This window comes from Nicotiana attenuata, chromosome 3, assembly GCF_001879085.1.
Source record: "Nicotiana attenuata strain UT chromosome 3, NIATTr2, whole genome shotgun sequence".
NCBI lineage: Eukaryota > Viridiplantae > Streptophyta > Magnoliopsida > Solanales > Solanaceae > Nicotiana > Nicotiana attenuata.
The window spans coordinates 21,379,527-21,444,926 of NC_031991.1; the positions used below are offsets into that span (position 1 = coordinate 21,379,527).

The 65,400-nt window shown below is 42.6% G+C and overlaps 1 long non-coding RNA gene across 1 annotated transcript; it reads left to right on the forward strand.

Annotated features, from left to right (window-relative positions):
• On the forward strand, nt 35,281–49,309 carry LOC109223392. The gene is made up of 2 exons (XR_002067559.1): nt 35,281–35,485; nt 49,056–49,309. It is a non-coding gene; the product is annotated as an uncharacterized LOC109223392 (long non-coding RNA).

Here is a 65,400-nt window from a genome sequence, read left to right on the forward strand (position 1 = left end):
GGATGGATATCTGCGCTGGTGTTTTATTAAGCTGGTCGATGACCGAGTATTCTTTGGCCTGTATTTTTCTCCAAAGGTCGTCCGGTCCTATCTCAATGATGGGTGGCCGGTTGGAGGCTTGCTTGTTGGACTCAGCTAGGTACTCAGGGGTGTAAATTCTCCCCGTTCTTGTCATTCCCTGTGCCGCAACAGTCTCTTCAAACCTGACCTTGCCTTTCCTTCTAGCCTCGACTGTGTAATCCCAGGGTATGGCTTTTGTGTGGAATGACGGCATGACGAACATCGCCACTGGGATCGGTGCCGCCACCTTTACTTCGAATGGGACATGTTCTTTGGGTGGCAAAACTACAACTTCAAATGGTGTTGGTGCTTTTGCTGATGGCGCTGCTTCGAACTCAAGAGGGATAGACACATCTACCTCAGTGACCTCAGATGGTTGGATCTGGACCATGATGGGGTTGAGGGTAACTGTTGGCTTCTTTGGATCATCGCCCTCCGTGATCAACCCGATGGATCCCTCGGGATCCCAATCATCCTCTACTTCAATCATGTGAATACTCCCGCCCTTATGGTCTGGTAGAGGGTTGTTGCGGACATTTGGGGTGGGTTCCTTTGCTACAATGACCTTGTTATCAATTAAGGACTGTATCTTGTCCTTTAGAGAGCGGCATTCGTCGATGGTGTGTCCCTTCATGCCAGAATGGTATGCACAGGATTTGTTTGGGTTAACCCACTGAGAAGGGTTCTCAGGGGTTGTAGCAGGGATGGGCGTGACATAACCAGCGGCTTTGAGTCTCTCATATAGTTGGTCAATGGGTTCAGCAATGGCTGTATATTATTTGGAAGGCCTGCGGTCAAAATTTGGTCTGGGTCTAGGGAAGTTTTGACGGGCAGGAGGTGACTGATAGTGGGATGGTTGAGAATTATAAGTTTGGTAGACATGCGCGGGTTGGGAATATCTGGGTGAAGTAGGCTTATATATGGGAGGTGGAGATGGTTGATAGGCGGGTGGTGAGGTTGCTTGGTAGTTCGGAGTGGGCTGATATGTGAGTGGAGGTGTCGGGTAGGTCTGGTATTTGATAGGAGATTTAGTTCTTTGTGCAACCATCACGGCTCCTACGTCCCTCTTTTTGGACACACCACCGGACTGCAAGGCCTTATTTGTAGCTTGCAAGGCCTCAAAGTTTGTAACCATACTGCTCTTAATGCCTTCTTCGATTCGTTCCCCCAGTTTGATAATATCAGAAAATTTGTGGCTTTCGATCATCATTAGTCATTCATAGTATTGCGGGTCTTGGGCCCGGACAAAGAATTTGTTCATCTGTTCCTCCTCTAAGGCAGGTTTGACCTTAGCAGCTTCGGATCTCTAGCGAGTAGCATACTCGCGAAATGTTTCTGTAGGCTTCTTCTTTAGATTCTGAATATAGAACACATCCGTCGCATTCTCTGTGTTAAACCTGAACCTGTCCATGAAATCGGACGCCATGCCTACCCAGCTTGACCATTTCTTTGGATCCTGGCTGATGTACCAAGACAGTGCATCTCCTTTTAGGCTCCTCATGAACAGCTTCATGCAGATTCTCTCGTCTTTCCCTTCCCCAACCAGCTTGTCACAATACGTCCTCAAATGGACCCTTGGATCACCTATACCGTCAAGCATCTCGAACTTTGGAGGTTTGTACCCCTCGGGCAGTTAGACATCGGGCTGTATGCAGAGATCATCAAAATTCAACCTTTCAATACCCTTGTTTCCTTCAACGCCCTGGATCCGGCTAGTCAATTTCTTAAGTTCTTCAGCCAGGTTCCTGATGAGCAAATCTTTATCATCAGACTCGGGTGTGCCTGAGATGGGTTGGGTGGAGAGTGGCATGGTCTCCACGTAGATGGGGGTGTTATGGTGGGTGTGGAAGTGGTCATTTGTGGGGTTTTGGAGTTCTGGGAGGAGCAACGGGGTGCTGTTTGTGGTTTGTCAAGTGTTGCATTGGGTCTTTGGTGGAACATTCCGAGGAGCGGGATGATTTTGTTGCTTCGGGATGTTTTGAGGTGGTGTAGGGTTTTGAGTATTGGGAAAGGTGATATCTGGGGTGCTGAGTGAGAATGACAAACTTGCCAGATTCCGAACCTAGTTGAGCTCTTCCTGGAACTTTAGCAATTTCTGTTCAAGCTGGGATACATTTTCATTAGGAACCTGAGTACCATGACCATTAGTGATCTCTACCCGTTCAGTTGAATTCTCCTTTCTGACGCTGTTCAAATCTTCCATTTTGCCTTTGTTCTTGTTTCTGATTGGACAAAGAGGAGGAGTGGGTGGAGGGCCCCTGGGTCTCGTGGAATAGGAAGATGTTGCCAGAGTGCACGAACTAACCTTTGGGGAGGGGAATAAAAACAAAAAGTAAAAATAAAAAAGGTAACCAAGTTAGTGATGATCATGAAAAGTATTGCAATATTTGAACACATAGTGCAGGAATATAAAGCGTGTCCTAATTTGGGAGCCTCGTTGTGCCCGAGGTAGGCCTATCGACAAGTTGATTTGGAGAACATAGAATGCTAAATGTTTCATTTTATTGATAAAAAATAGACGAATCCCAAACCGACACTAAATAAACAAGAAATGAAATCACTAATGGCCATTGGCCTTGTTACATTTTATGAAGCAGAAAGATAAACTCCTATTTATTTGGTCCCAGAAGGACCCTCCCCAGATTCGGCATCCTTTGCTCCATCGAACAGCTTCTCTCAGCATTTTGACAGTCTTCAACCCTCTTGAGAAACATTCTTTCTAACTCCACTATGCCCCGCTCCAAATATCCTAGTCGCTTGTTGGCGCTGACAGCCATGTCCTTCCATTCCTCGATTATCTTCTGATTAGATTCTTGTATCTCGCGGTGCTCACTTTCGCACTCCCGAATTCTCTTGCGTAATTGGTTGTATTTGACCTGTGCCTCGGCCCTTTCATCTAAAACCCTGTGTCCTTGAGCAAACTCTGGCTGGCCCAGACCATCATGGCTGTCTTCTAACCAACCCGAGTAGAAAGGACCACAACTAGCATGATACCTGTCTGGCTCGATGGTATCTCTTCCCATTATGATCTTGCAGTGCCACATATGTTGTGCTTGGCACTTGTAAGGAATATCATCCCCTTGGCTCGGAAATGACACATCTTGTCGACCCTGGGTATAACTTGCTTCTTATCAGCTTGCCTCATAACCCGAAGCGGGACGTAAAGGTATGCCCCCCTGAGACCGATCAATATCAGAAAAGGTGCGTCTCTTGATCGGGCAATGAATTCCTCCATTGGAAACCATTCGAACATCCACTGAATTTGCTCCTCAGTCAAATTATCAAACAGTTCGAACCATCCTTTAGCATCCTCCGGCTGAGCAAACATATCGGGGATGTAATTTATTCGCTTTGGGTGATGGAAAGCGATGTGATCATCCCAGTCCCTACGCCGGATCTCTTGTCGATATTCGCCTCTCTGGAGATGTTCCATCAGCCAGAGTTGGAGTAATGGATTGCAACCTTCAAAGTGTTTTTCTCCTCGCTGACACTTTTCCAAAGCTCGGTATATATCTGCAATAATCATGGGTACGATGCTGAACGCCTGCTCATCAATCCCTTCCATTAGGGTTTTGGTTACCATGGCTACTGGTGTGGATCCTTGCTTTCTTCATTGGAAACACGACCAATCCCAGGAAACAGAACATGAAGACGAAAACTCTGCGGTGGATGTGTCCCAAAGATGTGAGGGCAAATTTGCCAGAGTAGGTACGGTAAGATTTGTTGTGACCATACCTTTCATACAAGTAATCAAAGGGAATGTATGAATCCTTCAAGCATGTTAACTCTGGATTCTTCTTCAAACCCATCATTTTAAGGAAGCCCCTACCTTTGCGGTTCTCAGGCATCAGCAAACCCAGAGTTTCCCACACCAAACCGGCCAATCCTCCTATTTCCTCTAGCAAGGGTGTCATTTCAATGTCCCCAAAGTGGAATACAGCCCTTTCACAATCCCAATACAGTGTGGCAGCTTCTATGATCTTGTTATTGGGTTGAATTTCTAGGAGGGAAGGTAGATTTCCTAGATATTTTCGGATGAGAGTTTGATCACTAGAGTGAAGATCTTCCCACAAGCTTAGCAGTCTTGGATGGATATTGGTAATCATGCCAAATCAGGGGATTTTGTGCCTCATTATCTGCAAAACAAAAGGGTTACACCCTACCCCCACCAGACTCAACTATTTAACATCAACAATTAACATTAGGCATTTAGTTCTCCAAATAAATGCACAGAATGATGTCCGTTTGGGTATAGGGAAACCCAGTGGACTTTGGACAAGGCTATCTTAAAGGATCATTATATGGACAACATAACTGACCCGGCTAGGTTTGACCATGATGCATGCACAGTTTAAACAGAGTAAGGTTTCTATGGGGTTTAGACTAGTACCCTTGAGCGGACGACTCAAGGGGGAAAGGCACAGAACCATCGACTACACCGTTGATCGACTGGTTTTACCGCAAATATGCCTTTCCGAATTTAGGGGGTAATAATATAGGAAGGGTGCAACCACTCATTATAAGCGTTGCTAGGGTATTTGTTTGGCACGAGTGGAGTATGATGTTGAGCATGATTATGCAATAATTAAAAGCATGTTGACATGTATTTGCACATTAAGAAAGCGATAGATACTGTAGTTTCATATTTAAAGCAATAAAGGAAAGAAAACAAGGGACACATGTCAGTTTTGCTTCTAAAGAAGAAATTAAATGCTGAAAGGAATTAAACAGATAATTGCACATAGAGAGAGGTACAAATTCACAAGAATAATCTGCAATCGTAAAAGCCTAAAAATCCCAGCAGAGTCGCCATGCTGTCGCGCCCCCTTTTTTCCCTCCTCGCGTCGGGAGAATCGGGTTAATGACATTTGGGTATGGGACAACTCGTTCCTTTTGGGAACTGGGTTTTGCATTTTTGAAGAGTCGCCACCTAATGATTTATGGTGCATTAGGACACCTGCAAGGTTCAATTACAACTACATTTTGATAACCAGAGATAGGGTAAGGGCTTGAAATTATCCCAAGGGGAAGGTGTTAGGCACCCCTCAGGATCCACTAGTATGGTTCCCGGCCAGACAATTCTTTATGAATTTGGTGCAATTAACATGTAAGCAGATAAGGCTCAAATAAGAGGGAATTTTAATGCACAAATGCTTGAAAGTAAACAAGGTTTGAAAGAGCAATCGTTAAAAGGCTGATTTTTGAAAAGAAGTCATAATACTTTAAAGAAAAAGAAAGAGAGGTGAGAGGGGGGCCTAGGTTTATTTATAATATGGATCACATCAATGCAATACCCGGTAATCACTCCTCAAAGAGGGGCTACGCGTGGTATTAGCGCACCGGTCATCATATCCATATCTACCCTGCCCACTCCGTTAAGGTACTAAAGCGCGGATTAGTCTCGACCACTATTGCATGCTATTACCCGTCCCATTCCTATCAGTCCCGGAGGCACTTATGACTACTATTCCTAAAAGGGAGGGATATTAGGCTGACTTGGGGTTTCAAAGGTGAAAAATCTAAGGCGGCATACAAAACATATAGGGCAGCACAATAACAGGGGAAGCACATAAACAACGAAGGCTCATATATATACTTTCTCAAACAAAGCAATCAAATAGCATGACTCAAATAACAAGTAGGGTCTAAAAATATTAAGAGAAAAAAAAGGGAGTTTATGTTGTTGAAGCAGACCAATTTATTACATAACTCAGATAAGAAGTCCGAATCAGGCCTGCCTGCTGGTTGTAGCAATTATTAATTATCAGAAACGGGCTCAGTTTTATTTATTGTTATTACCTAAGGTTTGCCTTAGTGTTTGGGTCAGAATCTTGTGAGCATGGTATCTATTACTGATTCAGAATGTGGCAAGGCAGTAACAAACTTAAAAATGAGCGGTTTGAAATCCTATAGGCATGCTTTCTAAACCGTGTTAAATAGGGGATTAAATTATTTAAAACTGGTTCGGAATAGACTGATTTTAAATTAGACTAGTCTCAGATTCTGCAGATGATGGCATCCGTTATTGCTGGTTTTAACTCCTATAGACATGACATCTAGTGTTGCTGATTTTAATTCCTATAGACATGATATCTAGTTGAACGAGAAAACATGGGGGTTATGATCTCAGGGGGGGGTCAAGATTGGGTCATGGACAATAATGTTCAATGCTGCCATGCCCCAAACCAACCACAGATACCAAACACATTGGGGATTGGGATTTAAGGTTCACAAACCATGACAAGTAAGTAACAGAAACATTAGTTCAGAACAGAAAAGGCAGAATACAACATGCTTAACAATGGAACTTAGTTAAATACAAACAAGAGACACACAAGAATTGAAAGAAACAGTAAGGAAACATGTTGTTGTTGATGCTAAAAAATTGGTTAGAACATACCAGTCAGAGAAGCAAAGTGCAGTAAAGAAAAGTAAGCAGGACTCCAAAGTCTAGCCTTGGCTTTCAGCCGGCTAAACAGACAGTAGCACAAGTAGCAGTAAAGCAAGAGAGAGCTTTTGAGTGTAAGTGTGTGTTCTGAACTTAAAATTGTTCGTCCTTCAAAGAAGAGAAGGTGGGGTATTTATAGTTTTGAAAACGAGTAAAAATTAAGGTAATAAGCAAAGGCTTAACATAAACGTGGAAACAATCACTATTCAGAATCAATTACACACATGATTGCCTTTAATTAAGGGATCACTTTCTTAACGGGCGGTGACAGATTCAAAATAAGGAAAGAAATCAATTTATAGGCAGACTGATTATTACCATAAAAGAAGTAGTAAAACCATTGAGTAAGTGATTAAGTCTAAGTACAGGAATATACTTGTTTTGGAAAGGATTCAGTAAGGCAAACAAGGAAAGAAATCAATTAACCTTAACGGGCAAGTGAAATCAGATTTTCACAAAAGAAAAGTTTGAAATCAGTCACAAAATTGAAGATCAGTCAAATAGGGAAACTTAGCATATAAATAGAGTGCACAAACACTAGACATGCGAGGCCAAACTATTGGCAAAAGGAAACAACATGCGATAGTAGCACAAAGTTTGTAGACAACAAACATTCGAAGCATGATAGTCACGTAGGTCAAGCTTCAGTGACTTAGTAGTAGAGAAAAAGATAGAGTATCAGAAGCATGTAAAGGGTCAAGTGAAAACCCCTTCTGAAGACATAGTCGAGTTTCAAAGATAGTAAGAACCCAGAATCACATAAAGAAAAGAGATGCTGAAACAAAGGAATTTCAAATCAAGTAGAGCAACTTCAAACAGATGAATTGCACAAGCAGTTTCAGAAACTCGAATAGATCCCAAAGAAATTAGGATTTTGAAACCAATCGAGTTTAAAGATGATGAGCAAACAGATTACACAAATACTTAGAGACTCGACTGAACCCAAAAGAAATTAGGGTTTTTCAACACCAATCGAGTCTAGAGACGATAAGCAAGTAAATCAAACAAACAAATAGTCTCAGGAACTCGAATAAACCCAAAAATTAGGGTTTTCAACACCAATTGAGTCTAGAGATGATAAGCAAGTAAATCAAACAAATACTAACAAATGGACTTAGAAACCTTAGAAGAAATTAGGGTTTTTATCATGCAAACTCAAAGAGGAGAACAATACGAGCAAACATGTCAAAAATCAGAGAAAGTCTTAAAATAACTTAACAAGGAAACCCTAATCGGAAAAGATAAAGAGTTTTGGAAGCAGAGTTTTAAAAGAAACTTCGAGAAAAATGCTTAGAAGTTCAAAGCAAACATAGATCTGAGGCAGATCCGAAAGAAATCGAAAGAACCTTAGAGATTAGGGTTTCAGAAGAACCCCAAGTGACGAGAAAGGCCTTGAAAGCCATTGATCTAAGCAGGAGAGTCAAAGGTCTGACTCGAATGGCCATGGCTGGCCGGAAAAAGATCAGAGATGACCGGAGAACAGTCATCGAGCAAAGTCTGGACAAAGCCCCTTCATGATCTGGTCATGAGACCACAGAAACGAACACGTAGAAGCCATGGGAGCTGATACCGGTCTCCGATGACCTAGAAAGCGATGGATTAGGGCGGATTAGGGTGGCGGCGGCTAGTGTTTGAGGGTGGTGTGGAGAGGATTTGAGAGAGGGGGGGGGGATTCAGAGGCGGCGTGTTGTGAGGAATGATAGGGTTTAGAGGGTCGTTTGGGATTAATTAAGGTAAGGGGGTCTGATGGCCGTTGATCATTTTGATCAACTGCCTGGATTGGACGGGTAAGTGGGGCGGTTTAATAGAATAGGGTTTGGGTCGGTTCAGATTGCAATTGGGTCGGAGTAATTGGGCTTCAAATTGGGTTCAATTGGGGTTCAAAATCAGGCTATAATTGAAATAAAATGGGGCTAACATTTAAATAGCCAATTATTCCTATTTGATTTATAAAAAATAATAAAATAATTTCTGTAAATAAATTAATGGTACTAAAATGATTTATAACACATAATTAATTATTTAAAAATACCAGACCTAATTTTGTGAACATAAGGCAATTAAAAAAAGAGGCTAATATTGCAATTATATGCAATTTACCTTTAAAAATACTAAATAAATTTGTAAAAATATGCAAAAATTCCCTTGGCTATATTTGGTATAGATATAAAAGTGCAATAAGGGAATCACCAAGAAATGACAATTTTGGAAACAATTACTGAATTTTATGGATAAAAATAAGAGAATGAATAGATTTGAAAATCTTTTAAAATTAAGGAAAAGTAATGAAGCACTTATATATATATATATCATTTTGAAGCTATTTTTCATATTTAAAATATATAGGGAAAAGTTGGGTGTCTACAGTAGTACATCCTCTTCCCACCAGACTTGGTGAGCCCAACTTTATCCCGAGGTCATGTATTGTATCTTTTGTTCATATTACTATTACGTTTTGAGGTATAGATGGAGCCTTGTTGCCGCCACTATCATAACACTCTTTTGTATCATTTAGAGGCTCCGTAGACACAGTGTGAGTTGTACATGGGTGTTAAAAAGTCAAACAAAGATATTTTATGTTTTAATCAATTGTTCCATTCAAACCATAAGAAGGTGTGTATTTTGAGATTTTAAAATGATGTATCTAATGGAAATGAATTAGTATTGTATACATGATCTCCCTACTGTTTAACTGATGAAAATATGTCTTCTCCTGATCGCGGGTGAGTTGGGTAGAAAGAATCTAATAGGCTTGGTCAGCCGGGTTCAATTGGTTGAGCGCCGGTCGCGCTCCCCGAGTTTTGGGGCGTGACATTGATAAGGGTTTCATTCGCCCTAGTGTGTCGCCATGGGGTGCTCCAATTTTGTTTGTGAATAAGATGGATGGTTCTATGCACATGTGTAATGGTTTTTGGCAGTGGAACAAGGTTACAGTGAAGAAAACGTATCAACTGTCGTGCTTTGATGACTTATTAATCAGCTATAGGGTGCTAGAGTGTTCTCAAAGATCGATTTGCGGTCAGGTTATCATCAGCTAAATATTCGGGATTCGGATACTCCAAAGACTCTTTAGGACTCGGTATGGTCACTACGAGTTTCTTGTGATGTCATTTTGGCTGACCAATGCCCCAATATCATTTATGCATATGATAAACAGTGTATTCCAGCCATATCTTGATTCATTTTGTGTTTATTGATGACATATTGGTGTACTCCTGAAGTCGGGAAGATCATGAGAAACACTTGAGGATCATGCTTCAGACCTTGAGGGAGAACAAGTTGCATGGAAAATTCTCAAAATATGAAATCTGGCTTGATTCGGTGGTGTTATTGGGTCATGTGGTGTCGAGTGAGGGGATCAAGGTAGATCCGAAGAAGATTGAAGCAGTTCAGAGTTGGCCCAGACCGTCTTCAGCTACTAAGATTTAGAGTTTTCTTGGTTTGGCCGAGTATTATCACCATTTTGTAGGGGGGTTCTCATCTATTGTTGCACCTATAACCAAATTGATCGAGAAGTGTGCTCCTTTCAGATGGTCCGAGGAGTGTAAGGCGAGCTTTCAAAAGCTCAAAACTGCTTTGACTACAACCCTAGTGTTGGTGCTGCCTACATGCTCGAAGTCTTATACTGTTTATAGTGATGCATCACGTGTTGGCCTTGGTACGGTGTTGATGCAAGATAGTAAGATGATTGCCTACGCATCTCAGTAAGTGCCAAGCCTAACCTTGGTCGAGTAGTGACAAGGTTAGGTCAGGGTCCTACTGTTATATATGTATTAAATAAGATGGAACAAAAAGACAAGCGAATCGATTTGATCCCAAAATGATAAATAAATTAAATGAAAAGTACATGACTTAGTGTTGAAATCGAAATAAACAGCAAGTAGCCTGATTTCGGGAGTAGGGTTTCCGAAGACAATGATAAGAGTCGTATTAGACAAAAGTAAAGTGTTATTTAGCTCGAGAATAATGTGTAGCATAAGTTTTGCCAGAGATTTTGTGTGTTACAATGGTTGTTGAAGCTACTATTTATAGCTATAAGTATCGCAGTAAAGTAAAGACTGAAATAATCGGAAGGAAATCACAGACAGCAGTACAGTACAGTAAACAAAATAGTAGCAGGGGATCTCCAGAGATACCGTCTCGTAGTCCCAAATGTAAATGTGCAGGGGGATCTCCCGAAATACCATTCCGTAGTCCCAAAGTAAATATGCAGGGGGATCTCTCGGAATACCGTTCTGTAGTCCCAATGTAAATAGGCAGGGGGATCTCCCGGAATACCGTTCCGTAATCCTAAAAGTAAACATGCAGTGGGATCTCCCGAAATACTGTTCCGTAGTCCCAAAGTAAATACACAACTCAAACAATGGAAATAACATCTACAACACGAAATCCTACAATTTAGACTAAGTACAAGTCAAGGAAGAAGCAGGGAATTCACTAATCATGCTGCACAGAATTTAGATAAGCAATTAAGACACGTAGACATGCTATTCTAAACTAAATAGGATAATTACATATGCCAGTATAACTCAATTAAAGTGAAACATGTTATTACTTAGTGAAAATCGGAGTTTTACAACAAATAGCCCGTGTACGCACTCGTCACTTCACGTAAATAGCGCTCACATATCACAAAAGTACCAAATCCTAAGGGGAGTTCCTCAAAATAAGGTTAGACAAGCTACTTACCTCGAACCAAGCTCAATCACTCGACAACAATGCCTTTTCCATGAATATCCGACTCCAACTGGCCCAAATCTAGCTAAAATCAATTACATATCATGAATATAACTATGAGAAACTAATCTAGTCAATGAAATCAAAGCTAAATCAAGAAATTAGAAAATCGCCCTAAAAGTCTCCCCAGGCCCATGTCTCGGAATCGGGTAAAAGTCACAAATAGGAATACCCATTCACTCACAAGTTCACTCGTACTAAAACTATCCAAATTCGATATCAAATTCCCAATCAAAACCCAAAATCTTAGTTGAAGAACTTCCACCATTTTTTCCCAAAATTTCTCAACCAAATTCGTTAATTAGTTGATAAAAGCAACCATAGTTAATTAGATGATCAAATCAACCGACACCGATATCTAAAAGTCCACTACCGGTCAAAATCTCAAAAAATTTAAATTTCTCCATTTCAAGCCTAAATCAGCTACAGACCTCCAAAACACACTTCGGACACGCCCCTAAGTCCAAAATAACCCAACGGAGCTAACGGAACCGATGAAACTCCATTCCGGAGTCATCTTCAAATAGTTACGACTACGATCAAGCTCCTAAGGCTTATGCATCCCTTTAGGGACTAAGTATCCCAAAACACTCCAGAAACCAAAACGAAACCTCCTGGCAAGTCACATAAGTAGAAAAAGATATGGGCGAAGAAGTAAATAAGGGATTGGGGCTATAACTTTAAAAACGACCGGCCGGGTCATTACAACCTCCCCGTCTTAAAACAATCGTTCGTCCTCGAACGAGCATAGTGACATACCTGAAGTGGTGAGAAGATTAGGATAACGGCTGCTCATATCCTGCTAGGTCTCCCAAGTCGCCTCCTCGACTGACTGACCTCTCCACTGAACCTTCACTGAAGCAATGTTCTTTGACCTCAACTTTTGAACTTGTCTATCCAAAATAGCCACTGGCTCCTCAACATAAGATAGATCCTTGTCCCACTAGACTGAGCCGAAATCCTACACATCAGATGGATCACTGTGATACTTCCGGAGCATAGAAACATGGAATACCGGATGGACTCCTACTAGACTGGGAGGTAAGGCAAGCTCATAAGCAACCTCCCCAACTCGCCGCAACACCGCAAATGGACCAATGAACCTTGGGCTCAGCTTGCCCTTCTTCCCAAACCTCATAACGCCCTTCATAGGCGAAACCCGAAGCAAGACCCGCTCTCCTACCATGAATGCAACATCGCGAACCTTTCGATCTGCATAACTCTTCTGTCTGGACTGCGCTATGCGAAGTCTATCCTAAATCACCTTAACCTTCTCCAAGGCGTCCTGAACCAACTCCATACCCAATAATCTGGCCTCGCCCAGCTTGAACCAACCCTCTGGAGACCGACACCGCCTACAATACAGAGCCTCATATGGTGCCATTTGAATGCTGGATTGATAACTGTTGTTGTAGGCAAACTCCGCAAGTGGCAAGAACGGATCCCAAGAACCTCAAAAATCCATCACACACGCATTGAGCATATCCTCTAGAATCTGAATAGTGCACTCGGACTCCATTCCGGAGTCATCTTCACACAGTTCCGACTACGATAAAAATCCTAAGGTTTCAGCCTTCGTTTAGGGACTAAGTATCCCAAAACACTCCAATAACCATAATGAAACCTCCCGGTAAGTCACATAAGTAGAAAAGATATGGGGGAAGCAGTAAATAGGGGTCAGGGCTATAACTCTCAAAATGACCGGTCGGGTCATTACATCATTCATCTCTTAAAACAATCATTCGTCCTCGAACGAGCATAGAGACATACCTGAAGTGGTGAAAAGAAGAGGATAAAGGCTGCGCATATCCTGCTCGGTCTCCCAAGTCGCCTCCTCGACCAGCTGACCTCTCCACTGAACCTTCACTGAAGCAATATTCTTTGACCTCAACTTTCGAACCTGCCTATCCAAAATAGCCACTAGCTCCTCAACATAAGATAGATCCTTGTCCAACTGGACTGAGCCGAAATCCAACACATGAGATGGATCACTGTGATACTTCCAAAGCATAGAAACATGGAATACTGGATGGACAATTGCTAGACTGAGAGGTAAGGCAAGCTCATAAGCAACCTCCCCAACTTGCTCAACACTTCAAATGGACCAGTGAACCTTGGGCTCAGCTTGCCCTTCTTCCCGAACCACATAACGCCCTTCATAGGCAAAACCCGGAGCAGGACCTGCTCTCCAACGATGAATGCAACATCGAGAACCTTCTGATCCACATAACTCTTCTGTCTGGACTGGGCTATGCGAAGTTTATCCTGAATCACCTTAACTTTATCCAAGGCATCCTGAACCAAGTCCATACCCAGTAATCTAGCCTCTCCTAGCTCGAACCAACCTAATGGAGACCGACGCTGCCTACCAACAGAGCCTCATACGGTGCCATCTGAATGTTGGAGTAATAAGTGTTATTGTAGGCAAACTCCGCAAGTGGCAAGAACTGATCCCAAGAACCTCCAAACTCCATGACACACGCACAGAGCATATCCTCTACAATCTAAAAGTGCGCTCGGACTGTCCGTTCATCTGAGGGTGAAATGCTATGCTCTACTCCACTCGAGTACCTAACTCCTGTAGTACGGCCCTCCAGAACCGTGATGTAAACTGCGTACCCCGGTCAGAGATGATAGATATCGGCACGCCATAAAGCTTGATAATCTCGCAGATATAAACTTAAGCAGCTGCTTGGAAGAATAGGTAGTCATCACAGGAATAAATGAGCTGACTTGGTCAGCCTATCCACAATCACCCAAACTGCATCAAACTTCCGCTGAGTCCGTGGGAGTCCAACAACAAAATCCATAGTGATCCGCTCCCATTTCCATTCCGGAATCTCTAACTTCTGAAGCAATCCACCCCGCCGCTAATGCTCATACTTCATCTGCTGACAATTTTGGCACTGATCTACATATTCCACTATGTCCTTCTTCATTCTACGCCACCAATAATGCTACCTCAGGTCCTGATACATCTTCGTGCCACCCGGATGAATAGAGTACCGCGAGTTGTTAGCCTTCTGAAGAATCAACTTACGCAATCCGTCTACATTGGGAACACATAGTCTGCCCTGCATCCTCAATGCACCATCATCCTCAATAGTGACCTCCTTAGCATCACCGTGCTGAACCGTGTCCTTAAGGACGAGCAGATGGGTGTCATCATACTGACGCTCCCTGATACGATCATAAAGAGAAGACAGGGAGACCACACAAGCCAAAACTTGACTCGGTATAGAATTATCCAGTCTAACAAACTGGTTGGCTAAGGCATGAACATCCAGTGCCAATAGCCTCTCTGCTGCTGGCAAATACGCTAAGCTCCCCAAACTCCCCACCCTGCGACTCAAGGCATCGGCCACTACATTGGCCTTCCTGGGATGGTACAAAATAGTGATATCATAATCCTTATGTAGCTCTAACAACCTCCACTGACGCAAGTTGAGATCCTTTTGCTTGAATAGATGTTGCAAACTCCGGTGATCAGTGTAGATCTCATAAGGGACACCGTACAAATAGTGCCTCCAAATCTTCAAGGCATTAACAATATTGCTAACTCAAGGTCATGAACATGATAGTTCTTTTGATGCACCTTTAGCTGTCTGGATGCATAGGTAATCACCCTACGGTCCTGCATCAACACCGCGCCAAGACCAATCCGCAATGCATCACAATAAACAGTATAAGGCCCCGAACCTGTAGGCAATACCAATACTGGGGCTGTAGTCAAAGCTGTCTTGAGCTTTTGAAAGCTCTCCTCACACTCCTCTGTCCACCTGAACGGAGCACCTTTCCAGGTCGCCTAGTCATAGGTGCTGTAATAGGTGAGAATCCCTCAACAAATTGACGGTAATACCCCGCCAAACCAAGAAAATTTCGGATCTCTGTAGCTGAGGATGGTCTGGGCCAACTCTGCATTGCTTCCACCTTCTTTGGATCCACCTTGATCCCTTCACTCGACACTACGTGACCCAAAAATGCCATTGAATCCAACCAGAACTCACATTTTGAGAACTTTACATATATCTTCTTTTCTTGTAAGGTTTGAAGCACAGTCCTCAGGTGTTGCTCATGATCCTCCCGACTCCAGGAATACATCAAAATGTCCTCAATATACACAACAATGAAAGAATCAAGATAAGGCCAAAATACACCGTGCATTAAATGCATAACTGCTGCTGGGGCATTGGTCAGCCCAAATGACATCACAAGGAACTCGTAATGACCATACCGAGTCCTAAAAGCAGTCTTCGGGATATCAGGCTCCCGAATCTTCAACTGATGATAGCCTGAGCGCAAGTCAATCTTGGAAAACACTTTGGCACCATGTAACTGATCAAATAGATCATCAATATGAGGCAAAGGATACCGGTTCTTCACATTATTTTTGTTCAACTGGCGATAGTCGATGCACATACGCATAGAACCATCCTTTTGTTCACAAACAAGACAGGAGCACCCCAAGGTGACACACAAAGCCGAATGAAGCCCTTATCAAGCATTCTTGTAACTGTTCCTTCAACTCCTTCAACTCAAGAGGAGCCATATGATATGGAGGAATAGAGATGGGCTGAATGATCGACAACAAATCAATACCAAAGTCGATGTCTCTGTCAGGCGTCATGCCATGAATATCAGCTGGAAACACATCAGGGAAATCCCTCACTACTGGAACTGACTCAACTGTAGGGATATCAATACTAACATCTCTAGCATAAGCTAGATACGCGTCATACCCTTTCTCAACCATTCGTTGAGCTTTAAGCAATGAAATAACTCTATTGGCGGTGTAATCTAAGGTACCCCTCCACTCTAATTGCGGTAAGCCTATCATAGCCAGTGTCATGGTCTTGGCGTGACAATCAAGAATAACACAATGGGGCGACGACCAGTCAGCGCCCAACATAATATTAAAATCTACCATACTGAGCAATAATAAATTGGCTCTGGTCTCAAAATCACTAATAACAATAAAACAAGACCGATACACATAGTCAACAATAATATAATCTCGTACAGGTGTAGACACATGAAAAAGAGAACTCATAGAATCACGGGCTACGCTCAAATAGGGGGCAAAATAAAATAACACATGATAATAAGTGGAGCCTGGATAGAATAGAACCGATGCATCTCTATGACAGACCGAAACAACGCCTGTAATGACAGAGTCGGAAGCAACTGCCTCCGTACGAGCAAGAAGGGCATAGTATCTGGCCTGGCCTCCCCCTCTAGGGCGACCTCTACTTCTCCGACCTCCACCTCGAGCTGGCTGAGCAGGTGGAGTAGTAGCTGGTGCTGGAATCATGGCCTAAGGACCTGGTGGAGCACGCAGTGCCTGAGAAGTCTGTGGAGGTGCACCCCTCCTAAGTCTGGGGCAATCCCTCACCCTATGGGGAGTGTTGCCACACTCAAAACAAGCTCCAGGAGGGTGTGGCTGCTGTGGGTAACTCGGGCCAAGTCTATTGGACTGACCACTAAAAGCACCTCGTGTAGGAGGCACACTAGATACTGGAGGTGCATAATAAGGTTCCTAGGGCCTAAGAGGAGACGGAATCCCATTGGCGGCTGGAAGAGCTGAATGAATAGGAAGACTCACATAGCCCCCTACCATGTCGAACTGCAGCTGGGGAACGAGCACCCGAATAATGTCCAGACTCTCGACACCTCTTGGCCCCTCTCTCCTCTCTCTCCCAAGAAAGCATGCCATCCATTCTCCTGGCAATACTCACAACCTGCTGATACGAGATGTCCATCTCTAACTCCCAGGCCATGCTAGTCCTGATGCTGGGATGGAGCCCCTCAGTAAACCGGCGGACCCTCTCTCGAACTGTAGAAACCAAGGCCGGTGCATGTCTAGCCAAATCACTAAATGAACTGCATACTCTGACACAGGCATAGCACCCTAGCGCAACTGCTCAAACTCCGTGCGCCATGCGTCCCTGAGGCTATGAGGGACATACTCTCTCAAAAACATGTCCGAGAACTGAGTCCATGTAAGTGAAGCTGCCTCAGCCGGACTGTCAAACTCATAAGCACGCCACCACTAATAGGCTGCTCCTCTAAGCTGAAAAGCAGTGAAAGAAACCCCACTCGACTTTGCTATGCCCATAGTGCGAAGGATACGGTGGCACTCCTCCAAAAATCCCTGAGCATCCTCTGACGCTAGGCCATTAAAAGTAGGAGGGTGGTACTTCTTGTACCTCTCGAGCCTACGCTGCTCCTCCTCAAAAAGTGCAGCCCTACCCTCAGGCTGAACTGGGCTACAGGTGGCACCGGTATAACTTCTGGAATTTGATCAACCTGAACCCGCTGCTCTAGGGTGCGGGCGGAGGGAGTCTATGCTCCTCCCCCATCTCGAGATGTGGCTGGAGCAAGGGGAATCAACTCTGCCTGAGCTAGAGTACCGAACATGCTCAAGAACTGTGCAAGGGTCTCCTGAAGAGCTGGTGTAGTAGTAGTAGGCGTCTCAGGTGCATGCGCTCCGACTGAAGCTACTGATGGCTCCTCTCTAGCAGCTCGCTAGGGTGCTCTTGCTGCACCACATGGGTGTCCTTGGCCTCTACCCCGGCGCCGGCCTCTGGCAGCTCTAGCAGGGGGCGCTGGTGCCTGGTCATCTCCGCCTGCACGTGTCCTCACCATCTGTGAGAGAATAGAAGATAAAAGTTTAGTATTTCGAAGTCAACAGTTTCGAACGACAAGGAATCAACAGAAGTGAAATTTTCCTAACAGTTCCATAGCCTCCCGAAGATAAGTATAGTCGTCTCCGTACCGATCCGCGAGACTCTAATAAACCGACTTGTGACTCACGACACCTATGAACCTAAAGCTCTGGTACAAACTTGTTACGACCCAAATTCTCCCTCCGTGAATTGTCCTGACGGCACCTAGTCCCTACGACTAGGTAAACCTAGAAATTTGAAAAATGAAATGAAAACATAAAAGTTAACAACTAACAGCAACATATAAATTAAATAAGCATCAGAGATCCCACTCGACATATACAATAATCAACTCTCGAAATATACACAACTCTCCCAAGACCCGGAACGCCGTAAGTCACAAGCTTGTAAGAATTATTAACTGTTGTATACATCGGTGTCTAAAGAAATTAGGGAAGAATCGACATAAGGGGATAGAGGGAGACTACGAGGTCTGCGGACGCGGGCAGATGTACCTTGAAGTCTCCTGAACAGCAACAACCGTGCAACTAAAATCGAGGCTGGTAAGAGGTACCTGGATCTGCACACGAAAAATATGTGCAGAAGAGGCATGAGTACACCACAACGTTACCCAGTAAGTGCCAAGCCTAACTGATCACTGCCTACTCCGCACCAATGAAAGGTAGCAAGAGAGGGTCGCAATAGCTTTTACCCGATATGAGGGTCGGGATCGAATTCCTCAGAGAGCTAGAAATTGGAGCTTGGTATCTATCTAGACTAGAGTCGTGTAATTGTTCTAGATGTCACTCCTAACATTTTTTGGGTTTACCAATTATAAACTACTATTATCAAACTACTAATTGAAACTAGATTATGCTATGAAATAATTGCTAAGGTTGTATCTAATGGGAAGAAGGGCACTAGGGCTGTGACATCACCTAGGTGGCTAATTGACTGGTAGATGTTACTAAGGCTCGATTGACATAATTGGGGCTTATGCTATAACCGTTGCACATTTTTACCCACTCTCACACCTCTCGGTAGAGAGAGTGATTTTGCCCAATTGACTCTCTCAAGACTAAATGGGTAGGCAAATTAGATCAAGCAACTAGGGTTCAAGTAGGGTGATTACTCTCTCGAGGTTTAACCCGTTAATTGGGACTATCATTTCTCATGAGTCCATCCCAATTCCTTGTTGGGTCAATTTTGGAGACTTAGACTCTCTTTCTCAAGAAGAGTCAAATCCACAAAGCACAAATCAGTGTTTGCAACCACCAATTTATAGATTAAAACATAAAATCAACCCAAATAGCAAACACCCATAGTCAATCTAACCCTAGATGGCAACACCCATCAATTACCCACACTAGGGTTGAGACACAACCCTAGCTAATGGGTTTAGCTACTCGTGCTTGAAGGAGAAAATGAAGAAATAGATGAAGAACAAGACATATTAATTAAACACTAAATTAAAGTACAAGAATCTATCATTAATTTGAAGCTAAGATGCCCAAAATGGCTACAAAATGAGTCTCACGAACGCAACCCAAAGTCTGGAATAACTGATGACCTAAAAATGGTAAAATGTTCTATTTATACTAGGCTGGAAAAATGGACAAAAATACCCCTGCGGGGTCAGCGCGGGCCGCATGAAATGGACCGCGGCCGCGCTAGGCTCTTTGACTTCAATTCTGGGCTCTCTGAACTTGGGCTCCACGGGCCACGTAGAATGGACCACGACCGCGGAGGCAGCTAGCGCGGTCCGCACAATCACGACCGCGGACCGCATGGCTTGGACTGGGCATAATTCCATCTCTCTGAATCTCTTGTCTGTGGACCGCACAAAAAGGTAGTGCGACCACGGTGGGCCAGCGCGGACCGCGCTGTGTGTACTGCCGCCGCGGTGCCTGAAGCCCACTTTTGCCAACTCTCTGAACCATCTAGTGCGGCCGCATTCGACTTTGCGCGGTCCGCACTAGGCTTGTTTGCCCTCAGTTTTCTTGGTCCTTGATACTTGAGCAGGTTTCACTCCTTTTTGACCCGATCTTTGACATTTTGTCACTTTGTCGATCAAACCTGCAATCAATCACAACTTATGAGCCTTTTGGGACTATTTTGTTACAATTTATATTCAATGCATAGGCAAGTAGGAGCATAAAACACGTTAAAATCCTTACTTATCAACTCCCCCAAACTTAAGCCTTCGCTTGTCGTCAAGCAAACAAAATAAGACCCATCCCTTAAGGTAAAATCCAATAATTTCCAGCTATCCTAAAGTAACCTCAACAAGCATCAATTGGGACTAACAATTGCCCTCAATACGAATGAATCATCAACAACATTTAAACTTTGAAAGACCATGGATCAAGTGTGACACAAGAGCCTCAAGAGTTGACTCATTACATCAAGGAACTCTCTCAATTCCTTTGGTAGCTGTGGAACCCAAACTCACACATCCTCAACTTTCCCTAAGCAAACCTCACCTTTTAGAGTATTGACACACAAACCGAGGTTAATGGGAATTAACTCATCTCTCTCAAGAAAAAGTCACAAGTCCGGCTCTAAGTACCATATGCTTGCCCCTTATGTAAGTATCCACTAATGTAAGCTTCATTCAACTTAAGATCATATAGGGCTTTTGTGGAGTCATTGTGAAGGCTTTTGGTCTAGGGTAGGTCATGTTTTTGTTCAAGTGGGTTCCATCTTCCCTTAAGCACTTGTTTTAATTCATTTGGCACAAGTCATGTTTTTGAGTCATTTACTTCTTTCTAAGGAGTAAGAGAGACACATTGTCACTCTTTCTTTTGCGTTTCAAACCATTTCTCCTTTTTCAACTTTCCACGCCTTTCTTTCTTTGCTTTTCTTGAATCCCTTTGAGATCATTTTCACATTGGGCTTTCTTTTTGTCTTTTTCATTGCCTTCCTTTTCTTTGTACCTTTTACCACTTTGTTCCCTTTCTCGTCTCTCCCCCCAAACTTATACTTTTGCCATTGCTCAAGGAAAGATCGGGTGACAAGAGAGGGTATAATTTAGGACGGGTATAGGCTTGTAACATGGTTCTTGAAAGAAAAAGGTCTAAGGCTCAAAAGGGGTTAATTAGGGATCATATCATTGGTAGGCTATGGAATTTGCTCAACTATCATTTGGATCAAGGAGAGCCTATAATCACTTCTCAAGTCAAATTTCACTCAAGATTTCGCCTCAACAAACATTTAGGGCAAGTTCTAGACCAATGGCTCGGGACTTGGACTCGCAATTCGATTTCTCACCACACAAGCTAGGTGATTGCTAAGACATAGATTCGGGGGCCCACAACAACCTTAGACACGATTTGAGCACACAATGGTCTGAAAGACCACATGATGATTGTTTGGTCAACTCAAGAGTCTCAAGGTCTCTACTTTCACCATCCTAAACACAACCACTTGTCTTTGACCATGGGATCAAAGGCAAATGTGTTAGGCCCAAGTGAAGCTTTGCTTGAGTTACCCTTAACTAAAAACTACCAAAAACAAGAAAAACAAAAAAAAACGGACTCAAACCCTTAAGAAGGTTGTCACGCCATCTATCATTGGGAAGAGCCACCCGGTTCACACAATACTCCACCTTTGGAAAGAACTGTGGCATTAAGAAAACCAAAGGCTTATTAAAAGCATCAAAGCAAAGCAAAAAGCTACGAGCCTATATAAGAAGCTAAAAACGAAATTTTTTTACGAAAAATAGAAAATAGAATGAATATGTACAAACGGGGAATGAATATACAACGGGGTATGAATATATACAAAAATGTAACTTTATATACAGACCAAAAGGAAGATAAAAAGTACGATGAAAGTAACTAAATGTAAAGTTATATACAGGCCAAATGAAAAATCAAGAAAGCATAAAATAGTATCAATATTTATAGTCATCCAAAAATGAAGGGCGCACCACCTCGAATAAAAGCTGACATTGTCCCCAATGCCAACTAAAGCAAAATAAGCACCAAAAAGTATAGGGAAAGGATATGAAGACTCCCTAAGCTGTGTCCGTCTGCATGGGATCATCTGTGGTCCCCGGGTCCTTTGTATGCGCGGGAACCTCAGACTGGTTCCCGGTCTCCTGCAAATCAGCTGCTGGGACTGGGGCCTGGATCTGGATAGACTGAATATCAGGGGCATCCTGTGGCTGACTGTAGGAGGCCTCCGGTTGATCTGCCAACTGGATGATCGCCTCATCTACACTGGGGAGCTTCCTCTTCTTCCTATGAAGCCTCTCTCTCTGCTCCTACTGTGGCTCTGCTGCTGGTACTGCTGCTGGAGCTAGATCCCTAAATAGCAAGTCTAAAGGTAGTGAGTCAGCCTTCAGCTTGTCCATATTTGCTCTAAGCTCCTTCACAGACTCCTTAGAAGCCCGTGTTTTCCGCAATTTCTTGTGCTCCCTGGCAAGCTCCTTTAGAGCGTTGCTGTGTGAATCCACTGCCTTAGACAAGGCATCCTGAGTCCTGATGATCTTTTCCTGGTTCTCCAGGATATTCTTCAATGTGTCCTTAATGGACTGTGGAATCTGTACTGGCTATGGTGCTGACCGAGCCGCTATGGTAGAAGACACCATAGACAACTTGGATGACGCAGCTGACATCCAGTTGTTCAAGCTATGAAGTGCCTGGCTCAGCTGGTGGGCAGTGATAGGATGGGCCCGGGAAGACGGAATCCCCGAACCAGCTGAAGTAGAAGGACCAGCAGTAGTGGAAGGTCCTGGAGGCAACTCAACAGTGGTGGAGGCAGGCTCACTGGAGGGCTCTACCGCAACCGGCTCTTCAAATTGGCCAGTTGGAGCAGAGGCATGCGACTTGTAATTCTTGTCCTTGGGGTTGTCTGGCCCTTTAAAACTGTACCATGAAAACGGAGCCACCGGGTTGACCTTGATATCAAAATCTCTCTTCTCCACCTTTAGATCCCGGAAATACATAGTGAGGGTGTTGGGAAAAGGATAGTTCCGGTCATGCTCAACCCCCACTGCAGAAATGACACGGGACATCACATTGCCCACGTTGATAGGATAGCCCGCCATAATAAATGCAACAAAAACAGCCCGGGCAAGTGGAATAGTCTGATCATGAGTAGTGGGGTCAAGCCGACTACACACAAACGTCAACCACCCCCTAGCCTCAAAGTTAAAGGTCTTCCAAAATATTTTGGTCCCTGCTTGCAACCACTCTAGAACAGTACCGGGATTGCCAGGTATAAAGCTAACCACGGACGAACCTCTTCGCCCATTCCCAACTTTTCATTGTAAAGGGTCTCATCTTCGTCATCGAACCCCAAGTATTCATTTAGTTCCTTCCCAGTAAATACCACCTTTTTGTTCCGCACTTTGGTCACTTTAGTGCCCTTCAAGATGTGGGCCACATTGATGTAAAACTCCTTGACCATGTGCTCATTTGCCTTTACATATTCACTCAGAAAATGCGCCCAACCCACTCAAGTGTGAAACTGTCTATGCACATTTGGGTGTAGGGGAAGAAGGTCTCGCTCAATAAAACTCCGCTCAAGAATCAGCTTTCGTATTGGCCACCATTCCCTAAACTTGTGGAACGCTACCTGACTGACGAACCTATCCTCCCAAGCAGTGGGATTTCTAGTTCGGTCAACACCCCAACCTGAGGTTCACCACCCCCATGCACGTCTCTAGCACCTTGAACCTCCTCCTCGCCTCCTTCTGCACTCTCCCCAGATAATGAAGCTGTGGGGGGAGGTGGAGTAGTCCCCACTACCGGATGCCGAGACCTCAGATGAATCATGCACAACATTGATTGGCTGTTAGACAGTGGGTGATGGCGGAGGAGTATCATCAGTCAATCGGAAGTCGGTGACGATATGAGTTGGGACTGAGTCTGAGGAGATGTCTTGGGAGGGAACAACTCACTCCCCGAAGAATGGGAAGCAGCTCTATCTGCAGCTTTTATCAGCATGCGGGTTTGTTTTATGTTTTTCCGAGCCTGGGGAGTGAGTTTGACTACTCTCTTTCCTTTGCCCCCTCGGGAGGAATCACCTCTCTCGGGTTGTTTTGTTCCTTTGCCACCTTGTTGTCTAACCATTATCTGCAATTACACATATCTAGCTTTGTTAGTATCAACACAGGCAGTGAATCAGTTGTGGAAAATGAATTTCAACACAGAAGCCAATAGTTGCAGAAAAAGGTTGCAGAAACAGTGCATTGCAGCCCGCACAAAAAGGAGTGAGGCCGCACTGGAGGCACCGCGGACCGCATAAAAACCACTGCGGTCCGTATTGGGACAGGGTCTAGAAAACTGCCTCTCTGAATCTCCCCACCGCGGACCGCACAAAGTGGTAATGCGGCCGCGGTGGATCAGCGCGGACCGCACAAAGTGCAATGTGGCTGCGCTGGGCACAGTTCAACTTTCAGAACATAAGCACCGCGGACCGCACAAAGGTGACCGCGGTCCGCGAAGGGTGCTAATTTAAGGCACTGAGTTAGGGTTTCAGAATTTTTGTAATTTTGTTCAAGTGTTTCACCTAATGTGTCCCTACTCAATTTACCTAGTCATTATGCACATCAAGAACACCAGAAACTAGCACTTAACTAACCTTGGCTAACAAAATGGAGAAAAACGAGAAGAAAAAGAAGTTACAGGCTAATGGTAATGAAATAAAAACAAAATTAATCAATTAAACGGACAAGGGATGAGTGAAATATTACCAGATGTGAAGATGAAATACAATTAGTCAGTCTTAAGCAAGAATTACAGTCAAGGAGAGTATGAACAGTAACTTTAGGTCTCAGAGTGTTAAAAGTCCGAAAAGGGTAAATGGTGACCCCTGGGGTCTATTTATAGAAAACAGTGGGACCCAGTCTTACCTACCAGCGCGACCGCACAAAACAGACCGCGGACCGCGCTGGGTTTGTCCAAAAGAAGTTTGAGAAGACAACCTCCGCGGTCCGCACAAAACAGACCAGGACCGCGGAGGTCCACCGAGGACCGCACTAAATCTGATGCGTCCGCGGTGGCAAACTTCAAAGAGCACCTCACTTGGTTTTCACCAGTGCGGACCGCACAAAGTGCAATGCGGCCGCACTGGCAACTTCAGAGACTGTTCAATTTTTCCAAAATGTTTTGCACTGATCAACACAATCCCTGCAACATCTCAAAACCAATTAGTCCAAGAATCAAACCTAAACTACAAAGAAAATCAAAGAAAACAAGAAGAAAAAGACATGGGTTGCCTCCCAAGAAGCGCCTGATTTAACGTCGCGGTACGACGCATGTTACCATCACATCACTTGAAATGAACCACAGCCACCACATGGCTATCATCAAACTTCCCAAGATAATGCTTGACACGGTGTCCATTCACTCTAAATACTTCACCACTTTTGTTCTTCAAATCAAGAGCACCAAATGGGGTCACACACACAACTTCAAATGGACCACTCCACTTAGATTTTAGCTTTCCCGGAAACAACCTTAGACGAGAATTGAACAAGAGCACCAAATCACCAACTTTGAACTCCTTCCCATGAGCATATTTGTCATGAAGGTACTTCATCTTGTCCTTATATAAGGACAAACTAGAGTATGCATGGAACCGAAATTCATCAAGCTCATTAAGTTGTTCAACACGAAGATTGGCCTCAACATCCCACTCAAGATTAAGCTTCTTCAAAGCCCACATGGCCTTATGATCCAACTCCACTGGTAGATGGCATGCTTTCCCAAACACCAACCGATACGGTGACATACCAATTGGGGTATTGTAAGCGGTCCGGTAAGCCCATAGAGCATCATCCAACTTTTTAGACCAATCGTTCCTATTGGCATTTACGGTCTTGGATGAAATACTCTTGATCTCCCTGTTAAACACTTCAACCTGGACACTTGCTTGAGGATGATAAGGTGTAGAGACTTTATGGTTGACACCATACTTGGATAGCAAGGTATCAAAAGCTCTATTACAAAAATGCGATCCTCCATCACTAATGATTGCCCGAGGTGTACCAAACCTTGTAAAAATGCTCTTCTTTAGAAATGACACCACACTCTTAGCTTCATTGATAGGCAAGGCCACGACCTCAACCCATTTTGACACATAATCAACCGCTACAAGAATGTAAGTGTTCCCACACGAGCTAAAAAAAGGGCCCATAAAATCGATACCCCATACATCAAAGATATCTACTTCCAGAATTGTATTCAGAGGCATCTCATCTTTCTTGGAAATTCCGCTCGCTCGTTGACATTGATCACATCTTTTCACTAAATCACTTGCATCTTTGATCAAGGTTGGCCAATAGAAACCACAACTCAAAACTTTTGAAGCCGTCCTCACCCCTCCATGATGGCCACCATAGGGGGAGGAATGACAAGCCTCCAAAATAATCAATTCCTCACCCTTCGGGACACACCTTCGAATCACACCATCCGTGCAAATCTTAAACAAGTATGGCTCGTCCCAATAGAACTCCAGACTATCTCGTTTGAGCTTCTTCCTTTGGTTAGAAGAGAGCTCACACGGGATGATGTCAGTCACAATGAAATTAGCAATATCCGCAAACCATGGCATATCACACATTGACACAGAAAGTAATTGCTCATCGAGGATTGTATCATTGATCTCCAAGCCATCACACGGCCTTCCTTCCTCTTCCAAGCGGGACAAATGATCCGCAACTTGGTTCTCACCACCTTTCTGGTCCACTATTTACAAATCAAACTCTTGAAGGAGTAATACCCATCTCATCAATCTTGCCTTGGAATCTTTTTTGGTCATCAAATACCTAAGGGCGGCATGGTCGGTGTGCACAATTACCTTAGCCCCCATAAGATATGGCCTAAAGTTTTCCATGGAGAATACAATGGCCAACAATTCCTTCTCCATCACCGTGTAGTTCTGTTGAGCTTCATTCATAGTCTTACTTGCATAGTACACGGGATGAAAAAATTTGCTCACTCGTTGGCCTAACACTGCTCTAACCGCAACGTCACATGCATCGCACATTAGTTCAAAGGGCAAACTCCAATTGGGTGCGGAAATGATTGGGGTGGTGGTCAACTTGTGTTTTAGAAGTTCAAAGGCCTCCATGCATTACTCATCAAAAACAAACTTAGCATCTTTCTCTAGCAACTTGCAAAGGGGATTCACAACCTTCGAGAAATCTTTGATAAACCGCCGGTAGAACCCGGCATGCCCAAGGAAACTCCTCACCCCTTTGACAGAAGTGGGGGGAGGAAGCCTCGAAATCACCTCGATCTTAGCCTTGTCTACCTCAATCCCATGCTTAGAAATCTTGTGACCCAACACTATACCTTCTTCAACCATAAAATGGCATATTTCCCAATTGAGAACGAGATTAGTTTCTTCACATCGGTCCAAGACTCTATCAAAATTTCCCAAGCACTCTTCAAAGGAATCACCAACCACACTAAAATCATCCATAAAGACCTCCAATATGTCTTCCACCATGTCGGTAAAAATAGCCATCATGCATCGTTGGAAGGTCGCCGGAGCATTGCACAACCCGAACGGAATCCGAGAAAAAGCAAATGTACCATATGGGCATGTGAAAGTGGTCTTCTCTTGGTCCTCCGGAGCAATTAAGATTTGATTATAGCCCGAATACCCATCCAAAAAGCAATAGAAAGCTCGCCCCGCAAGACGGTCAAGCATTTGGTCAAGGAACGGCAAAGGGAAATGATCATTTCGGGTCACCTTGTTTAGCTTCCGGTAGTCCATGCATACCCGCCATCCGGTAACCGTCCGAGTGGGAATAAGTTCATTGTTGTCATTAGTCACCACAGTAATCCCACCTTTCTTCGGCACACATTGCACCGGAGAAGTCCATGAGCTATCGGAAATTGGATACACCACACCTGCATCTAGCCACTTGATCACCTCTTTTTCACCACTTCTTGCATTGCCTTATTGAGCCTCCTTTGATGTTCTAAGGAGGGCCTGGCATCATCCTCCAAGATAATTTTATGCATGCAAAATGCGGGGCTTATTCCTCGAATGTCCGCCAGAGTCCATCCAATTGCCCTTTTTCGCGTTTGAAGCACCGCCAAAGTGGCCTCAACCTGCATGTTAGTAAGGCAAGAAGAAAGAATAACTGGTAAAGTTGAAAAAGAGACCAAGAATTCATACCTGAGGTATGGAGGAAGTGGCTTCAACTCCAACACCGGTGGCTCCTCAATTGATGGTTTGGTTGGTGGAGTTTTCCGATTTTCAAGATCCAAAGACAATTTTCTCGGCTCATAAGAATAAGAGCCCATCCCATGTAGAGCATTGACACACTCCACTCTGCTTGCATCATTATTGACATCAAGATTTAAGAGCACGGCCTCAAGAGGATCCTCCACGTTGATCACAGAACTTGTGTCATCCACTATCACAACTGTGACAATGTCCACAAAAGAGCACACCTCAGTGCTATTGGGTTGCTTCATGGATTTGCAAACATGGAAGACGACCTTCTCATCACCTACCCTAAAAGTTAGTTCACCCGCTTCAACATCAACCAATGCCTTCCCCGTTGTAAGAAAAGGTCTCCCTAGAATAATTGGGACCTCATAGTCCATCACACAGTCCAAAATCACAAAGTCCGCCGGCAAGATAAATTTGTCCACCCGGACAAGCACATCATCAACTATACCCAAAGGACACTTCATCGATCTATCTGCCATCTGTAATCTCATGGAAGTTGGCCTTGGTGGCCCAATACCTAGAGTATTGAAAACTGAGAAGGGCATTAAATTGATGTTTGCCCCAAGATCACATAAAGCCCTAGCAAAGTCTGCACTGCCAATAGTGCAGCGGATAGTGAAAGCACCGGGATCCTCTAATTTCGGGGCCATTGAATGTACTATGGCACTAACTTGGTGGGTTATCTTGATAGTTTCACAGTCCATTGATCTTTTCTTTGTAACCAAATCTTTCATGAATTTCGCATACCCAGGCATTTGCTCCAAAGCCTCCACCAAGGGCACGTTGATGGATAAGCTCTTCATCATGTCAATGAACTTTTTGAATTGGTTGTCACCCTTCTGCTTGGCTAACCTTTGAGGATAGGGGGAGGTGGTCTAGGCAAAGGTGCCTTGGCTTTTGGCACCACCGGCTCCGGCATGTCAATTATGTGCTCCCTAGACGGGTTCACGGCCTCTTGAGTTTCCACCTCGGCCTCATCAATGTCAATCCTCACATCATTGTTCACCTAATTCTCTACCACATCTTCAACTACCAAAGGAACATCATTTTCTTGCAACTCAACATCATCATCCACAACTTGCTTATCTTCCGAGGCATGCACATCACCGCCTCTCCCACTTCGTATTGTAACCGTCATCACATGATTGTTCCCACCCTTAGGGTTTACTACCGTATCACTTGGTAGAGCACCCTTTGGGCGAGTATTCAACGATTGAGAGATTTGGCCTAATTGCACCTCTAGATTCCGAATGGAGGTATTGTGGGAAGCCAATTGAGCATCGAAATCTTGGTTCTTCTTCATCATTTGTTCGAACATCAATTCTACTCTTCCCATATCATTGCCCGAAGAACTAGATCCTTGAGAAGGGAACGGGGGTGGATTGTTCGGTTGTTGGTACATTGGGGGCCTTTGAAAGCCTTGCCCCCGATTGCCTTAATTTCTATTGTTGTTCCAATTGCTGTTATTGCCATTCCAATGCCCTTTGTTGCCTTGATTGTTGTTCCCCCAATTACCGCCTTGGTTATTGTTGTTCCAATTACCACCACCTTGTTGTTGATTGCCCCAATTACCTTGAGGTCGCCATTGTTGGTTTGAAGAGTTGCCTCTATTGCCCTGATAGTTGTTAACATATTGTACCTCTTCATTTTGCTCATCATAGCCCTCATTCTGAAACCCATCACACTCATCATCAAATTGCTCGGAATTCCCTTAATGTTGTTGCCTCCTTTGCCTTCTCTTGTTGGTAAGCACATTAACACTTTCCATAGTATTCACTTGGCAAGGATTTTGGACTTGTTGCAACTGTGCCTTAGCCAATTGATTCATAGTAGTTGTCAACTCCGCTGTAGCTTGTCCATGGTCATGTAACTCCTTATGCAAATGGATAACTGTAGGGTCACCTTGGGGAACATTGGCTCTACTTTGCCATGCGGAAGATGTATCCGCCATCTCATCAAGAATCTCGCAAGCTTCGTCATAAGATAACTTCATGAAATTACCCCCGGCCAATTGATTGACTATGCATTGATTTGTTGTATTGATGCCCCGATAGAAGGTTTGTTGGATCATCGCCTCCGTTATATCATTGTTTGGGCATTCTTTCACCATTGTTCTAAATCGCTCCCAAATCTCATGCAAAGGTTCCGTGGGTTCTTGCTTGAAAGCCAATATCTCATCTCGAAGTGCCGCCATATGCCCGGGTGAGAAGAATTTAGCAATAAATTTATCTGCCAACTCATCCCAAGTTGTGATATAATGATTGGGGAGTCTCTCTAGCCAATCTAATGCCTTTCCCGGGAGTGAGAACGGGAAAAGTCTCAACCTAAGAGCATCTTCGGACACATTCGTCTGCTTGCTACCCCAACATGTATCCACGAATCCTTTTAGTTGTTTGTAGGCGTTTTGATCCGCAGCGCCCGTGAAATACCCACGCTGCTCAAGTAAGGTCAACATCACATTGGTTATCTGAAAATTGCCCGCCCGGATTCTGGGAAGGACTATAGCACTCGCGTACCCTTTATTTGGTAACACTCTAAAGACCGCTCTTGGAGGTGGCGGGGGAGGGTCTGGAACATTGTCATTAGCATTGGCCTGGCGGCCTCGTCTTGGTCCGGGAGGTACAAGAGGCACCTCATCCTCTCCAATTTCATCTACCTCCTCCCCCGCAAGCACGTTTCCAAGAGGGTCGTTCGCGTTTAAAGCCATTGGGTACCTGTAGTAATCACACACAAAAATTAGTAAGAAGGAAGGAAAGAAGAACAACACACAAAACTAACTAAATAGATAGCCAAAACCGTTAGCTCCCCGGCAACGACGCTAAAAAGTTGATCGATGCCTACTCCGCACCAATGAAAGGTAGCACGAGAGGGTCGCAATAGCTTTTACCCGATATGAGGGTTGGGATCGAATTCCTCAGAGAGCTAGAAATTGGAGCTGGGTATCTATCTAGACTAGAGTCGTGTAATTGTTCTAGATGTCACTTCCAACATTTTTGGGTTTTTCAATTATAAACTACTATTATCAAACTACTAATTGAAACCAGATTATGCTATGAAATAATTGCTAAGGTTGTATCTAATGGGAAGAAGGGCACTAGGGTCGTGACATCACCTAGGTGGCTAATTGACTGATATATGTTACTAAGGCTCGATTGACATAATTGGGGCTTATGCTATAACCGTTGCACATTTTTACCCACTCTCACACCTCTCGGTAGAGAGAGTGATTTTGCCCAATTGACTCTCTCAAGACTAAATGGGTAGGCAAATTAGATCAAGCAACTAGGGTTCAAGTAGGGTGATTACTCTCTCGAGGTTTAACCCGTTAATTGGGACTATCATTTCTCATGAGTCCATCCCAATTCCTTGTTGGGTCAATTTTGGAGACTTAGACTCTCTTTCTCAAGAAGAGTCAAATCCACAAAGCACAAATCAGTGTTTGCAATCACTAATTTATAGATTAAAGCATAAAATCAACCCAAATAGCAAACACTCATAGTCAACCTAACCCTAGACGGCAACACCCATCAATTACCCACACGAGGGTTGAGCCACAACCCTAGCTAATGGGTTTAGCTACTCATGCTTGAAGGAGAAAATGAAGAAATAGATGAAGAACAAGACATATTAATTAAACACTAAATTAAAGTACAAGAATCTATCGTTAATTTGAAGCTAAGATGCCAAAAATGGCTACAAAATGAGTCTCACGAATGCAGCCCAAAGTCTGGAAATAACTGATGACCTAAAAATGGTAAAATGTTCTATTTATACTAGGCTGGAAAAACTGGACAAAAATACCCCTGCGGGGTCACGCGGGCCGCATGAAATGGACCGCGGCCGCGCGAGGCTCTTTGACTTCAATTCTGGGCTCTCTGAACTTGGGCTCCGCGGGCCATGTAGAATGGACCGCGGCCGCGAAGGCAGCTGGCGCGATCCGCACAATCACGACCGTGGACCGCATGGCTTGGACCGGGCAAAATTCCATCTCTCTGAATCTCTTATCCGCGGACCGCACAAAAAGGTAGTGCGACCGCGGTGGGCCAGTGCGGACCGCGCTATGTGTACTGCGGTCGCGGTGCCTGAAGCCCACTTTTGCCAACTCTCTGAACCATCTAGTGCGGCCGCATTCGACTTTGCGCGGTCCGAACTAGGCTTGTTTGCCCTCAGTTTTCTTGGTCTTTGATACTTGAGCAGGTTTCACTCCTTTTTGAGCCGATCCTTGACATTTCGTCACTTTGTCGATCAAACCTGCAATCAAGCACAACTTATGAGCCTTTTGGGACTATTTTGTAACAATTTATATTCAAAGGATAGGCAAGTAGGAGCATAAAACACGTTAAAATCCCTACTTATCACTAACCTTGGTCGAGTAGTGACGAGGTCAGGTCAAGGCCCTACTGGTATATATTTATTAAATAAGACGGATTAAAAAATATCGCAGTAAAATAAAGACTGAATTTAACCGGAAGGAAATCACAGAAAGCTATATAGTACAATACACAACATAGTAGGAGGGGATCTCCCGAGATAACGTATTGTAGTCCCAAACGTAAATGTGCAGCCCGGAATCCCGTTTCGTAGTCCCAAAGTAAATATGCAGGGGGGTCTCCCGGAATACTGTTCCGTAGTCCCAAAGTAAATATGTAGGGGGATCCCTCGGAATACCGTTCCGTAGTCCTAAAAGTAAATATGCAGGGGGATCTCCTGAAACACCGTTTCGTAGTCCAAAAGTAAATACACAGCTCAAACGATGGAAATAATGCCTAGAACACGAAATACTACAATTTAGACTAAGTACAAGTCAAGGAAGAAGTAGGGAATTCACTAAAGATGCTGCACAGAGTTCAGATAAGCAATTAAGACACGTAGACATGCTATTCTAAACTAAACATGATAACTACATATGCTAGTATAACTCAATTAAAGTAAAACATGTTATTACTTAGTGAAAAAATGGAGTTTTACAACAAATAACCCGTGTACGCACTCGTCTCTTCACGCACACGGCGCTTACATATCACAACAGTACCAATCCTAAGTGGAGTTTCCCCATACAAGGTTAGGCAAGCCACTTACCTCGAACCAAGCTCAATCACTCGACATTAATGCCTTTTCCACGAATATCCGGCTCCGATTGGCCCAAATCTAGCAAAAATTAATTACATATCATAAATATAACTATAAGAAACTAATATAGTCAATGAAATCAAAGCTAAAACAAGCCTAAAAGTCTCCCCGGGCCCATGTCTCGAAATCAGGTAAAAGTCACAAATATGAACACCCATTCACTAATGAGTTCACTCGTATAAAAATTATCCAAATCCGATATCGAAATCCCAATCAAATCCCAAAATCTTAGTTGAAGAACTTCTACCATTTTTCCCCCTAATTTTTAGCCAAATTCCTTAATTAGATGATGAAATCAACCATAGATTAGTGGAATATAACCATAAAGGAGTTAAGAATTGATACCCAAAAGCTTTCTCTAAAAGTCCCTCAAACAATCGCCCAATCCGAGCTCTCAAAGTCCCAAAATTAAAAATGGGATAAAACCCTCGATCTTATCCATTTTCTGCCCAGCGATTTCGCATATATAGGCTCTTAGTCGCATCTGCAACACCGCACCTGCGGAATTTCCATCACAGGTGCGGATTCCACTTATGGCCAGGGTTTCCACTTCTGCGAACCAGGGACCGCGCCTGCGATCTCGCTTCTGCGGAGACCCTTCCGCTTCTGCGATCCCAAGCCTCCCAGGCTTCTCCGTTTCTGCGCTCAAGCTTTCGCATCTGCGATTGCACAAATGTGGTTTCCTTCTCGCACCTACGACCTATAGCCTCCTCCTTCCAAACCGCACCCGCATCCCTAGGCTCGTTTCTGCGAGCTCGCACTTGCGGTCAAACTTGCGCAGGTGCGATTACAACAGGTGCAACAACTTCAGCCATTCTTCCAAAATCGAAGTTGATCCGTTAACCATCCGAAATCAACCCGAAGCCCCCAGGACCTCAACCAACAATACCAAAAAGTCTTAAACCACCATACAAACTTAGTCGAGCCCTCAAATCACATCAAAAGCACGAATCACCCGCCGGTTCAAACTTAATGAACTTGAAACTTTAAATTTCTACAAATGATGCCGAAATCCATCAAACCACATCCGATTGACCTCAAATTTTGCACACAAGTCATATTCAACATTAAGGACCTAGCCCAACTTCTGGAATCAGATTCCGACCCCGATATCAAAATGTCCACTACCGGTCAGAGTCTCCAAAAATTCAACTTTTGCCATTTCAAGCCTAAATAAGCTATAGACCTCTAAAACACAATCCAGACATGGACCGAAGTCTAAAATCGCCCAACGGAGCTAACGGAACTGACGAAACTCCATTCCAAAGTCGTCTTCATACAGTTCTAACTACAGTCAATATCCTCATACTTAAGCCTCCGTTTAGGGATTAAGTGTCCCAAAACACTCCAAAAACCAAAACAAAACCTCCCGACAAGTCACATAAGCAGAAAAAGATACGGGGAAAGCAGTAAATAGGGGATTGGGGCTATCACTCTCAAAATGACCGTACGGGTCGTTATATTATAAACACCAAAAGAATTTCTTAAGTCGGATATTAAATACTTCCATTACTAAAATGCGAATTACATATATAATGCATAATACGTCATTGTCATTGTATGCATATACATCCCATAAGAGAAAAATACTAAGTGCCTTGAAGCCCTCCTTGGTTGTCTCCATTGTTTAACAACCTTGTCCCTGTTATTACACGAAAAAATACAAGACCACTTTGAAAATTCTCATATCTAATGCTAATAGTACAACGGATGACATAGAAGTGGAAAAATATATTATGACAATTTCAACCATTAACCACGTCTCCTAAGTATAGCTTCATGTTTGAATAGGAAATGCAGTAGCACTACTACAAAAAAGGCATTTGGCGACAATTATTTAGCGGGAATAAGTCAATTGTCGCTAATAGATTCTTTAAGCTAAAATATTAGCGGCACATGACCATTAGCCAGTAAAAGATACCCTTTTAGCGATAATAAAAAAAGAATTGCCACTAAAAATCACTAATTGAAATTAATTTTTTTTTAGTTTAACTTTCCCTTCACACGAAAAGAAAAACATCTTTCCCTCCAATTTTTTTAGGAGAAAAATTACCGATTCCCTCCAATCAGAAAACATTAGGAAAACATATTCCTTTTAATCGAAAGGGAATAGAAACAATAGGATTCTGTGGCCACCATTAGAAAAACCTAATATGCGTGAAGAAAATCGATGTCTACCACAGTCTCCGGCCTGCCATAGTCTCCGGCCATCTTCTTCCTAGGTAACTTCTCTTCTTCCCAGGTAACATCTCTTCTTACCCAGCAGGTTGCTTGCAATAGATTTACAATATGCCGCTTGATTGATTTACAATAGCAGTACTCCACGATAGATTCTCATATTCTCATATACTTCTCAATTGATTTACAGTAGGTGGAAGAATTAACTCTTGAATGCATCGAAAGTAAATGGCAGTATTACACGATAAAGCAAGGTTGAAACACTATTGTTTATGGAAGTCTATAGATTCTCATATTAATAAAATTCTTTTTTTCCTCAGTTTAAGATATGAACTAAGAAAAATAAAATTAGGAGTTTGGCTTATCGTCATACTATAGGAGCAGAGGACTGATATTAAGTTTATTAATGTCAGGCAGGCCTCCCTTAGCATAATCGAACAAAAGATATTCGCTAAAGATCAATTCCAACTAAGTTGATTATTGACCAAAAAGCAATTGTACATTATTAAGGTATATAATAGCATTACAATAAAGTGGTTGTTGCAATCCATGAGTTGGATTTGTGATTCTAGCAGAAATCATTCTTCTCCATCGGATTTGTGATTTTTAATATCGAACTATCGGCAAAAAATTCTGCTTACTAGGTACCAATTTGTGATTTTTTATATCCAACTATCTCATTTTGAGATTTGTGAAAGTATTGCTTTTTCTGTGTTTGCTAAATCGTTTGTGATTAATGGTTGCTGTTAAATTGATAGTCATTAACTAAATTGATTCCTTTGCAGTGTATAGGGAATATATTTAATTTATGATATGTGTATGGGCAATACATGTGATATAAAGGAGCACTGTTTTCCTTTGCAGGCAGATGTTATAACTGTTTTGTAATATATCAGGATTTCATTCATATATACAAGTAAATAAGGAGTAAAACAAGTTCTATTTTATTTAGCTTTGTGCTTTGGATATGGTTTTCTTTCTTTTATTGGTTTGAGGTTTCAATAGTGGAACATTGGAGTTTGATTTTAAAACGAGTGAAAATAAAAATAGTGGAAATTTTTTCTTAACCAAATGGCATTAATGGTGTTTGCTTTGAAAATAACTTGAGAGAAGAGTCCGAACAAGCTTGGAAGTAGAGAAGAGTAAAGGGCTTATCCATTATCCATTGAGTTTCAAACCGTGCTCCATTGGCCTTGAAATTTCTTGGTTATATAATTATTAGAAAAGTTTTTTAACAGCTTTTTGAAAAACTTTATCAGGAACTATATATTCTTGTGCGTGTATGTGTACATGCAATACACTACTCATACGCGTGCACACATAAGGTGTATAAGTTTGTATATTGTACTTGTCACAAACTAGTAAAGAGTACTCTATTGGTTGGTTATTGTGTTTATTGATTTTAAAATACCACATCCTTAGTGTTAGTGGTATATGTATCTCGCTCAAGTTACTAGAATGAGCAAATATATTGATTAGAAGTGAATAATGAGTGTAGAATAGTTGAACAAAAGAGGATATAGAGACAAATTCAGAGCGACTATATCGGAATGTTTTTTTGCTTACCAGGTACCAATTTGTGATTTTTGATAAAAATGGAGTATATATTTGGAGAATCAACAAATAGGAGTTGTAAGTTTTGGAAATTTTAAAATATATGATATATTTTCTTCTAAAAAATATAAGTTTAATAATTCTATTCTTAAAAATTTTATGAACCAATATATGAAAACCATAGAAGAAATTTAATTTATAATTTTAATAATTGTATTCTTAAAATTTTTTTGAACCAATATATGAAAACCATGGAAGAAACTAGAGATAGTTTAACTGTTGATAGTTTAATTGTTAAAACGATAGTTTTAATTGTTAAAATGCTATCTTTGAGCTATGGAATTACTAATTAATAGGATGGTTATTTTATTTTAAACTACCTTTTTGATTAATTCCTCCATTTTACTAACAAATTTTAGCTCTTGCAGTAATTATAGAAAAGAAAGGAAAATCTTGAACGTCGGGACAATCACAGAAATAAAAGCTGGATGTATTGTGATAGAGTTAGTAAAGAATATTTAAATGGAGTAAAGGATTTTTTAAATCATGCCTTTTTCTGAAAAACAAGATGGAAAAAAAATTGCATGTCCTTGCACGGAGTGTGTAATCCTTGAAGGTATGAATTGTATAGGTTATCTTTCAGGCTTGTCAAAGTTGGAAAGTAAGTTGTGGCACGTGAGTCTTTGGATTGACAGGCTTGTTAAAGTTGGAAGAAACTTTAGGAAGGGTTTTTTTTTGTTTGTGCTGGATAAACTTTTAGAAGGGGGTTGTGGTTGGGTAAGGGTGATTGGTTGAGGGATCACATCCATAGCCTGTTGTGGCCTGTCAGTATTATGATCATGGTGTGAAGTGGATTTCTAAACTACTGATTCTTTGCATAGGTGTTCATTAGCACAAATGTCCGCACAAATGCACTCAAGATGTTCAAGAAGTCTCATTTACCTAATATAAGTAAATTACAAATTCTAAACTAATTAGGAAAGCCAGCGAGAAAAGATGAAGTTATTTTTAAAAATTATTTGAATAAAGAAAGTACCATTTTTAATTGGAATACAATGTTGTATGAATTACTCCCTTTACCACGGGATTTAATAATTTATAACTTAGTAGAAGTCCCTTTTAAGTAGAAAACAACCTCAGACGATTAAGGAAAAATTTAGTTGAGAAACTAATTGAGTAAAAAATGTAGAAGTTTCTGAAGTTTGAAGTATTGAAATATATATATATATATATATATATATATATATACGACGAGATGTTGACAATACTATGGGTTCCAACATAGAGAATCACAGCAGTAAGGGAATCTAACCCATTAAAACACTTGAATTGATCACAACAATACACACGGCAAACAGAAAGTGCACGACATCACCCTTCGTGCTTTTACACTCACAGAATATCGACAGGGGATCTCCCGGGATCCCGTAATCCTAAACGTAAATACTTGGGATCTCTCGGTATCCTCAGTATATGAGCTGGGGGATCTCTTGGTATCCCGAGGATCTCTTGGTATCCTCAATATAGGTGCTGGGGATCTCTTGGTATCCCGATGATCTCTTGGTATCCCGAGGATCTCTTGGTATCCTCAATATACATGCTAGGGATCTCTTGGTATCCCGAGGATCTCTTGGTATCCTCAATATAAGTGCTGGGGATCTCTTGGTATCCCGAGGATCTCTTGGTATCCTCAATATAGGTGCTGAGAGTCTCTTGGTATCCCGAGCCAATAATATGAACAATAACATCCCGGCAAGGGAATATCAACAATATAAACAATACATCCCGGCAAGGGAAGCAACAATGTAAATAACACATCCCGGCAAGGGAATCAACAATATAGACAACACATCCCAGCAAGGGAATCAACAATATAGACAATACATCCCGGCAAGGGAATTAACAACAGTCCAACAATCCAACAATCCAAATCAGAGGGAAGTTCCACCACCAAGAGTATGACTACATAGCAACAAGAGAATCACGGAGAAACTAAGAAAGCACAATAACCTTATCAAAACAACAAAGAACAACTAATTCAATTAAGGCAATTAAGGCCAAGTAACAGGTAAGAGTTAGAGAAAGGCTAACAACATCGTATGGAGCATATAGGGGTAAATTATGCAATTAGATAACTCAATCATAACAGAATACTTCCCATATGATGAACATAAGAACCTAAGAACCCTAAAGGCAAATTTTTCCCACAAATAAGTCCGAGGACAGACTCGTCACCTCGCATGCATGGACTACAATTAGCATGGAAGGCTCAAATCCTAAGGGGAAGTCCCCCACACAAGTTTAGGCAGGATACTTACCTCGAACAAGCTCAAATCAACCCGAAATCACGCTTTTGCCACGAGTATCCAACTCCAAATGGCCCAAATCTATTCAATTCAATTGCATATTGTAAATAACACCTCAAGTAACTGATTCCACAATTAAATTCTAAGCTAATACGCGAAATTAGGTAAAATAACCAAAACGCCCCTCAAGCCCACGTCTCAGAATCGGGTAAAATTTACATTTTCGGAATCGTCACAGTCTCACGAGTTCATGCATACGAAAATTACCAAAATCGGACCTCAAATGGTCCCTCAAATCATCACTCAAAGGTCTCCAATACTAAGCCCTAGTTTCCCCAAATTTCACCCTTAATTTCTAAAATTTCTAGCTCTAATCCGTGAAATAATCACATAAGAACGAGTTTTAGGTCCAAATTCCTTACCTCAATGAAGTTCCCTTGAAATCCCTCTTTCAAATCGTCCCAAAAGCTCCCAAGCCAAGATAAAAATGGTGAAATAAACCTCAAAGTCACGGAACCCCTTTTAAAATATAATGCCCAGCAGTTTTCGCATTTGCGGTCCTGGGACCGCATCTGGTCCCGCTTCTGCAGAAAAGATGTCGCATTTGCGATTCCGCATCTGAGGCCCTTCACCCGCAGGTGCGGTACCGCTTCTGCGGAAAATATACCGCATCTGCGTTTCTTGAAGAGATGGCCAAAATTCCGCTGCTGCAGCCGCTTAGCCGCTTCTGCGGCTCCGCACCTGCAGAACCCAAACCGCAGGTGCGGTTATGACAGCACCAGCAGCTGGAGCTGCAACTTAAACTCCAAATTTTCCTCCGTCAACCATCTGATTTCTCCCCGAAGCCCCCGAGACCTCAACCAAAGGCACCAACAAGTCACAAACCACTACCCAAATTTGTACCAATCCTTAAAACACCTAAAACAACATCAAAACCTCGAATTAACCATGGATTTAAGCTTAAGAACTCCAAAATCCTCAAAAATACGCTTTCGATCAAAAAGTCTATCAAACCTCGTTCGAATGGCCTGAAATTTTGCACATACGTCACATTCAACACTAAGCAGTTACTCCAACTTCTGGAATTCCATTCCGACCCTCGGATCAAAATCTCACTATCGAATCGGAAACTTCAAAAAATTCAACTTTCGGCATTTCAAGCCTAAATTAGCTACGGACCTCCAAAACGCAATCCGAACGCGCGCCTAAGTCCAAAATCACCATACGAAGCTGTTGGAATCATCAAAAATTCATTCCGCGGCCGTACAAATGTCCAATTCCGGTCAAATTCTTACCGCTTAAACTCCCAAAACTAGATTCCTTCTTCTAATTTTACTCTGAATCATCCGTTAATTGAATTCAACCATGCACGCATGTTGATACTCGTATTATGAAGCTGTTCCAGACCTTACGCTGCTGAATGGAGCTTAAATTCTCAAAACGACCGGCCGGGTCGTTACATCCTCCCCCTCTTAAAACCAACGTTCGTCCTCGAACGTGCCAAGATTTGCCTCGAAGTTCTCGAATCATTGAATGCACACTTCTAGCATACACCCGCGGGTGATCCCACGTCACCCCATTCCACATAAACTTGACGACATCATCTCAACTGACATTTAGCCTTTCTAACAATACCAATAAGCCTTAGGGCCAGAATTCTCACCTCCCATCCATTTCCAAGGACCCGATGCTAAATCCATACCTGGTATCAGTCTCAACCTGTTACTTCAATTCATGCCAACACCCATAGGGTACAACCACACAACATGACACATCACACATAGGCCCACAATAACATTTCTGATAACAATATCGCCCGAAATCAAATTCGGCACCGGCCATAAGCCTCATATTCAATAGGAACCCGTTTCAAACCTCCATAACACCGGCGATGATACAATAACCACAAAAACGATACAGCTAACACCCGAATCACAAATTCACAACTAATACCAACGGGCGCACACCCCACAAGCTAGAACTCAAGAAGCACAGAACGAAATTGACTGAATATGGAAAGGAAACACATAAAGGAACTATCAAACAAGTCCGTCAAGCACGAATTTCTCTATCAAAACTAATTTACCACTCAATCTAACAAGAAAGAATTAAAGCATATAAAAGAATCACAAGGATCTCATACTGATATAACTCCCACCGTGGTACACAGCCCCGTCTCAACACATCAAATCACATGAAACAACGAGGGTCCTGCCCTCAACTCTGAATCTCAAGTAGGGTACACACCAACTTAGCTGGACACTCTCACTAGATCAATTCCGTCACAATTTACAACAAGTACTGGCTCCCACACCGGTGGAGTATAAGAATCACGGCTCGTAGCCAAAAATACTCATAAATCACATCAAGCCTACCGAGAAGGACAATAGAAATTTACTACTAGTCTCATAACTCTCGATAATAAACAAAACAGACGATAGACACGGCTATTACTCATAGAACCTTCAACAGGGTTACACATAAACAGAGTGTAAATCATGAAACACACCCATAGTGGGGCAACAAATAGGGGAACTCACCCCGATAAGCAGAGCTGTAATGAACTACGGATGGTGCTCCATTATAACAAATCAAAATCATATCCGAATGGCATCATCTGGCGCAACGGCCTTAAGCATACTATATGAAACACATCAATGGGCCGGGCCTCCCCCTCTTGGGCGCCCTCTACTCACCTGAATACCTTGTTGTGACATATCTGCCCGAAATCTGGGGAAATCTCTCACCATGTGGCTAGCATCTCCACAGTCAAAGCAACCCCTCTACTGACGTGGCTGTGGGAACTGTGCGCTATGGGTACTCTGAGACCCATGAACACCTGAATCACTGTGAAGCCTGAAGCGCAAACTGAACTGGCTAACCCATGAACCTCCACCATGTCGTACCCTGCCTCCAGAATAAGGGCCAGCAGATCTCTCCGGTCCACGAGGCCTCCTCGCCTCCCTGAACTCTCTCTCCAGATCTCGTCTGTCCTCTCGCTCCCGGTCCCATATGCCCTCTAACCGGCGAGCGATCCCTACCACCTGCTGAACAAAACATCTAACTCCAACTCTAGAGCCATGCTGAACCGAAGTGACTGAGGTACAAACTCTCTCTAAACATCTCTGAAAACTGAACTCATGTAAGTGAAACTACATCGGCCGATTACCCAACTCATATGTCCACCACCACTGATAAGCCGCTCCGTTAAGATGGAACGTAGTAAAAGCAACCACACTCGTCTCTGCAATACCCATAGTGCTGATAATGCGATGACACTCCCCAATGAAACCCATTGTGCTCTCTTAAGCCAAACCGCTGAATGCAGGAGGGTCACTCTTTCTTGAACCTTGCAAATTCTAAGTTGCTCTCCCTCGGATGCTGCTGCCCTGACCATGGGCTGAACTGGAACCACAAATTGTGTCGCCATGACGCCTGGAACCTGACCAACGGAAACTCACTGCTCTGAGTGTGGTCTAGCTGCGGCACGTACTCCTCGTCGGTCTCTGCCTCTAGCGATACCTGCTCCGGAAGCAGCGTCATCGATTACCGCAGCTCGTGTCCTTACCATCGGTGAGAGAATGGAAGGATAAAAGTTCAAACTCCAAGATCAATAAGCTCGCACGATAAGAATGAAGGAAGTGAGATTGTCCTAATAGTTTCGTGGCCTCTCGAAGATAAGTACAGACGTCTCCGTACCGATCCGCAAGACTCTACTAAACTCGCTTATGACTCGTAGCACCTATGAACCTAGAGCTCTGATACCAACCTGTCATGACCCAATTTCCCCTCCGTTGGGCTTCGTGATGGCACCTAGTCTTAAGGACTAGGTAAGCCTAATAATTTGCGGAAAAACAACAATAAATAATAACATCTAAAATTCTTCTGAAATAAATACTTTATTCAATGAACATCTTCCTAAAACCCGGTGGTACAAGTCATAAGCTCTACAGAGTTTCACTACCATTTCTAGACACAACCGTATGGAAATAAGTACAGCAATGAGAATGTAAAATAGGAAGGTGACTCTGAAGCCTGCGAACGCAGCAGCAGTGCTACCTTGAGTCTCCTCGACAAGAATCCGCACAGCTACTAGCGAACAATACCTGGATCTGCACAAAAAGATGTGCAGAAGTGTAGTATGAGCACACCACAGCGGTGCCCAGTAAGTATCAAGACTAACCTCGATGGAGTAGTGACGAGGAACAGTCAAGACACCTACTGGTGAAATGAAATGAACAGGATATGATAATAAAATATCGAGATAAAGATAACGAGGTAACATCAACAGCGGAGAGAAATAAAATACAAACAATAGGAACAATAAAGGAAGAACACGTGTAGTAACAAACGACACCAAGTAAGTCAGATAACCAAGTAAATCAACACTGACATAATAGGAACAGAGACAAGAATGTATCCAAATAAGGAAGACAATGCCAACTCAATCACTCACATCAGGCCTAATACCCAATCCCGACCATCTCAAATCCTCGGTTTCTCACATCATAATCTCAACTTCCTAACCTTCAGCACACATGGCACCTTGTGCTCACATATTTTCCATCTCACTCTTAACAGAAGAAAACCCACATGCTATACAATACATAATGTCCGCACAAATGCACTCAAGATGTTCAAGAAGTCTCATTTACCTAATATAAGTAAATTACAAATTCTAAACTAATTAGGAAAGCCAGCGAGAAAAGAGGAAGTTATTTATAGAAATCATTTGAATAAAGAAAGTACCATTTTAATTGGAATACAACATCGTATGGATTACTCCCTTTACCACGGGATTTAATAAATTATAACTTAGTAGAAGTCCCTTTTAAGTAGAATACAACCTCAAACGATTAAGGAAAAATTTAGTTGAGAAACTAATTGAGTCAAAAATGTAGAAGTTTCTGAAGTTTGAAGTATTGAAATATATATATATATATATATATTTATTTATATTTATATATACGGCGAGATGTTGACAATACTATGGGTTCCAACACAGAGAATCACAACAGTAAGGGAATCTAACCCGTTAAAACACTTGAATTGATCACAACAATACACACAACAAACAGAAAGTGCACGGTATCACCCTTCGCGCTTTTACACTCACAGAATATCGACAGGGGATCTCCCGGGATCCCGTCCCGTAGTCCCAAACGTAAATACTTGGGGGATCTCTCGGTATCCTCAGTATATGAGCTGGGGGATCTCTTGGTATCTCGAGGATCTCTTGGTATCCTCAATATACATGCTAGGGATCTCTTGGTATCCCGAGGATCTCTTGGTATCCTCAATATAGGTGCTGGGGATCTCTTGGTATCCCGAGGATCTCTTGGTATCCTCAATATACATGCTAGGGATCTCTTGTATCCTCAATATAGGTGTTGGGGATTTCTTGGTATCCCGAGGATCTCTTGGTATCCTCAATATAGGTGCTGGGGATCTCTTGGTATCCTCAATATAGGTGCTGGGGATCTCTTGGTATCCCGAGGATCTCTTGGTATCCTCAATATAGGTGCTGGGGATCTCTTGGTATCCCGAGTATCTCTTTGTATCCTCAATATAGGTGCTGGGAATCTCTTGGTATCCCGAGCCAATAATATGAACAATAACATCCCGGCAAGGGAAAATCAACAATATAAACAATACATCGCGGCAAGGGAAGCAACAATGTAGACAACACATCCCGGCAAGGTAAGTAACAATATAGACAATACATCCCGGCAAGGGACTCAACAACAGTCCAACAATCCAACAATCCAAATCAGAGGGAAGTTCCACCACTAAGAGTATGACTACATAGCAACAAGAGAATCACAGAGAAACTAAGAAAGCACAATAACCTTATTAAAACAACAAAGAACAACTAATTCAATTAAGGCAATTAAGGCCAAGTAACAGGTAAGAGTTAGAGAAAGGCTAACAACATCGTATGGAGCATATAGGGGTAAATTATGCAATTAGATAACTCAATCATAGCAGAATACTTCCCATATGATGAACATAAGAACCTAAGAACCCTAAAGGCAAATTTTTCCCACAAATAAGTCCGAGCACACACTCGTCACCTCGCGTGCATGGACTACAATTAGCATGGAAGACTCAAATCCTAAGGGGAAGTCCCCCACATATGGTTAGGCAAGATACTTACCTTGAACAAGCTCAAATCAACCCGAAATCACGCTTTTGCCACGAGTATCTGACTCCAAATGGCCCAAATCTATTCAATTCAATTGCATATTGTAAATAACACCTCAAGTAACTGATTCCACAATTAAATTCTAAGCTAATACGCGAAATTAGGTAAAATGACCAAAATGCCCCTCATGCCCACGTCTTAGAATCGGGTAAAATTTATATTTTCGGAATCCTCACACACTCACGAGTTCATGCATACCTAAATTACCAAAATCGGACCTCAAATGGTCCCTCAAATCATCGCTCAAAGGTCTCCAATACCGAGCCCTAGTTTTCCCATATTTTCACCCTTAATTTCTAAAATTTCTAGCTCTAATCCGTGAAATAATAGCATAAGAACAAGTTTTTGGTCCAAATTCCTTACCTCAATGAAGTTCCCTTGAAATCCCTCTTTCAAATCGTCCCAAAAGCTCCCAAGCCGAGATAAAAATGGTGAAATAAACCTCAAAGTCGTGGAACCCCTTTTAAAATATAATGCCCAGCAGTTTTCGCATCTGCGGTCCTGGGACCGCATCTGCCGAACAGATGTCGCATCTGCGGCCCTTCACCCGCAGGTGTGGTACCGCTTCTGCGGAAAATATACCGCATCTGCGGTTCCTGAAGAGATGGCCGAAATTCCGCTTCTGCAGCCGCTTAGCCGCTTCTGCGGCTCCGCACCTGTAGAACCCAAACCTCAGGTGCGGTTATGATAGCACCAGCAGCTGAAGCTGCAACTTAAACTCCAAAATTTCCTCCGTCAACCATCCGATTTCACCCCGAGACCCCCGGGACCTCAACCAAAGGCACCAACAAGTCACAAACCACTACCCAAATTTGTACCAATCCTTAAAACACCTAAAACAACATCGAAACCTCGAATTAACCATGGATTTAAGCCTAAGAACTCCAAAATCCTCAAAAATACGCTTTCGATCAAAAAGTCTATCAAACCTCGTCCGAATGGCCTGAAATTTTTCACACATGTCACATTCAACACTACGCAGCTACTCCAACTTCCAAAATTCCATTCTGTCCCTCGGATCAAAATCTCACTATCGAACCGGAAACTTCAAAAAATTCAACTTTCGGCATTTCAAGCCTAAATAAGCTACGGATCTCCAAAACACAATCCGAACGCGCGCCTAAGTCCAAAATCACCATACAAAGCTGTTGGAATCATCAAAAATTTATTCCGGGGCCGTTTACTCAAAAGTCCAATTCCGGTCAAATTCTCACCGCTTAAACTCCCAAAACTAGATTCCTTTTTTCAATTTTACTCTGAATCATCCGTTAACTGAATTCAACCATGCACGCAAGTTGATACTCGTATTATGGAGCTGTTCCAGACCTTACGCCGCTGAATGGAGCTTAAATTCTCAAAACGATCGGCCGGGTCGTTACAAAATCTCACTACTTGAATATGTTAATTATCTAGAATATCATGTTTGTGTCTAATACTAGCTAGGAAATTGACATATTTTCCTATAGTTCTATTCTCATTTGGATAATGTGCTATAAGATGTTGATTATCTACATATCATATTGTTAAGAGCAAAATAGCTATTGTGCTGCCTATTTTAATAATAAATTTCGCCTGCAAGCTATGAATAGCACTTGTTTATTTTATGAGTATTGACCTCTCTACTAGAACCCGCTTAGTGTGTTGTATTCGAGTTTCTAGAATTGTTTTAAATGTTGCTTAACATATGTAAATTAGACACTATGCTTATAGGATTAGCTAGACAAACTTTTCATAAAATAAGAAGTTTTAATCTGTTATGTGAGATGTCTGTGAAATGTGTTTGTTATACGATCTAGATATTATGCCCTCAAGTTGCCTTCGTAAGGAAGTCGTGCTTCTTTCAAAGTCAGTAAGATCTGGATTGCTACTTATTCCTTCCTTTGTTTGGTTGAAGTTGTTGACAATATGAAGCACTATAGATTTTGCCTTTAGGAACTAATTATAAAAGTTAATAATTTGTTGTGCTAAAAAGCTATCTGGTTATGTATAAATATCATAATACTAGCTAAATGTTTTGGGAGAAAAATGAAGTTGAACAAATTAAAGTACTGATGTTGGTAGCTGTTAAATTATGTGGATCACTATAAGATCTATAATTTACCACCTTTTGGATCTGTATACATACCAACATTCTTCTTGGCTAGCTAGAAAATTTACCAGACCCTCTAGATCTCCCTGCCCTTATTTTCTCTCTGCTTGCCTCTTATGCTGTCAAGGGAAACATCTTTGTGGTTCGATAGCATATCGTATAATCCAAGAGGTCTATTAAAGAGTAGTTAGTTTCCTACATTATCAATGCATCTCCATAAGCTGAATTCTTACTCTGTCTAGTTTGCTAGTGTCTGAGTAGTAGTCTTGAGGGCCAGTGATACGTAGAGATTATACTTTGCTTAAACAGTCTTGTTTAGTAATCCTTCTGCAAAAGGTTATCTACACTCTATTGCAATATCTCTCCATAGACATCAGAACAAACACTAGCAACCTTTTAGCCATTTATGATAATCAGTTTGCAAAATGAATAGCTTTAAATACTTGACCGGCACAATAAGACATTTAAAGCTCACCGTTTATATTTTGTAACTACATCTCCTTTGATGTATATAGCACCTGCCATTCGACTTTTCCTTCTTTCCCGAGCCTCTGATTCATCGGTCTCTTGATTTCCACCAGGACTACATATAAAATCACCCTCTGAAACTTTCTACTGGATCTCACTAGAAATGTTTGATCTTTTAACCTGCCGCTGAACTTCAGAACAAGTGCTAAGTTCATCGATTGTCGAGAACGCTACATCAGAAGGACAAGAAAACTCAGCTGGATTTCCGACCCACTTCACATGTCCTTTATCCATCACAATTACCAAGTCTCCAACACATAGAATAGATTAGTATAAGGAAGATAGGCGCATTACTATAGATATCCTAAATGAATGGTCCTCTGTATTGCCAATGTCTAGTCAATTTATTATAATAAAGATGTCGATCTCAACTTGTTTGGGACTGAGCCGTAGTTATTGATGGCTGTGCTTGAAATTCTTAACTTGAGATTAATGCATCTTTTCTAATTATAATTGCATTTTCAGTTCTTTCTTTAACAGCAGATTACGAAACAGAAATGCACCTTTACTTATTATTTTGCCATTTCCAGTTCTTTTTTACCTACAGTTCTCAAGAAATGCCAACAAACAATAGTAAATTGTTTCACCAATCATAATTTGGTGCATGAATCAACATCACTAACCTTGTGACATACATACTGATAGTTGATCAACATGTCATTGAGAGAAAAGACAAATAGCACTGCATATATAGATTTCTAGAAATGCACAAGGATCAACTTAAGTAAATTACAACCATATCTTAGACGAGTACATCCTTCTCCCAGCGCCAAATGGAAAAAGCTTAATTGTTTGCACATGCATTTTGTTCGTCTATTAATCCATCTAGTTGTTTTTCCTTATATATGTTAGTTGAGGGAGTTGGATGACAAAGAATCTCACAGTGATAAAATTTGCAAGATGTTTTTCACATTATATTTTATCTTTTGACACAATTATTTTATAATTTCAGGTCATACAGTCTGATGTTCAATAATTTAGCGGGTGGAAGATTTTAAAATGATGAAAAGTTGTGAAAATCATTTGAAGACCAACATTCGTCTAGATTAGTTATATAATGACATTAGCTATTTAGTCCAAACAATATAAGTTTATGTTTTAAGTTACTGTGACATTAATAATTTTGATTAGTACTTTCTATTATTTGTTAAGATTTAATGACCTATGTTATGGGTTTTTAATTAATATATTTTATTATTTTAAGTATTTCTATTACCGCTTGTGGCTTTTAGCGTTGATTTAGTTGGGTAGACCAGCTATAAAAGTTGACGATAAAAGAGAAAATTAAGATGTTTCACAAGGTATAATGCAACTGCTATAATTGATGTAAAACAATTGCCGTTATAGATATTGACTTTTAGCGGCAATTTAGTTAAACATATTAGCCATTAAAATGGACGCTAAAAGGGAAAACTAAGATGTTTTCAGAAGGGATACTATGGCCATTGTAATTGCCACAAAATAATTGCCATTAAAGACGCAAATATTTAAAGGTAATTATTTTGAATTTAGCGGCTATAATTGAATTTAGTAGCAATTATAATTGCCGCAAACAATTGCCGTTAAAGGTAATAATTTTTAGCGGCAATTAACTATGCCCTTTACCACCTTTTGTAAGAAAAGCCGCTAAAGACTTTGCCGACCCCGACTTTAGCGGTAAAACACTAATTGCTGGTAAATGATATAGCGGCTATTATTATTGCCGCTAAAGCTGTTTTGTATTGCCGCAAAAGCCACTTTTTGTTGTAGTGTATAGATTCTATTGTTGTTTTAGTTAGCTGAAAAGCTCTTATTACATGTGATTTGCAGCTAGGAATGGCAAGTACTCTCTGTGGACATGCTTATGGATCAAAGCAATACAAGAAAATTGGAACACAAACATACAATGCTATATTCTGTCTCTTCATTGTTTGCATCACCTTTTCAATGTTATGGCTATACATAGGATGATTGCTCATGCTCATCGGAGAAGATTATAAGATTTCACATGAATTTGGGAAGTTCATAATGTGTTTAATTCTTACTCTTTATGGTAGTGCAGCTCTTCAGCCACTTATTCGGTATTATCTAATAGAAAGTATGGTCATTTCCCTGCTCATTAGCTCATGTTTAACAAAAGCTATCCGTATACCACTATGTTGAGTGCTAGTTTTTCACTCTGACTTAAAGAATATTGGGGTTGCATTGGCTATGGCCATTCAAGTTTGAATAAGAAATACAGTAGATGGAAAAGAAAATGCATTTAGTCAAGGTGGAAAACATATCATTGCAATTATGACATTCAATAATGACACAATTATCTGATACTGCGGACACACATGAAACACATCTTTTACCAAAAAAACCAAGTACACGAATAGCTAAAAAGAAGTCATGAAAACAATAAAACCAAAACATGAGCACAAGTGTAATATTTCTTTTATGGTTCGTGTTTGTGCATCTAATAAGGTGGAAATGTTTCAGGCAGAATTCAATTTCAATTAAAATTCTTTTGTTTTAGCTTGAAGGTAATATTGAGGAGAAAAAAACATTATAGACAAGAACATATCAACTATGATTTATATCCTTAGAAAGAACTACTTTAGGAGATGCGAACAAATACTTGAAAAGATAAGTTGAATGGTATTCTCCCATATATCCTTAAGTTAGTTGAATAGTACTTGTGTTCTTTGTTACTTTCTAAATAGATACAGGGAAATATAGCATAAATTCAGCCACATATACAACAAAATAACGGGGGAAGCTGATGTCAACTCCCAATGGTATTCTCTTACAGCCACATATCCTAAAGTTGGTTCTTTTTTACTTCACTGTGAACCAATTTCAAGGAAATGACACCAAGAATGAGAAGTTCATGCTAGCAAAAATGGTAACATAGAAAGAGTTAAAGCACACGCCAAAATTTACCAAAACATCTTTTTTGCCAACCATTAGATGCATTAGATTCTACTCAATGTAAACACTTAGGAGTCTGAATTTTCTCCCATTTCTAAAATTGTCCAACAAGATTTTACATATCCAGAATTTCAGAATCGCACCAGAATATAAACGTCCGAAACAAAGCCAAATTTATCATAACATGACACTTCTTCACAACAATAACATAAAATAAGCTAGCATTCTCAAAGCCGCATAGAATATAAACAAAGATTTCTCCCAGGTATTTTATCAAACATGTCATGTGCCTCGTAAAATTACTCTCAATTTGGCATAAACACGTACCAATCCAACAACTTATTGTCAAAAAGATAATTAAAGAAGGAGAAGATGAAGAAAAGAATTGTCAAGAAGGATGGAAGAAGATTCAAGAAGGTAAGAAGAAGAAATATCAAGAAGGAAGTGTCACCACCCTAAAATCGACCCGGTCGTGATGGCGCCTATCGTGAAACTAGGCCAGCCGGCGCAACTTCCGAATTAACCATTTATAAGTAAAATTTATTTTTAAGCCTTTAATTAATCAAATATCTCATAATGTAAGTCTAAATGAACAGTGCAGAATAAATACACAAGCCCGACATCGGGGTGTCACGAGTCACGAGCATCTACTAAGGTCTGAATACAATGAAGAGTCTGAAAATCTACTAAAACAATTCTAATGAAGACAAGAGGGAGAAAAGCAGGCTGCGAACGTCGGGCAACTACCTTGCTAACTCCGATGACTCTGCCACTGAGTAATCAACGCCCGCTACCGGGTTCAGAAGTACCTGAATCTGCGCACGAGGTGCAGGGAGTAATGTGAGTATGCCAACTCAGTAAGTAATAAAAGTAAATGAAAGCTGAGCAGTAAGAAAACATGTAAACCACGTCAAAACGCTACAACAAATGCAGAACATTTCCAACATAGTACAGAAATCGTTTACTTCGTAAATCATGCTCAGTTTCGGTATAACCTTTTAAAACAACTTTCAATAGTTTCTAACGAGTGATAAAACAGTGAGTAAACATGATAGAAACGTAAACAGCCCCTCGGGCAAAACGTGTACCATAAACCGCCCCTCGGGCATAATATCAACAGAACCAGCCCCTCGGGCTACCTCACAATCACTCGTAATCAGCCCCTCGGGCATAACATGAATCAAGAACAACCCCTCGGGCAACAATATGAAACAACAACAGCCCCTCGGGCAATATCACATCTCACACTGGGTACCCGCACTCACTGGGGGTGTACAGACTCCGGGAGGGGCCACTTACGTCCCAAGCGCAATAACAAGCCATCTCGTGGCATAATCAAACAGGCTCTCGGCCTCATATCAAGCTACCTTGTGGCGTAACACTCAGGCCTTCGGCCTCATAATCACGAATCAGCACAATACCGCTATGGTGCGCAGCCTGATCCCATAATAACTTCACAACACAGGCCCTTGGCCTCACTCAGTCAGAAATCACTCAAAAGCCACTCGGGCACAATAAAATATGGCTCAGCCCAAAATATCATTTAAGATGTCAAAACAAAGTAAATATAGCTGAGTTGTGAAAATAGTAGAATACAGCATGACTGAGTACAAATATGAAGCTAAATCAGTTAGGAATAGTAGTAAAAATCCCCTAAGGGTCCAAAACAGTTGGCACGAGGCCCAAATATGGCATTCAGCCCAAAACATGATGATAGCAAACAATTTTCAATCAAATACGCGGTTAAACAGTCATACGGGACGGACTAAGTCACAATCCCCAACGGTGCACGACCCCACGCTCGTCATCTAGCGTGTGCGTCACCTCAAAGTAGCACAACGATGTGAAATCCGGTGTTTCATACCCTCGGGACAAACATTTACAATCATTACTTACCTCTATCCGGTCCGAACTCTAGCCCACGATGCCTTGCCTCCGGATGCTCCAAATCTATCCAAAAACAGATTTATACCATCAAAATATGCTAAGGGGACAAAGCCCACTCGAAAATAACCAATTTAAATAAAAAATCCCGAAATTGGCCAAACCCGACCCCCGGGCCGACCCTCGGGCCCACGTCTCGGAATTCGACAAATTTTAAATCAATAGAACCCTTATTCTGCCACAAGTTCATGCATACCAAAAGTACCAAAATCGGACCTCAAATGGCCCCTCAAATCACCGCTCAAAGCTCTCTAATTAACCAAGCCCTAACCTGCAAATTTACCACTGATTTTCCCTTAAATTTCATGCTAACAATGATAAAAATCACCATAATAACGAGCTTAGAAACCAATGACCTTACCTCAATGAATCCCTCTGAAAATCTAACTTGAAATTTTTCCCGACCCAAGTTCGCCCTCCGTGAACTGTCGTGACGGCACCTAGTCTCTACGACTAGGTAAGCCAAACAATTTCGGAAAAAGGAACAAAATGCGGAAAACTACTAAAACCTGAAGATAAACAAATGTAGAAGTGTTTAAGATGCCGCTCGGCATATACCAATACAAGATCTCAAAAACTGAACAATTCCCAAAACCCGGAATCCCATGAATCACTAGCTAAGAGAATACATAAAAAGCTCTAACTCTAGAAATGTCTATCAACAAGGAAAATACAGAAGGGCTAAGCTAGTACAGAGAATAGAAAGGGACTCCTTGATCTACGGGCGCGACAGATATACCTCGAAGTCTCTAAAAAAGCGACTCGCCTCAAGGGTGATAAGACTGAGTGAGAGTACCTGGATCTGCACATGAAAAACATGCGCAGAAAGAGCATGAGTACACCATAGCGGTACTCAGTAAGTGCCAAGCCTAACCTCGGTTGGGTAGTGACGAGAAAAGTTAGGGCCCTACTGAGGTAAAATGAAATACAAGGTATAACAGTATAGAATAAGAGAGTATAGTTAAGTGCAACAGTAAGAAGTAACACAAGATAGAAAGAACAACAACAGCTATAACAGAGACAAAATAATCACGAAAAGGAATACAGCTCACACAGAGATAACAACCGTGGATCTCGCAGGATACCATCCTGTAGTCCCCAAATATAATATCCAATGGATCTCCCGGGTGTAGTCCCATAGTCCAACTCATAATGCGCGGGGATCTACCGGAATCCTGATCAGTAGTCCCAAATATAAATATCCAGTACTGGGGGAATCTACCGGGTGCAGTCCCGTAGTTCAAATATAAAAGTGTAGGGGGATCTCCCGGAATACAATTCCATAGTCCCAAAGTAAACATACAGGGGGATCTCCCGAGATACCGTCCCGTAGTCCCAAAGTAAACACACAGCAGCAACACGAAGAATACTCAATTCAATTCAAATTCCCATACCAAAGTAAAACAGGTATTTCTACCTAGCATACTGCACATAATCCACATAAGGCAATTTGAGCAAGTAAAGCAATTAAGTCATTTAAACATGCTTCCCTAGGCTAATAGCAGGCTTAAATTACACGCAGTATGAATAGGGAAAAAAAGGAAATCACATTTATAGCTACTTAAGGAAAACGGATTTTCAACAATTAGCACAAGTACGCACTCGTCACCTCACGTACAAGGCATTTCAATTATCAACAAAACCAAATCCTAAGGGGAGTTTCCCCCACACAAGGTTAGGCAAGCCACTTACCTCGAACCAGCTCAAAATCAACCTGGAACCACGCTCTTGCCACGAGTACTCGACTCCAAATGGCCCGAATCTATTCAAATAAATTGCATAATGTAAATAACACTTCAAGTAACTAATTCAACTAATTAATTCAAAGCTAATACGCGAAATTAGGAATAATGACCAAAACGCCCCTCGGGCCCACGTCTCGGAATCGAGTAAAATTTACAAATTCGGAATCCTCACACTCTCACGAGTTCAGCCATACCAAGAGTACCAAAATCGGACCTCAAAGGGTCACTCAAATCACCACTAAAACTCTCCAATCAACCAAGCCCTAGTTTCTTCAATATTTACCCACAATTTCCATAAATTTCAAGCCTAATCAATGAAATAACACCATAGGAACGAGTTTTAGGAACCAAGGACCTTACCTCAATGAATCCCTCTGAAATTCCCCCTTGAAAATGCTCCCCAAAGCTTCTTCCCGTTTGAAAAGAGGTGAAAAATAGCTAAAATTCGCAAAGGGCGAAATATATATGTTCTGACCCAGCAAAATCGCATCTGCGGTCCAATTACCGCTTCTGCGGCCAGAACTACCGCACCTGCGGATTTTCACTTAGCGGTCTGGACCGCACCTGCGGTCACACTATCACACCTGCGCCATCGTAGATGTGTCCTTAAGCCCGCTCCTGCGGCTCCGCCTGACTCCCTCTTGGCCGCTTTTGCGGCTTGCTTCCGCATCTACGGTAGTCGCACCTGTGGCTTCCCAACCGCAGATGCGGTTATGAAAGCAGCTATAAACTTCAGCTGCAACTCCCAACTTCCTAACTTTCCGTCAACCATCCGAAATCACCCCGAGGCCCCCGGGACCTCTACTAACAGCAGGAACAAGTCATATACCACTACCCAAAATTATGCCAATCTTCAAAACACCTCAAACAACGTCGAAACACCAAATCATCATCGAATTCAAGCCTAAGAATTCCAAAAACTTCCGAATTACGCTTTCGATCAAAAAGTCTATCAAACCTCGTCCGAATGACCTGAAATTTTGCACACACGTCACATTCAACACTACGGAGCTACTCCAACTTCCGGAATTCCATCCCAACTCTTAGATCAAAATCTCACTAATCATTTGGAAACTTCAAAAATTCAACTTTTGACATTTTGAAGCCTAAATAAGCTACAGACCTCCAAAACATAATCCGAACACGCTCCTAAACCCGCAATCACCCAACGGAGCTAAGGGAACCAACAGAATTCCATTTCGAGGCCGTCCTCACACTGTTCTGACTACAGTCCAAATTTTAAAACTTAAACTCTTATTTAGGGCTAAGTATCCCAAAACTCCCCAAAACTCCAAATAAATCCACCCGCTAACTCACAATAGCAGAAACAAACACGAGGAATGCAGTTAATAGGGGATCGGGGCGTAAATTCTTAAAACGACCGGCTGGGTCGTTACATCCTCCCACACTTAAACATTCGTTCGTCCTCGAACAAGCATAGAAATATACCTGAAGTAGTGAAACAATGAGAGTAACGGCTGCGCATATCCTGCTCGGTCTCCCAAGTCGCCTTCTCGACCGGCTGACACCGCCACTGAACCTTCACAGATGCAATGTTCTTTGACCTCAACTTTCGAATCTTCCTGTCCAGTATCGCCACTAGCTCCTTAACATAAGATAGATCTTTGTCCAACTGGACTGAACTGAAATCCAACACGTGCGACGGATCACCGTGATACCTCCGGAGCATCGAAACATGAAATACCGAATGAACTCTTGCCAAGCTGGGAGGTAAGGCAAGCTCATAAGCAACCTCCCCAACACGCCTCAATATCTCAAAAGGGCCAATAAACCTCGGACTCAACTTGCCTTTCTTCCCAAACCTCATAACGCCCTTCATAGGCAAAACCCGAAGCAGAACCTGCTCTCCAACCATGTAGGAAACATCACGAACCTTCCGGTTCGCGTAACTCTTCTATCTGGACTTGGCTAAACGGGGTCTATCCTGAATTACCTTGACTTTCTCCAAAGCATCCTGTACTAAGTCTGTGCCCAATAACCTAGCCTCACCCGGCTCAAACCAACCCACCGGGGATCTACACCGCCTACCATATAAAGCCTCATACGGTGCCATCTGAATGATGGACTGATAACTGTTGTTGTAGGCAAACTTCGCCAATGGCAAGAACTGATCCCAAGACCCTCCAAACTCAATCACACACGCACAGAGCATATCCTCAAGAATCTAAATAGTGCGCTCAGACTGCCCGTCCGTCTGAGGGTGAAATGCTATGCTCAAATCCACCCGAGTACCTAACTCATGCTGTATGACCCTCCAAAATTGCAATGTGAACTGAGTACCTCTATCTGAAATGATGGAAACCGGAATACCATGCAGACAGACAATCTTCCGGATATAAATCTCCACCAACCGCTCCGAAGAATAGGTAGTACTCACAGGAATGAAATGCGCGGACTTGGTCAGCCAATCCACAATCACCCAAATGGCATCGAACTTCCTCGAAGTCCGTAGGAGCCCAACTACGAAGTTCATGGTGATCCGCTCCCACTTCCACTCCGGAATCTCTATCCACTGAAGCAATCCACCCGGTCTCTGGTGCTCATACTTCACCTGCTGACAATTGAGGCACCGAGCTACAAACCCAACTATATCTTTCTTCATCCGCCTCCACCAATAGAGTTGTCTCAAATCCTGGTATATCTTCGCGGCACCCGGATGGATGGAGTACCGCGAACTGTGGGCCTCCTCTAGAATTAACTCTCGAAGCCCATCAACATTGGGTACACAAACTCGACCCTGCATCCTCAATACCCCGTCATCACCAATGGTCACATCTCTGGCATCGCCATGCAAAACCTTGTCCTTGAGGACAAGCAAATGAGAGTCATCAAATTGACGCTCCCGGATACGATCAAACAAGGAAGACCGAGAGACCACGCAAGCTAGAACCTGACTGGGCTCTGAAAGATCCAATNATAGCAGCTAACTCGTGATCATGGACAGGATAATTCTTCTCATGAACCTTCAACTGTCTGGACACGTAGGCAATCACCCTACCGCCCTCCATCAATACCGCTTTAAGGCCAACCCTCGAGGCATCACAGTAGACAGTATAAGACCTCGAACCGGTAGGCAATATTAAAACTGGGGCCGTAGTCAAAGCTGTCTTGAGCTTCCGAAAGCTCTCCTCACACTCTTCCGTCCGCTGGAATGGAGCACCCTTCTGGGTTAGCTTGGTCATAGGTGCTGCAATAGATGAAAATCCCTGAACAAATCGATGGCAATAACCCGCCAAGCCAAAAAAACTACGGATCTCTGTAGCTGAGGAGTGTCTGGGCCAACTCTGCACTGCCTCCACTTTCTTTGGATCCACCTGAATACCCTCACTCGAAACCACGTGACCTAAGAATGCCACGGAATTCAACCAAAACTCACATTTCGAGAACTTAGCATATAGTTTCTTCTCTCCCAAAGTTTGGAGCACTATCCTCAGGTGCTGCTCATGATCTTCCCGACTCCAGGAATGTACCAGAACGTCGTCAATAAAGACAGTGACGAATGAATCAAGATATGGCCGGAATACACTGTGCATCAAATGCATGAAGGCTGCTGGGGAATTGGTCAGCCCAAATGACATAACAAGGAACTCGTAATGACCATACCGAGTCATGAAGGCAGTCTTCGGGATATCTGGCTCCAGAATCTTCAACTGATGATAGCCTGAACGCAAGTCAATCTTAGAAAACACACAAGCACCCTGTAACTGATCAAATAGGTCATCATTACGGGGCAAAGGATAACGGTTCTTCACTGTAACCTTGTTCAACTTGCGATAATCAATACACATACGCACATAACCATCCTTCTTCTTCACAAATAAGACAGGAGCTCCCCAAGGTGATACACTGGGCCGAATGAAACCCTTATCAAGCAATTCCTGTAACTGCTCCTTCAACTCCTTCAACTCAGGAAGAGCCATACGGTAGGGAGGAATAGAAATGGGCTGAGTGCCCAGCAACAGATCAATGCAAAAATCAATATCTCTATCGGGCGGCATGCCCGGTAGGTCAGCTGGAAAAACATAAGAGAAATCCCGTACTACTGGGACTGAATCAACTGTAGGGGTATCAATACTGACATCTCTCAAATAATCTAGATACGCGTCACACCCCTTTCCAACCATACGCTGAGCCTTAAGGAATGAAATAACTCTACTGGAAGTATGATCTAAGGTACCCCTCCACTCCACTCGCGGTACACCTGGCATAGCCAGCGTCACGGTTTTCGCGTGACAATCAAGAATAGCATAATGGGGCAACAACCATTCCATGCCCAGAATAACATCAAAGTCTACCATGTTGAGCAATAACAAATCGGCTCCGATCTCAAAACCACTAAGAGCAATCAAACACGACCGATAAACGCGGTCCACAACAAGAGAATCTCCAACAGGAGTAGAAAAATAAACAGGAGAACTCAAAGAATCCCGAGATACGCCCAAATACGGGGCAAAATAAGAGGACACATAAGAAAAAGTAGAGCCTGGATCGAATAGAACCGATGCATCTCTATGACAGACCATGATAGTATCTGTAATGATAGAATCGGAGGCGACAGCCTCAGTACGGGCAGGAAGGGCATAGTATCTGGCCTGGAATCCCCCTCGAGGGCGGCCTCTACCTCCCCGACCTCCACCTCTAGCTGGATGAGCAGGTAGGGTAGCAACTGGTGCTGTGATCATAGCCTGAGAACTCTGTGGGGCATGTTATGGCTGAGAAGTCTATGGAGGTGCACCCCTCCTAAGTCTGGGGCAATCCCTCACCATATGGTGTGTGTCACCACACTCAAAACAAGCTCTGGGAAGATATGGCGGCTGTGACTGGCTCGGGTCAGGTCCGCTGGACTGACCACTGGAAGCACCCCGTGCAGGACGCGCACTAGATACTGGTGGCGCATAATAAGGCTCCTGAGGTCTGGGAGGATCTGGAATACCACTGGCCGCTGGAAGAGCTGAATGAACAGGGCGACTCATATAACCCCTACCATGACGACCTGCAGCTGGGGCACGGGCACTAGAATAATGGCCCGACTCTCGAGACCTCTTGGCTTCCCTCTCCTCTATCCCTAGCATGGATACCCTCAATCCTCCTAGCAATGCTCACCACCTGCTAATAAGAAATATCCATCTCCAACTCATGAGCCATGCTAGACCTGATGCTGGGAATAAGCCCCTCAATAAACCGGCGAACCTTCTCGCGAACAGTAGAAACCAAAGCTGGTGCATGTCTAGCCAAGTCGGTGAAACAGACAACATACTCCGAGATAGTCATAGTACCCTGGCGCAAATGCTCAAACTCTGCGCGCCAAGCATCCCTGAGACTCTGGGGAACATACTCTCTCGTGAATATATCTGAAAACTGAGCCCAAGTCAGGGAAGCTACCTCATCCGGACTGTCTAACTCATAAGCACGCCACCACTGATATGAGGCACCTCGAAGCTGGAAGGTAGTGAAGGAAACACCGCTCGATCCTGATATACCCATGGTACGGACGATACGGTAGCACTCCTCTAGAAATCCAAGAGCATCATCTGAGGCTAGTCCGCTGAATGTAGGAGGCTGATACTTCTTGAACCTCTCAAGCCTCTTCTGCTCCCCCTCTGAAGCTACTGTCCTCTCCTCGGGCTGAGCTGGGGCTACCGGATGTACAGGAATAATCTCTAGGACCTGATCAACATGCACTCGCTGCTCAGGAGTGCGAGCGGCGGGAGTCTGTGCTCCTCCCCCGGCCCGGGATATAGCTGAAGCTAGGGGAAGCAACCCTGCCTGAGCTAGAGTGGTGTACATAGTCATAAACTGCGCCAGAGTCTCCTGTAGTGGTGGAGTAGTAGTAGCAGTAGGCGTATCAGGTGTATGGACTCCGGCTGGAGCTGCTGGTGGCACCTTGGTGGCATCTCGCGCGGGTGCTCTGGCTGCACCATGTGCGCGTCCTCGGCCTCTACCCCGGCCCCGGCCTCTGACGACTCCAGTAGGGGGTGCGGGTGCCTGATCATCTCGGGTAGCACGTGTCCTCACCATCTGTGAGAGAATAAAAGACAGAGGTTTAGAATTATGATATCAAAAAACTCGCACGACAAGCAAATCAAATGAAGTGGAACTTTCCTAACAGTTACATAGCCTCTCGAAGATAAGTACAGACGTCTCTGTACCGATCCGCGAGACTCTAATAAACCGGCTTGTGATTCATGACTCCTATGAACCTAGAGCTCTGATACCAACTTGTCACGACCCAAGTTCGCCCTCCGTGAACTGTCGTGACGGCACCTAGTCTCTACGACTAGGTAAGCCTAACAATTTCGGAAAAAGGAACAAAATGCAGAAAACTAATAAAAACAAAAGATAAACAAATGTAGAAGTGTTTAAGATGCCGCTCGGCATATACCAATACAAGATCTCAAAAGCAGAACAATTCCCAAAACCGGATTCCCATGAATAAAAGCTAAGAGAATACATAAAAAGCTCTAATTCCAGAAATGTGCTAGCTAGTACAGAGAATAGAAAGGGACTCCTCGATCTGCGGACGCGGCAGATATACCTCGAAGTCTCTACAAAAGCGCCTCGCCTCAAATATGATAAGACTGAGTGAGAGTACCTGGATCTGCACATGAAAAACATGCGCAGAAAGGGCATGAGTACACCACAATGGTACTGAGTATGTGCCAAGCCTAACCTTGGTCGGGTAGTGACGAGGAAAGTCAGGGACCTATTGAAGTTAAATGAAATACAAGGTATAACTGTATAGAATAAGACAGTATAGTTAAGTGCAACAGTAAGGAGTAACACATGATAGAAAGAACAACCACAACTATAATAGAGACAAAATAATCACAGAAAGGAATACAGCTCACACAGAGATAACAACCGAGGATCTCCCAGGATACCGTCCTGTAGTCCCCAAATATAATATCCAGTGGATCTCCCGGGTGCAGTCCCGTAGTCCAACTCATAATGCGTGAGGATCTATCGGAATCCCGATCTGTAGTCCCAAATGTAAATATCCAATACTGGGGAAATCTACCGGGTGCCATCCCGTAGTTCCAATATAAAAGTGCAGGGGGATCTCCTAGAATACAATTCCGTAGTCCCAATGTAAACATACAAGGGGATCTCCCGTGATACCGTCCCATAGTCCCAAAGTAAACACACAACAGCAACACGAAGAATACTCAATTCAATTCAAATTCCCATACCAAAGTAAAACATGTATTTCTACCTAGCATGCTGCACATAATCCACATAAGGCAATTTGAGCAAGTAAAACAATTAAGTCAACTAAACATGCTTCCCTAGGCTAATAGCAGGCTTAAATTACACGCAGTATGAACAGGGAAAAAAAGGAAATCACATTTATAGCTACTTAAGGAAAACGGATTTTCAACAATTAGCACAAGTACGCACTCGTCACCTCACATACAAGGCATTTTAATTATCAACAAAACCAAATCCTAAGGGGAGTTTCCCCCACACAAGGTTAGGCATGCCACTTACCTCGAAACAGCTCAAAATAAACCTGGAACCACGCTCTTGCCACGAGTACTCGACTCCAAATGGCCCGAATCTATTCAAATAAATTGCATAATGTAAATAACACTTAAAGTAACTAATTCAACTAATTAATTCTAAGCTAATACGCGAAATTAGGAAAAATGACCAAAATGCCCCTTGGGCACACGTCTCGGAATCGAGTAAAATTTACAAATTCGGAATCCTCACACTCTCACGAGTTCAGCCATACCAAGAGTAGCAAAATCGGACCTCAAATGGTCCCTCAAATCACCACTCAAACTCTCCAATTAACCAAGCCCTAGTTTCTTCAATATTTACCCACAATTTCCATAAATTTCAAGCCTAATCAATGCAATAACACCATAGGAACGAGTTTTAGGAACCAAGGACCTTACCTCAATGAATCCCTCTAAAAATCCCCCTTGAAAATGCTCCCCAAAGCTTCTTCCCGCTTGAAAAGAGGTGAAAAATAGCTAAAATTCGCGAAGGGCGAAATATATATGTTCTGACCCAGCAATTACCGCTTCTGCGGGTCCGCTTCTACGGCCAAAACTACCGCACCTGCGGATTTTCACTTAACAGTCTGGACCGCACCTGCCGTCACACTATCGCACCTGCGCCATCGCAGATGCGTCCTTAAGCCCGCTCCAGCGGCTCCGCCTGACTACCTCTTGGCCACTTCTGCGGCTAACTTCCGCATCTGTGGGAGGCGCACCTGCGATTTCCCAACCGCAGATGCAGTTATGACAGCCGCTATAAACTTCACCTACAACTCCTAATTTCCTAACTTTCCATCAACTATCTGAAATCACCCCGAGGCCCCCGGGACCTCAACCAACAGCACGAACAAGTCATATACCACTACCCAAACTTATACCAATCTTCAAAACACCTCAAACAACTTCGAAACACCAAATCATCATCGGATTCAAGCCTAAGAATACCAAAAACTTCCGAATTACGCTTTCGATCAAAAAATCTATCAAAGCTCGTCCGAATGACCTAAAATTTTGCACACACGTCACATTCAACTCTACGGAGCTACTCCAACTTCCGGAATTCCATTCCGACTCTTAGATCAAAATCTCACTAATCAACCGGAAACTTCAAAAATTTAATTTTCGGCATTTCAAGCCTAAATAAGCTACGGACCTCCAAAACACAATCCGAACACGCTCCTAAACCCGAAATCACCCAACGGAGCTAAAGAAACCAACCAAATTCCATTCCGAGGCCGTCTTCACACTGTTCCGACTACGGTCCAAATTTAAAACTTATACTCTCATTTAGGGACTAAGTGATCCAAAACTCCCCGAAACTCTAAATAAATCCTCCTGGCAACTCACAATAGCAGAAACAAACACGGGGAATGCAGTTTATAGGGGATCGGGGCGTAAATTCTTAAAACGACCGGCCGGGTCGTTACAAAATTGCTCCCAAAAGCTTCAGCCCGAATGAAATATTGAGAAAATGGCCAAAAATCGCGAAGGAAATGTTTTATACTTTCTGACCCAGGCTTTTCGCACCTGCGGTCTATTTTCGATTTTGCGCTACCGCATATGCGGTCAAGTGCACCTCTTTTGCGGTTTTCCACTTAAGTTCCCCCTTTCGCGCCTGCGACCCAGACTCCGCATCCGTGGGCCCGCAGGTGCGGCACACCTCCCGCATCTGCGTCTTCTGCTCTCTTCGCCTGACCTCCCTCTTGGCCGCATCTGTGGCTTGCCTTCCGCTTCTGCAGGCATCGCACCTGCGGCCTCCCAACTGCAGGCGTGATTATGACAGCAATAATAAACTTTAGCTGCTATACTCAATTCTAAGATCTTCCGTCAACCATTCGAAATCACCCCGAGGCCCCCGGGACCTCAACCAAAAGCACAACAAGGCAGATACCACTATCCAAACTTATACCAATCTTCAAAACACCTCAAACAACATCGAAACACCAAATCATAACCGAATTCAAGCCTAAGAATTTCGAAAAGTTCCAATTTACGCTTTCGATCAAAATGTCTATCAAACCTCGTCCGAATGACCTGAAATTTTGCACACATCACAGATGACACAACGGACCTGTCAGCACGTGATTTTTGCCCTATATGAATTACTCCCAAAAATTCAAACAAAATAATTTTTCTTTCATTATTTTACACTTTTGTGAATTTTGTGTTATTTTCTGTTAATTGTTTGCATTTTATAAAAATATACACATGACATTTGCATTTAGGATCTAATTTCATATTTTAGGTTTATTTAGTGGTTAAGCTGTTTTTAGAACAAAATTTAAAGAAAATAACAAAAATAGTCCATTTTTGCATTTTTAATTGTTAATTGTTGAATTTGTCATGGGTTTGCTTTTAAATAGGATTTAATAGAATTTCAGGAATTAATTAGTTTAATTTTGGAAACAAAGTGGGTCTTTGATTTTGCATTTTAATAAAGTTAGAAAAAACATAAAATACAAAATGAAAACAAATAAGTAAATAAAATACAAAAAGAAAAGAAGAAAAACAAATAAAAAGAAATTAAAATAAAGAAGCAAAGGGCTGGCCAACACTGGGCCATTTTTGTTCAAACACTCAAGCCCAAACCCCAAACCCCTTCCAAACTGCTCCCAGTCCAAGCCCAAACACCCCCTTACCCGGTCCAATCTTCAAGTCCCTAAGACCACTCAAACGACGTAGTTTTATGCCAATACTATGGTTCAAAAGCAATGGGATAAAAATGTCTTAAAATCCTATTGAACCCTAGAGACAAACTATGCCTTCCTCGTACCTTCTTGCCCCCCCCGCCGCTCCGCCTTACGCCGCCGCCGGAAATCGCCCACGGCGGCGGCGGTGCTCCAAATTACCCCAAAAATACACCCCAGTCTCTTCTCTTCCTCCTCTTCTCATATCTACCATTAGTTTCGCTCAAATCCCAACCCAGCCTCTCGAATATTAGATCAAAAATCCGGTGAAAACCCTAACTCATCCAAACTCGCCCAAATTCATACCCTACACTCCCCTGACCTCCCTCATCCCTAATCCTTAACCAAAACCCCTCAAATCCCGATGGAACTCGCCGAATTTCAAATCTAGGGTTCATGGGTTCGAACCTGTTTTGGGAGGTTTTGAAGTCAGCTGATTTTTGGTTAATGTTATATGCCTATTTCTGACGAAATAGACAAATAACATTAACCGGAAATCA